At 39.8% G+C, this 72,089-nt stretch overlaps 1 protein-coding gene across 1 annotated transcript; it reads right to left on the bottom strand.

Moving 5' to 3' along the window:
• Window positions 1-15,521: 15,521 nt before the first annotated feature.
• LOC131229416 (uncharacterized) lies at window positions 15,522-62,037 on the bottom strand. Its single transcript, XM_058225374.1, has 4 exons — window positions 61,412-62,037; window positions 48,797-49,029; window positions 47,645-48,482; window positions 15,522-18,027 (listed from the first exon to the last, which is right to left on the bottom strand). The coding sequence occupies exons 2-4, from the start codon at window positions 49,025-49,027 to the stop codon at window positions 15,752-15,754; spliced, it is 3,345 nt and encodes a 1,114-aa protein (XP_058081357.1). The 5' UTR covers window positions 49,028-49,029; window positions 61,412-62,037; the 3' UTR covers window positions 15,522-15,751.
• Between the last annotated feature and the right edge of the window lie 10,052 nt (window positions 62,038-72,089).

Raw genomic sequence — 72,089 nt, 5'->3', positions numbered from 1 at the left:
CCACACCCCGATCCATATCATTAATGACACTACGCTCAACAATCTGAGCATAGGCCCAAGGCAACGACAAGCAAGGCTTGATGAGTCTAGGGATGAGATAGAAGAAGAAACTGAAGAAGAAGAAGGCAGTGAAGAGGAAAGCACTGAGCAAGAAAATGATGAGGAAAGTAGTGAGGAAGAAGAGGAGGCCCAGGATTCAGATGGGGGACCTCCTACTTCTACTCGTGAGGACCGCCGTGATCGGGCCATCTTAGAAGCCTGCCTGGCTCAGATTGAAGAGAGTCAGACCGCCCTGAGGCAGGAGGTCAGAGAGACCCGGGCCGAAGTGAAACAAGAGCTTGAGGAGAATAAGGCATATATGAAACAGAGGTTCAAGAAGATTTCCCGCACTCTAAAGACCCTCCTGTGCTACATGCAAGACAAGGGTGCTCCTCCTCCATCACTAGAGTCGAACAACTAGTCATATGTTGTAATCATCTTTGGGTTTTCTTTATTTTCTTGCTTTCTATGTTAAAGCCTCGATAGGCTTATTAGTATGATAGAGTTGTTGGTGTGTTTTAATGTTTAAAGCTTTGTTTAGATTAGCTCACATGCATCTTCTGTCATGATCCATGTAAGACTACTTCTCATGTATTGTGACGATTTTGGTTAAATGAAATGCATGAAGCTTTCTTTGTTATGAACTGTGTGAAATTTTTGGCAAATTAAGTAACCTTGTTCTGAATCTCACACATGTTGCACCCTATGTTGTATATAGGGAATGTCACCTAAGGCCACTCAGAGTACGGCACGTCTTGCACTTGGCAAATCAAGTGATGAGGCATCTCCCCTAAGCGATAGCCGTATGGACCCCAATTTGGGCCTGAATCACGAGACTATGCCGGATTCTTAGCCGGCCACTAGCCCCACAAATGGGCCAACACCTAGTGCACCACCGGTTCCGAAACAAAACGGTGCATCCTCGTCGATGCCACACATGCATCAGGCTCCACCTCTTGATAGGTTGGAGCAGATAATGCTCCTTATGCAGCAGCAGCAACAGATTTGGACCACCATTGTGGGGACTCTTGCCTAGAACATGAACGTGGCCCCACCTGCACCACCTGTGCACCCTGCTGAAAACATGAATGTCATGGTTTATTTGAGCGCTTTTAGCATTTCCGACCTCCCACCTTCGCGGGCACCCACAGGCCCGAGGAAGTCGAGTACTAGCTAGACCATATCTCTAAGATGTTAAAGCCGCTGCACTGCACTGAGGCAGAGCAGGTTGAGCTGATCACATATATGTTCGAGAAGGAGGCTAGTCTGTGGTGGGACAGCGTCCTACGAACAGTTACTGTAGGACACGTGGGGACCTGGGATGCATTTGAGACACGCTTCCATGGAAAGTATTTCTCCCTCACATACCGTAATGAAAAGGAGGGTGAGTTTCTTCGCCTCCGACAGGGAGGAATGACCGTGTCAGAATATGAGAACAAATTCACGGAGCTAGCCAGCTACGTCCCTTTGATCCTAACAGACGAACCGATGAAAATGCGACGTTTTTCAGATGGGTTACAGCCCGATATCCACACTAAGATGTGTTGCGCTAGCATTCCCAATTACGCTGAGCTAGTCAACATGTCTCTACGAGCTGAACAAGATGGAGACAGAATTTCTTGGACACGTATACCAATGGGCCCAAGGCCTCAGCCCGAATTATAGCACCAGCTAGTCCTAGGTAAGAGGCCACGTGTAGACTCGCCTCCTAGGCTCATGACTCCACCGACCCAATAGAGACGAACGAGTCGTTGGTGTATATACTGCAACAAAGGGGGACACACTGACCCATTCTATTTTACTAAGATGAAAGACAACGGTTTCACGCCAACTCAGAAGATCTACCGTCAGCCGCCATGTGTTATAGTGACTCCACCTCAACGACCTATGACAGCGCAACCAAATCGCCCTCAACAAGCACGTGTACATGCACTAGTGGCTAGAGCATCTGGGAAAGCAGCTGCAGCGCCCTTAGCCTCTGAAGTCACTGCCCACATTCAAGATACCAATGCCATAGTACACATCATCGATGAAAGGAAGACCAATGTATTGAGAGGTCGTTTCCCTTTTCATGTCAAGGATAGGTCCTAAATTACACCTTGTTCTGACATACGGATCGAGACATAGATTCTTAAACCCTGAGAATAGAAACAATTTTAAGGGGGTAGAAAAGTATGAACTCAGTCGGGTTAAGTAGGTACACTCGTCTACCCACTCATAGGCGCAATGGAAGCTTGGTGGGCTAATAACCCACTGCCCCGGAATCGAAGGAAATTGATCCAGGCTATACGTAAGGTTAGGTCACTAAATAGGATCTGAATCTTCCTTAGAATGTTAATAATGAAGTCATTAAAAGAAAGCAATTAGGGTTCAAGTGTTAAACCAATTCATATTAAAGAATAGGCCTAACAGTGGGTACGAACTAAATTACAATAGTCGAAGTCAGTGTATCCACAATTGTGCTTATTGAATACGAACCCAATAGAAGCCTTAGCCAATTTTAGGGTGAAAAAATTTTAAGGGAGGTAGATTAAAATGAGCCAGACTAGCATAGATAATATACACCATAATATACACCCTGCCACGCATATAAACTTGAAATCAATAAAACTTAGGCAAATGAAATAATAAAATCTTTACTTATTACCCTTAGGCAATTTTGGGAACGAAATTATTTTTTTAAGGGGGGTAGATTGTAACGTCCCGAATTTTTACCAACCTAGAGTTAGACGTCCTTAGGTAATAAGTCGATCGTAACACCTTATCGACTTCTCAAAACTCAGTCCCAAAGTCTCAAATCCCCTTTCAACCCATTTCCTTCAAAATCTCACCTTTCACCACCTTATTATTTAAATTTTTCTAAGTACTTTCATATTAGACACTAATCCTAAAGTTTAAATGACAAAGAATAATACTTAAACTAAAATTTACTATAAATAATAAATATATAAATAAAATAGGCTTTTAACCATTAAACTTATGGAATCTCATTAAATAAATAGGTTATTTAGATAGATCAACTTCTCCTACCCCAAATTCATATATGGCATGTCTCGTAACTCATTCCGGATTGAAAGATATGCCTGTTTCAAAATTCACGCATCAAAACCACCATCAGGCGAGCACAATGCCATCGCGCTGACCGCGATGCATCGCGGTCGGGTCCAGCAGACCATGATGCCATCATGCTGACCACGATGCCTCGCCGGTGCACCAAAAATTCGGTGGACCCTCGCTGCAATTTTCTACAGTTTTTGACCGACTTCAAAAAGTCATATCTCACTCGTTATAACTTCGATTTAGGTAATTCAAAAGCCAAAGTGAAGCTTGATAAGTTTAGTTTCATATAAAAATAAGTGAAAAATAAAATAAAAATTTTAATATAGTTAAATTTAGGTTGATGTGACAACTATTCATAAATTATTGGTCCGGACATCTACTACTTCTAGAATTTTTAGAATTTTTATACAACACGAAATCTAGTGAAATTTGGTAGAGATAGAGTAGACTTGATGATGAACTACTAAAAAAAATAATTAAAATAATATACTAACTGAAAGTACTAAAAAGGGGCATAAAACTACCTTAGGACCTTATTCAGTCGTAATTAGGGCGGAATTTAGTTAAGTACTAAACTAAACAATCGATGAATTTGCCTTGAATCACTTTCTATACAAACTACAAGACCCAAAACCATTGAAATCACTAACTCAACATGTAATGCCCCGACTTTTTGGGACCCAAGTACATGACCCGTTTCTCAAAAACCCGAGTGTTAACTTATAGAGAACCAAATTCCTTTTTTTTTTTTCCTTTCATCAGAGCAAGCAGATGTGCGTAGAATGGACAAATCAATCATAAGGAAAGATTACAATTACATTTAGAATATATAAGAGATTGCCCATAATGACTTATATAAACCAATGTCTCCGAAATAATAAATACACGAATTTCACAATTTATACAAGTGAGATAATAAGATGTATATAAAATCTGAGCCGCAAGAACACGCGGCTCCTCTTGGCAATACAGTCATGCATCCTTGACCACCAAGATGGCTACCTGTACGGTTGTATATTTGATGGATGAGTAGCCAACTCATTGTGAATTCCCCTCAAGATTACACACCGCCACATTAGGTAAGCATAGTTATAAAATAACAAGGCAATCAAAACAACACATGATGCAGTCTTTTTAAATGCATGGATGAGTGAATGCACATCGCCTTGAGGATGCTCATCCATCCGAAAATTGGGCTCGTCATCCATGCAATCATCAACCTGGGAAAATCATCTAGTCGGAACAAGCGTCGATAGTCGATGGTCTGGGAGCTAGCGAAATGATACCCCGATGATCCTAAGGCACGTGCTACAACATCCAGAATTAGTCACCCGTCATCGCCAATATGTCATGGATGCATGATTAGCCAAACCATTATTAGTCCAGTTACAATCAGCTAATTTAAATAAGCTCAAGGTCACTACGGGGGCTTGTCACCAGCGTAGGCCGACAGCTCAGGCATAGGTCTCATACCACCATCCCCGACTCATAAGACTACCACCTTAGGATGTTTAATGGAAACCCGTCGACTAGTGGTCAATCATATTATAACATATGAGGCTTACCATCGCATGGTTGCACAGTATAAAACATCGAACCCATATATGGAAAATACTAGGACAAAACCACATAAGGCGATATCAAGCAAGCCACATAAGGCAAATATCAAAATAAGCCACATAGGGCGAGTATCAAAACCATGTGATAAAAGACCATCCTTGAAAACCACTTAGACATGACAACCCTGGATGGTATGCCCACATTAATGATCCATTTAGACCACTGCTCAATAACCACTAGATCGAAGGTCCATTTCAATCACAACTAGTCGGGTTACATCCCAAGTATGGGTGTATATTTATAAGTGGGGGCTTCCCACTAATGTACCAGTTGAAGTTCCATAAGCAATCCACAAATAATCCACAAGCATGAACAAATATACAGGATGAACATTAAGCATGTAATATAGCAATTCAATTTCCACCAGCTAACACATGATTATAAAAGGGAGATATCAATTACAAGTTAAAATAAAAACTATAACTTAAGCTAATGGGAAGATGGAAAGCTTAAGGGGAAGAATCATCACCTTTTGTTTGAATCGCCTGCACCATCACTACAAAATGTGTGTTCCCTTGGAATCAGTCCCTACCATAAATCGTAAGGTTGTACAATTAGATCCAAGCTTATTCACCATTTAGGGTTAGGGTCTTAACCTAGGGTTTGGATTACTTAGGTTTTAGGGTTTCATCCTATAGTTTAGTTCTAGACTTAGATTCTAAGATTTTGAATTTTAGTTGGTGTACCATTAGCTACAATGAAAATTTAATAATTACCAAATAACTATTAGCATTAGTGTTATAATTTATATTAGCTAACATAGTAATGACAACCGTTATGATGATGGCTAATATTATGATCTATTTTTAATGATAACATTTAAGAGTGGCAAAACAAAACACTAGAATTCAATATTGATATTATAATTATAATTATTATTATCTTGTCTATAATAACTACTATTAGTATAGATTATTTATTAATGGCTATCCATATCTCTCAATTGTACTTGGCCTGCTCTTTTACCCAACAAGGAAGGTCTTTGTGTTTGGAGGAAATCGAGGTTTCTACACCAGAATAAGTAGGTCTAGCGCTACACATGTCTAAGTGGCATTCTAACTCAATTCCAACTAAGGAGTAGGAAGATCTACTAACCTTAACCCAAGTCGGAGTGAATCGAATGAAAACACTTAATCTGATCGTATAAGTTGGATGTACTGACCCAAGGGAGTGTAACTGGATAGATTCGAACTTTGGGTTCACGTGGTAGTTACAAAGTTGTTAAAATCAAGTTGATTAAATTAATTTAAACTCGATTGAGGTCGATACCTGTTGAGGTGGGTTCAGACATACCCCAGAACCTACTCGACTCAATGAGTAATCAACTCAACTCAGCAACACTAACACCAGACAACCTGTTTCGAAATTTAATTCAACCAGTGCCAAAGTTAAACCATACCTGGTCCACTTCCTAGAGTGACTAGAAACATGCCCACCCGACACTCGACTTGGTAGAATTTGATAGATCACTGAGTCAACTCGATCTGACTTGGCAGACCACATCTCACCTATTAAAATTAACATTGGCTACCCAAAATAAACGGGATACCTTCATGTGAATAAAAATCATCATTTGCCTCATTATGCAAGATAACTAACAATAACATGCAAAATGATCATATAGAGAGACTGTATCTGAACTCCCACATACAGTCCTTTCTTTCCCACCAATGTGTGGGATGCGTATGCGTATCCGATCCGTTCAAAAGGTGGGCCACAGCAGATCCATATATCGGGTGGGAGACACACGTCATACCATCAGCTGTCCGTTGACCTAGAGCGTGTCCTCCTGATTTGGTTAACAGACGATCATCATGGGGTGGCCTACTTATTTCACGAATCGGGTGTTAAATCAAAACGTTAAATCGCTCAATATTCAGTGTGTGCGCGCAAATCTCCTACCGATTAAGGATGTATTTCGAGAATGTAGACATCATTTTGAAAAAGACTATCTCAAAAGCCCATTTTTGAAATGAATAAGCGTCGAGGCTCCCGCCCGAATCAGGAAACAGAAATAGCGAAGTCAGAACCATACCTTCTTGGATTCGAGAGGGAAGAAATGAGATAGAGGCTCTCCTCTCTCTCTCCTTCTTCTACTTCATGCTGGAACGTCCAGCAATGGACGTTCAGCCTAGGCCCGACTCGGCAGCGGCCCACACGGCAGCGAGTCGACTTACAGTCGATCCCAACTCTCCCTCTGCATTCGACCAGATCTCTCTCTCCATTCCCTCTCTTTCTGTCTTTCTTTCTCTTTTTCCTTCTTTCCGTTTTCCAGCGCCCAGCAGACCCGGAGCAAGCTCAGCTCGACAGTGAGTCTGATCAGTGCTGGCGGACTGGTGTGGTGCAGCACAGCTCGAGTCGAGCTCACCCTCTTTCTCTGCTTCTCTCTCTCTCCTTCCATTTCTTTCTTTTTTCTTCTTTTTCTTCCTCTCTGACGTGTCTAACAAGCTCAGGACTCGGTTTAACTGAGTCTGAGCGAGCCAGCGGTTCGGTGAAGACGACATGGTCGTCAATGGCAGATTGTAAATGGCAGCTTCTTCCTCCAATCTGCTCCTTTCAGATGATTCCTATGGGTCCTAAAAAGCTCCCAGACAAGCCTTCTCAAAGCTTGGAGGGGATTAGGGTGGTGGGTTCGAAGGCAAAAGATGGTGGTTAGTTCTTGAGTTGCGGCAGGCGCGTGGAAGAGGGACCTGCTGCAACTCCATTCGTTGGACTTAAATCGAGCCCTAAGCTCTCTCAGGGCCGTCGGATCTTCACTGGGCGTTCCAGATTTGTTCTGGTATAAACAGCCTCCCAAAACAATGGGTACGAACCAAAACCAGTCCTTGGTTTTTCTAGGAAACCTTGAGCAAATGGGCGGCTGAGATATCGTCTACTTGGACGATCCAAATCCCGCCAGACACACCACACATGGATTGCCCAACTGACAAGCAGAGGAAGAAATGGAAGGTTTACGTTTTCAGAAATTTTGTGTTTGTAGGGCCAGTTTGCGCCCAGAATTGTGTCCGTACACAACTGTTTCAAGGTCCGAAACTGGATGGACTTTATTCAGACGCAGGCCCTCCATCCGATGGACGGTTCGGATCATGCATGTGGGGTACTATGGTGGGCTACGTTTGCAACAAACGGACGCCCCCGTTCTTTTTCAAAAACACCGCAGGCGGGAAAACAGGGGAGGCTTTTTGCCTCATCTGGCTAGGCACGGGTCAGAGATGTCTGACCGAGTCCCTTGGCTCAGTGCACAGCTGGTGCACGTGTATGGTGTACACACGCCCCATTAGGTGGGGCCCACGAGGCAAATATTGAAAGATCTGGGCCGTTCGTCAGGTTCTACGGGTCCTATTAGGAAATTAGACCAAGGATGAGGCAGATCCTAGGCTTAGGTGGGCCATACGAATTTATTTCTAGCCCTAATGGTGGATTTCTATCAACCCAGTGGGTGGATCATTCTAAATTTGAATATTGGCGGTTAAAACAGTTCTAGGGACCACTTAGTTGAGAATCCATAGTTGAGTTAGGGAATAGATGACCTTTTTTTTTTTTTTTTACACATGCACACACACCCCACACATTCACACTGGTGGAATTTCACCGCCTATGGGTACTCGAACCCTTGACTGGGAGTTGAAACTCCTAAGAGTCTACCACCCGAGCAAGAGTAAGGAATAGATGACCTATCATGCATTCAGGATGTTGGATGTGTATTATCACGATGTTATTATTGTGGGGTCCACATAGATGATTTGATCTCACAACATCTGATCCATTCACCAGCTTCCGTAAGCCCAAGTGGGACCCCTGGCTATAGATCAAGCATATCCAAGGCCTAGGTGAGCCATACTTTCTAAGTACATAGGCTGTTCTATGATCCATGAAGATCTGACGGTCAGATCATCTTTAGATCCGAACTTCATGGTTCCTAGTGGCCCTTAGTTGATCCTAGGAGAAATTTACAATTATTACCATAATCAAATGGTTGGATTAGGGATTAAATGTCCTAGTATACAGTAATAACTTTATTATCATTTATCCTTTCTATCATAATTATTAATTTGTATCATTTCTTCCACTCCTCTAAAATTTGTTGGTCCACCCTTATCCAAAAGGTCCTAAACTGGTCCAAATGTTAATTTGAATGACCCCACATGATTTTTAGGTCACTCAGTTCACAGTCGTCTACTCAACCAATTCAATCAGGCTATTCTATGTAAACACGTATTCTTCGTAGTCAACTACAGTGTTTGCTTTATAATCCAACAGCGGATTGATTCAAAACCACTGATTAACGGTCCTGGTAGTCCTATGGGTCATTTAAAGAGGATTTGACACTTGATTTACCACTTAGATCGTCAATCAGGTGGCGGATCGCCCTATGGAATGTTATGGGCATAATGGACCATTCTGATAATCATTCAAATGGATAGTTTAATATGTGGGTAGGGATTACTTTCAATGGTTGGGTTTAGACTGAATTGCCCGTGACCATTTGCTTAAGCTAGGTTTGCATTTATTTCTAAATTTGGTTACACGGTAACAACTGAGTACTGGAAAGTACGGGGTGTTACACAACATTACTTAAAAACCTAGGAGCAATCTCAAAACCCAGTTGCTCTCAGAAGCACATTGAAACTCCGTATCAGACCTGGTCCGCACGTTGAAAGTCCGATTATCGTGAAACTGTAAGGTTATAACCGCCATACTGGGCTTGACAAGCACCGTGGAAATCGAAGCCAAATAGTATCCAGAAATGCATAACTTGAGCCTAGAGTGAAGTGTGTAAGAAACGTAAATATCTTTAGAAAATGAACTCAAACTTAAGTGAATTAGGTCGTTCACTTGTAGGCTAAATTTAAGGTTTCAAACTGTCAGTTTCTGACCAAACTACACCCTTAGATCAGGGAAATTTCTCTGCACCCATTGGTACACTTGTGGCCCTGATCGAGTGAAGATGACCCTTGAACTAAAACGGGTCCTCCACGATTGATCCACTAATCCAATCGAACCGAAATCTTAACCTGGCATAGATCCACTATCAGGGAATTTTCTCCAGATCGTATGCGAGCAATGGATCTCCAGATGAGCTCCGTTAGCCCGAAACAGCCGCCTTTTGGCTATAACCCAAGTATACCATGGCCCTGGCCATTTGCATCACTTCTGGGCTTATAGAATGCCCTAACCTACCCCTCTCTCATTCCATGCGATTTTCTCAAACCCTAGGTGAGAGAAGAGAGAAAAGAGGAGGAAAGAGTGAGGAGAAGAGAGAGAGAGAGATAGGGAGATCATTGTTGGGATTCACTCCCACGACTCCATACGTCGAATCGCCACCCCACCATCGCTACGCCATCGATTCCAACTTCGATTTGGGTAAGAAATCCTAACCCTAATCTTGATTTAGGAATCCAAATAGAGTAATCGACGAAATAGCTAACCTGTTTCGTGATTTAGGTACCCGTTGTTCTGTATACGGGAGTGTAGGATTCGAACCGAGTTCGAAACGAGTTAACCGACGAAAGGTGCGGACTATAAACGTTTAGGTTATGGTTTTCAAGGCTTTCAATGTCAGCTAATGATTTATGTCTGACTTGTTTGCCACCATATGATCTTAGTTACGATGTATTCGATAAATAATATATGTGTGTAAACTATGTGAATATATAACGCATTCCATGTGTTTGTTGAAATGTTTGAATGAAATTGCTATCATGATTTGTGCTTGCAATGACTATTAACCTAGAATATATGATTGTTGTATGTATGACAACCACTTTGTGAAAGGATTTGCCATAATATATGCTATAACTAAATTAGTTCATGTATATAGTATTATAGAGTCTAAGTGTTTGTTAAAATGTTTGAATGAGATTTGGTGGATGGAATGTACTTATTAAGTGTATTAAGATAGGATTCTTAGTCTCCTTAGTCATATGAACAGTTTTCTCATGTATTGTAAATTGCTACTACGTGCTTTATGGTTGAAATGCATACATATAATAATATGTACAATGTGTTCGAAAAATACTCATATGGTATTTATATTTAACTTGTCGGTTAAATGCTGTTATGAATATCACATGTATCCATATGCTGCAGTGGTTAGGCCACATTTGAGAATGTTTAGGACTACCACCTAGTCCAGGTAATCAGTAACAATTTTCGTTTAAGTGGCTGAATTAGTCTTGCCACATTTAATGCGTTCGGTGAATCCGAGTCGTACGATGATTGTCGACAGTGGTTAGGCCACGTGGAGTGCTTATGCACTTCATGTCGATTAATTCAGCGTACGCTCGTACCAGTCAAACTTGTCTAATAAATTGATTGGCCTATTATGTGTTTACCATGTATGGACGGTACTGCTTGAATCTAAGGTACCACTTACCAATGTAAAGCCCGTTCAACCATGGTACCACGATCCGCTAAGACTCATGATCCGGGCATGGTGGTATGGGATACCGTGGTCGAACTGTCGACCTACACTAGGGTGACGAGCCTCCCCGTAGTGACTAGTGAGCAACCCAAACTCGTGAGCTGAATATTGTGGTATGGGACACTGTATTTAAGATGCCGGCCTACACCGGCGCAGCCTGGCTGCGGTCCCAGTGTGGGTTAGGGTGTACCGTCTGATCCGGACCCCCTTTGAAAATAACGCTCCAGTTGGTAGGGCGTTGGTGGAGTGACCTCAAGTATAATCAATTGAACTTACTTATCCACTGCTTTCATTAGGGGTGATGCCCTACAACTTGCCCATCGTATGCGATTAACTAGGATTGACGACCCTAGATGGATCATCATTGGGCAAATGATATAAAGGGAGGTACATTAGCTTCTCGAATCTACTGTATGAATAAGCCTAAGCAAGTACTTGGCTAACACTATCATGCACCGAACGGCATGTGCTTTGGCGAGGAAGTGCACAGTGGGAGTTGCCATGCGCGACCATGAGATGGTGTCACTGAGGGAGTGCAGGAGAGGGCATGCATCATTACGCATATCATCCCTGCATTAATAGAGTAGCTAGGATTGTTTGATGTATTGTTTTATCATTACTGCTTGACTGAATAGATAACATGTTAACCTTTACTTTATAGTTTTACTGAATTAGCTACTCATTCCCACTTGGGATGGTGTTTTAAAATACCAACCAGAGTCTGTTGTAGATGCAGATAATGATGGAATCTATGCAGCTAAAATGAATATCATGGATGAGGAGGAATTCTCCTATGTTCAGCTATCAGGCGGGTCTTCGTAGACCTTGTTCTAATTCGATGGGATTATAGGGTTATATGGATTAGTTGGATAGTTACACTTTGATATTTTGTAAATTTTGGAATCATACATGTATGTATTCAACCCTGTGACATTATCATACTCTAGAGGCAGATAACCGCTTACTTATCTCAATACATATATTTCAGTCTTCCGCTAAATTTTGGAATCATACATGTATGTATTCAATCCTGTGACATTATCATATTCTGGAGGCAAATAACCGCTTACTTATCTCAATACATATATTTCAGTCTTCCGCTTGCTAAATTACATTATCTCTGGAGTATGATATGTTGTTTTAGTGTAATCCTACTCATATTAAATGCACTAATATGGACAACATTTAATCATCATTATTTATGTTGCATAAGTGATGCGTTAGAACTCGGGAGTTGAGCTTTGCTCGACCTCCGATTTTCAGGGCGTTACAAGTTGGTATCAGAGCATGATTTGAATTAAACTGGACCTGGGTTATAAGTAACACGATGCACTCTGACGCACTTTGACTTAGGAGAGAGCAATAAAATGTAGAAAATAACCTAGGATTCCAAGTTTCGCCGATGGGCAAAACTGACTATTGAAATATGACTCGTATGCATCTGTGATCATGTGAAATGATCCCAATTCTCTTCTAGACCGTCAATCGACGGGTTTAGACGATAATTCAGTGTATTCCACACTCAAATGACCCGGAAAGTATGAATATGTGCGAGATGGAACCCGAAACCACCTCAAACGGACACGGGGGCCCATTTGCATGTGGGTCCACCTTATTTAGAGTCCCTTTACGCTCCTTTGCTCATTTCACCCCTCCCCTAGCTTTCAAACCCCTCCAAACTTGCAATTTCTCTTTTAAATCTTTCCTCCATACATCACAAACTTTATCTTCTTCCTTTTCTTGCACCCACCGCCACCATTCTCTCAAACCCATCTCCTAATACCTCCAATCCCCTTTATTTCTTCTCATTTGAGTACACAAAACCCACCTTTGTGTCTCATAAATCTCAAAATCCACCAACCCATCTTATCTTTCAATCTTGCTTCACTCTCATGGCTCTTTTTGAGCTAGTGGATGCCATCTTTTCCCTTTCCACACTCCTTTCCCTTATGGGAAAGAAGATAGTGCCCGCAGATGAAGTCGGGCCTAGCTGCCCTACCCGTCTAAGGAAGCAGAGAGGCACGTGGTGAGAGTTCGAGGCGGATAGTCATTTCGAAGGGAGATTGTGCCGATCTAGCTTCTTTGACGAGTAGTAGTTAGGTTCTCCCTTGGTGTCAAGCAAGTCACCGGCCTGCTGACCTACCTTTGGGATATGTAGCCGAGCATTGGGGTCAAGCTCTTTTCCTTAATAAGATACAAATGGGATATCGGGGATGACCATCTTCTTCATCTTATTGTACGGCGGAGGTCACACTTTGGGCCTCTTTTCTAAGGGATGTTCTGAGCATCAACTCGAAAATGTATGGGTCCGTGGAAGGGCTTGGTGTCTGAAAGGGCTCGACGTTAGTTGGAGATGAAGAGATTCTTTCTACCAATAGTCAAACCCAGAGTCGTTCCTTGAAATGTAACAAAGTGTCCTTCTTTGGCAATCAAGGAGCTCTTTGGTTATAACTAGTCTTGGTTGAGCTCCTCATACTGTGCATGTATTCCAAGCATCAGCTCGAAAATGTATAGGTCCATGGAAGGGCCCGACGTCTGAAAGGGCTCAACGTCGATTGGAGAAGAATAGATTTTTTCTACCAATAGTCAAACCCAGGGTCGTTCTGTGAAATGTAACAGAGTGTCCTTATTTGGCAATGAAGGAGCTCCTTGATTATGACTAGTCTTCGCCGAGCTCCTCATACTATGCATATATGTCCGAGCTGATTTTTCCTTAGTCCGTTTTTACCCATAACAATAACCATACGAGACGTTATGGTGTGAACATATTTTGGTCAATACCCAACTATAATCACAAGGCCATCATGATGGTTAACTGGCTCTCCTACGTGTACAGGATAGGCGGATGAGTTTTCCATTTTTGTACTCAGTTGACTTTACTCTTTTTGAACTACCCACGACTTTACAGATTCTGCTATCATTCGTCGCCACAGCATTAAAAAAAATTTAAAAAAAATTTTAAAAAATAAAAATAAAAACATTCCATCTTTTATTGAGATCTTGCTCCCACGTGACATAATCTGCGTTGCTGGATCTGACACCGTCAGATCAGGCGTAAACAATTCTCAAACCCCAGTAATCAAACGGTAGCTTTAGCAAGCATCTCTAATAACATGGGAAAGAGAGACATTGAACTCGTTTGCAAGATACCCAACTTCAATAGAAACAAAAGAAAACGCCAAAGTCCCTGGCCAAATTAATAACCACAGCTCAGTTCCCCTCTCAATGATAACATGCTGATCGTTGAATTGCCTATGGATGACCTTGACAGCTTCCCCAAACCCATTGCCAGCAAAATGCACGTTGGACACCGATCAACGTTGAGCATGCCTCAAGGACCTGGGTTCCCAATTGACCCGCCTATCATCACTTCTCCTGCAATAGAAAATTGAATGGAGGACTGTCCTTTCCGACTAGCAGGTACAGGAGATGCCTGCCAGTTTCTCAATAATCAAAGGCATTTCCACTGCTCCTTTTTTCATTCTTTATTTTCTCATGCATTCTTATTTTCTCTGATCCAAAATGCTATTATTATTCGCCAGCCATAATGGCTGCAAAAGAGATAATCCATGACCGTTCAAATTCTTGGATTATCTCCAACAACCAAGGCTCATCTATATAACTATATTATTCAAATAGCTCTTGTAAATAATAATTTAAAAAAAAAAAAAAAAACGGTTTTAATCTCACTATTATAAAAGGGCTCATCTGATCAGATATTTTGCCAACTCTTTTTGTGCTACCTTCTCCTTCTAAACTTTCAATTTGTTTTAGATGGTTGAGAGAGAATCATCAAATAATGGTCCACACTAAACCAAAAAAGGTTATGAGTTGTCCATCGTGGGGCAATCTTATTAACAGTACCAATCAGGGACCCACTTGGAGAATTATGAAAATCGCATTCCTCTCTCTCTCTCTCTCTCTCTCTCTCTCTCTGTGGATCACGTGGATGTCCAACATAAAGATAATCCAGTTAGGAGGAGAAGCTCTATCTTTTCTCATGACTGCTACTGAACGCCACAGAAACAGACAGTTCTGATGTTTTGAAAGGTGCACAAAATACACGAATTACTCACAACTTACTAACTTAAAAAACAAATCCACACGCTCAAGAAAGACTCTTTATGCTTCTTTTTCTAAAAAGAAATTCCACGATTTTCCTGATTTCTACCCAAGTTTTTCCCGAAATTCACCTGAATCATGGCCTACTTTTGCCAATTATTCTCAAATTCAAGCTTTGTAACAGTATTGAATGAAGCATGCAAGTGGGTTATGGAGATTGTGATAATCACACCCTAAAACCCTAAACTTTTCTTCTTCTTTTTTTTTGGGATCAATAATGGTTGTTTGATGAGTATCCTTCAAATGAAATGAGTGGTGAGAACCTAAAACCACTGCAATTGGGTGATGTATTCCACAAGAAACTATGCAACATTATTTTGAATTTATACACATTGTGAAACTCAAAGACAGATAAAATCAAGAAGGCCCAAATTTGGGCACATAAGGCAGCATGTACAAAGGCATTATAGAGACCCGTGGCTTCAACCACCTCACTCTTTAAAAAGCCACAGACTCCCACACTTCCCCTCTATAAATTTCTCATTACTAAGTTAAAGGTGCTGAGAAATTACCCGTCCGAAACCTCTGCCTCTGGCACCGTCTAGTTGTTTTCCCCCAACCTCTTAGACTTATCCCATCCACCTCCACTTCACTATTACTGGGCTGCCTTGGTGGTGGCCCCACCAAATTTGCTGTAACAGCTGCAGCCACAGATGAGCCTCTCGGCCGCCTCCTCCCCCTTGCCTGGCAATGCCATCCATTTCTACCCGTGTTTCTCCTCGCTAACCCTATTGGCCAAGAGCAACCTGAAGCCCTCATCAACCCTCCGATCATCTGCAGATCTTCAGTCACCTCATGCCTCGACAGGGACACGAGGCCTGGCAGGATGTCTTTCTGAAAGTCGTTCCGTTGCCTCCCTCTCCTCGCCTGGCGCCTTCGAGGCCGGGTTGGCAATGGAGCAGGACCCATCTCTTCATCCTTTTGGTTCTCCCTCTCCCAGGGCTTATAACAGTACTCAACATCCACCATGGTTTCACTCAGCTTCAATGTCATGGCCTCAAAGGAATCTGACCCAATGTCTGAGAACTCGTTATCACCGTCAGCCTTTCCCCTTGAGACTCGCACTGCATTCTCAAGGTCACCTGCATTCGATGAAACCACCTCCGAGAACCAAAGAAGAGAGTCCCTCAAGGATGAGGGACTGCAATTGTCATCTCCTGAATGACCGTCCATAGCCGATGATAAATCGACAATAACCTCTGCTGCTAACCTGGCAAGTGCCCCCTGTGGATCCTCCATTTCGCATCGCAATGGTTGGACAGGTGTCTCTGGCTGATTTGTTCCCGGAGATTCACCCTGGGGAGGAGCATCCTCTGCCTGTGAAACAATTGGCGACTCCAAATCTATCCCAGCCATCATCTCCACAGCAGCTCTTGGAACAGAAGATGATGTTGGATACTCTGCATCAGTTTTCAACAGAATCTCCTGCGACTGTGCCTGCTCGTCCCATGCTGACACTGTAGAATTCAGATTAATGCAACGTCTAAGACTTGTAGGGCTCTTCTCAACCACCATTTCTGCAACCAGATCCTCCACAAAGGGCTGCTGCTTTTCCAAATCAAGCGGTGTATGACCATGAGGTGAGTCACCACGAGGCGAACAGATCTTCACATTTTTTTCAGTATCATAGATTTCAGATTGGCCCTGACACAACATGGATGCTGAACTGAAAGCACACTGTCCCCTCAAAATATGAGTCTTATCGAACAGGGGAAAACTGAGAAGTTTATTATAACTTGGGCCGTCACCCAGTTCGATCTTGTGGGTTACTGCATCCTTGGAGAGCAAGGTTGATGCAGCCTCCTGCAAAAAACCTAGAGGATCCTTTTCAGTTCCAGTTCCACTCTCAAACTGCCAGGTCTCAGCATCTTGGGTGGAAACCGGCTGAATGCAACTAGAAAAGCCCAAATCCAATTGGGTTGTACTTCCTGTAATACTTGCAGATTCATTACAGGTTGGCTTCTTTCTGAGCCATGGTATCCCCGATAGAACTCCATGCTTCCCTTCTACAGCAATATTTACCACAGGACCATGGGGTGGTTTCTCTTCGCCTTGAAATTCATTTGGAAGGTGGATATTCAAATTCATATCCTTAGCAGATTTCACATCTGTGCAGTTCCAACCCTTCAGAAACTTCCCGGGCCCACTAGCATCAATATGTTCATGAGGTGAATTATTGCCATTCTGTGGTTTCGGCGTATTAAATCCAATGAACTGTAAATGCAACGCATTAGGCTCTGATTCAAACAAGTGGTTACAACCATTCTGGTAGGACCCAGAGCTCAGGTGTGATCTTGATTTGCTGTGAAGATCCCACTTCTCTCCAGCAGCGCCAGGGCTTTGAATGGATGGGCTCGAACTCATATTCCGCATATTTGATACAGCAGACCCATTAAAGCATGGAAGCACTTGAATTGCAACTGGGCTATGGGTTATGTTATTTGCCGGATTTCTCCAGGATGAAACAGATGAAGATGTCATATTGGTACCACTAGCAGGAGTAGCTGAAAATGAACCAAGAACTGGGGCAACCACCTGTCCTGAGTAGTTAGGAATGGTGAGACCAGGACTTGCTTTTGAGATGTCTGTACCAGAAGTTGCTTTTTCTCTGAACCATGATTCTCCACTACTCCAATCAGATAAAAGAAATGGTGGAAGTTCATGAACTTTCTTAACCTCTGCTTGTGTGGGCTCGGATGACATGGGCAATTTCTCCTGACAGAAAAATGGTGTACGGGAATTTGTATCATCTCTAATTTTCCCTGTAAAAGACATACCCAACATGAAATTATCAGTTACAAGAAACAAGATACAAATTGACATCATAAAAAGATCACGAGATTTCAACCAAAGGGCGCTTTCTAAATACTAGCAACATGCAAATGTATCTCACTAAGACAGAACTTCCTCTGGTTTATCAACACTCTAAAACAGTAAAAGTCAGTTCGTCTCCCATCCACAATTCAAGCAAATTTGATATGAACCGAGTTGAAGTCTCTGCAAATCAAAATTAAGTATTTATCAAATGGGAAGAATGGTAGGTAAGATAATTCATTGATCAAACTGATAAATATGTGAACAAGTGAAAAATGTTGAAAGATATTTACAAGGTTTAGGATCCAATGTGCAAAGAGTAAATTTAGTAAATGGTAAACCACACGAATGGTTGATTTTTGCACTTTGATGATGGATCTAGACAGTTCAGTTAGTGGACGACCTCTTTGATGACCATACCCAAAAATCATGCCCTTCGCAAGTTCATAACATACCAATTCCTTCCCACTTTTGCATGGCCAAGAAAAAGTTTGGAGCAGCAGTCCAGAAGGTTTATAACTCAAAATATTTCAAGCTGCTAATTGCTACAGTTTTCCCTCACCTCTGGCCCATCCATGAGATGCCATGTCAGTTTTTCAGTCTGGATTTTGACATATTTGCCAATCTTATGGTTCATACAGTTAATACCATTTACTAATTGGTACTTGATGCAGACTATTCAACATTGAGGTCTAGAAATCCACAGAATCACAGAAAAAATGCCGAGTCAATGAGATTATTACATTCGTTGCATTAGTTTATCAATTTGTCATCGAGAGCCTCCTTCCCTGTTAATAATGTTGATATATGAAACCAGTTCCTCTTTTGAAGTATTTCTTGAAAGTGACTATTCTTTAATTGGCTAGGTTCTCGGTCCAACCACGATCCTTACAACATGGAACATTTGAAGACCAAAAAACTTATGTTAGTTTGCCAATTTCTCTAACTTGGATAACGAGTCTTTAACTCCGGTAAAGAGCCTGCACTATAGGACTTTTGAAGACACCCTAGGTTCAGTTCATCTGGGTCTAAACACTTGCAGATGAACCGAGCAACTCTCCTCCTACTTCAACTAGGACTCATCTAGGCCCAAGATCCTCTGCTGCCTTCAGGTTCAGTTCACCTGTGTCCAGGCTTCTCTTCCTCCTCCAGGTTCAGTTCGCCTGGGTTCAGGCCCCTCATCTTCTAGGTTCAATTCATCCACATTCTCTTCCAAGTTCAGTTCATCTGGGACCAGGCTCCTCAGATTTTGTTCATCTGGGTAGCCTCTAGGCTCTTTATAGGTTCCTTGTCCTACTCTAGGTTTCCTCATCCTCCAATATTTGTGGATGTTTAGTACAAAACATACAATGAGACTGTCCCAGTTTTCATGCCAACAATGGTCAAAGAATTCTGTACAAACCATTTTATTGGTCATCATCATCACCATCTAAGCCTTATCCCAACCAATTGGGGTAGGGTACATGAATCCTTTTCCTCAAGGGCCATAAATTCATTTAGACCATAGGTCAAGTCTTTTCTTACTACCACTATCCACGTCCTTTTGGGCCTTCCAAATGTCCTTTTAGAGCCTTCAACATGTACAAACTCACTCCTGACTAGCACAGTTCTATCTCCGTTGCACGTGACCAAACCGTAAGTCTACTAATGGGGACATCACGCGCACAGGCGCACGCACGCTGCCCCCTACGCACATACGCCAGAAGGAGGACCCCACCGTCGATCTGAATTGATGACGACGTCCAGGGAGGGCCTCCTAGTTAGGAGACGAAGTTTTGATTCAAGAGAGTGGGCCTGACAATCAAGAAAAGCCCATCATGGGATCTCATGATCGTAGCCCACTAGTTGAATTGATTTCATATTTTAGGTTTTGCTTATTGTTATTATTTAAAACATCATGAATGCTTTAAATTTCTTTGTTGGGTTTTTATTTTAGTTTACTTCATCGCCAAGTAATAGGTTGCGCACATGGAGCGAGTTTTGGGGTATAGGGTTTTCCTACAAGAAAAGCCCCCTTGTAGTTCTTTTGATTCATTAAGATTAATAAAAATTTTCTGTTTTCCTACTCTCTGAGTTGTGAAGCCTAATTGGGTGCGAAGCCCTCCCTTCATCGAAGGGTTAACTACTGTGGTGCGAAGCCACATCTATCCCGATTTGCCCCCATTCATTGTCATCTCTACTACCCATCTTCTACCATCCCTTCTTCTCATCTCACCCCATCATCTACACTTCAAATCAATCATCTATTACAGCAATTCTCCTCCTCACAACAGAATTTCAGAATTTGGCCCTACAAGAGGGCTAAAACTTCGATAGAGCACCATGTACAAACCGCACATCGGATTTAACTGAGATTTGGGAGTTTTGGAGTCCATTCATGGCCGACAAGGGCCAAGGCGGCCTTTTTCTGAATAGTGGGTCTCACGCACGTGCGTCTGGGCCATTGTTGTTGTCCACGCGTGCGGTACTTCTTCGGTTCATCTCTCCTCTCTTTCACTCCTCTTTCACCCAAAATCCTTAAACCTAACCCTAAATTACTCAAATCTCCAATTTTATGCCCCTTTTCTTACCCTAAGGTTCCCCGAATTGGAATTTCTGAATCTCTTGGATTAAGGACTGATTACTATGCATGTGTGGATGATTATTTCTTATCTTTGAGTATCGTTTGGTTCATAATTTTTATTGATCCAGCTCTATCATGTGTAGGCCTGGACCCGCATAAATTCTCCTTAATTATATGGTTTGGACTTTCATGTGGGATATGAAATTTGTGTAATTGTTTCTGAACTAGCATGATCTTAAGCCTGAAATCTTGCTCATCATATTTGAATTTCATGTCCTACATCAAATTTGGTATCAGAGATTAGGGTTCTTATAGGGGAATGCATTATATGTTTAGGGTTTAGTTGTTTATGTCCATTACGCATTAATTCTCATCATATATGGCTGTTTAGAGGTCCATAAACCCCGATGTAAGCTGCTGAAATTTTCTGTTATACCCTTATTTGAATTATTTTAGAAATTAACTTAGCTTTCTATATCTAGGTTTTGAAAGTTTCCTTTTTTTGTTTTTAGAAACTAAATTTTTAAAAACTTTCTTAATTTGTTTTAGAAACTAATTTCCTTTCCTTTTTCTTTTTTAGAAACTAGATTACTTTCCTTTTACTTTTTTAGAAACTTACTTTCTATTTTTAGAAACTTTCCTTTTTCTTTTTTTAGAAACTTTTCTAATTTGTTTTTTTCTTTTTAAACTTTCCTAATTTGTTTTTAGAAACTTTCCTTTTTCTTTTTTTTAGAAACTAGGTTTTTCTTTTTAGAAACTTTCCTAATTTGTTTTTTTTTTTTTTTTTAAATTTTCCTAATTTGTTTTTAGAAACTTTCATTTTTCGTTTTTAGAAACTAGGTTGCTTTTTTTTTTTTTAGAAACTTTCCTAATTTGTTTTTAGAAACTTTCCTTTTTCGTTTTTAGAAACTAGGTTGTTTCTTAAATAAATAAATAAAAATCTTATATTTTGACAACTATATTGTTGAATTTTGGTTTGCACCCTACACTAAACATGGAACAACTGCTAGAGTCACTAAACAAGTTGTCCCAGCAGATCGAGTCTTTGGATAAGCTCTTGGAAATGGACCAATGCTTTGAACAACTTGATGTGCACATTACCCGACTAAAGACCATTGCCAGAACAAACCCCACCATTGGGGTAGATGTCCAATCTCAGGCAGGTGGCCTGGAGGATAGACCAATGAATAGAGTTGGTCAAGGAATCAATTATGGGCGTGCCACCGTGCACCCACCCCATGAGGGACATCAAGACCACTATTTTAAGGGGTAAAACATGTGCGGCCTTGTGGCTGGAGAGAGTGCATCAAAGGCTAGCGTAGAGTTACCCACTGAGGCCATTCCGATAATGGATAAGTTACGTGATGTCTTACCTAATGATCTACTGGATGAGTCTCCCCCTAAGAGGGATATAGAGCACACCAGAACATGGGACACCGTAATACCTACAGCCGAGTTTGCATTTAATAGTTTTGTCAATGGGTCCACAGGTCTCAGTCCTTATGAAGTTGTTACTGTTTATAAAACTAGGAAATGTATTGATCTTGTCCCTATGTCACTGACCCATAGGGCGTCAGAGCCTGAGTCTTTTGTGCATCACATTCATTCGTGGCATCAAGAAATCAGGCAAAAGATCACTACCAGTAATGAACATTATAAATTTTCTGCAAACCAGCATAAACGTTTCAAAGAATTCAATATTGGGGACTGTAATGGTCCGCATCAGGCACAAGCGGTACCCTCCGGGGGCCGTTCATAAGTTACACGCGTGTAGCCCTGGACCCTTCAAAATTATAAAACGAAACGGTCTCAATGTGTACGAGGTAGATCTTTCACCTTCCATGGGAATTAGTTTCACATTCGATTTGGAGAATCTAGTTACTTTTCAAGGGACCACTGATACTTTGTCCAACCCTTCGCCCACCCAATACCCATCCTGATTCCCCATATTTATCCCTTGAACCATGGCCCTTCCCGACCCATTTTTCCAGCCTCTACGTCTCATACCTACTCTTCCTGACCTTTCTTCCCAGCCTCTACCTCTCATACCTACCTTTCCCGACCCATTTTCCCAGCCTCTACGTCCTATACCTACCCGTTCCTACCCATTTTTTCAACCTCTACCTCCCATACTTACCCGTCCCAACCCATTTTTCCAGTCTTTACCTCTCATACTTACTCTTCCTGACCTTTCTTCTCAGCCTCTGCCTCCCATACCTAACCTTCACACACCCAGAGAGGAAATAGAGGATATCTTGAACTATCAGATAGTTTCAACGTCGGACGGCGGGTTTCAAAAGTATCTGGTTAAATGGAAATCACACCCAGCTTCAGACAGCACGTGCCTCATTGAGGAGGAGCTTCAGAGACTTGATCCTAACATCTTGGAGTGGTCCAGGAGTTTTATTTCGCCAGTGGCGAAATCTTCGCAGCTGGGGAGAATTGATGGGGACATCACGCGCACACGCGCACGCTGCCCCTATGCATATAGGCCAGAAGGACCCCACCGTCGATCTGGATCGATGACGACGTCCAGAGAGGGCCTCCTAATTAGGAAACAAAGTTTTGATTCAAAAGAGTGGGCCCGACAATCAAGAAAAGCCCACCATGGGATCTCATAATCGTAGCCCACTAGTCGGATTGATTTCATATTTTATGTTTTGCTTATTATTATTATTTAGAACATCATGAATGCTTTAGATTTCTTTGTTTGGTTTTTATTTTAGTTTACTTCATCGCCAAGTAATAGGTTGCACACATGGCGCAAGTTTTGGGGTATAAGGCTTTCCTATAAATAGGCACCTCTTGTAGTTTTTTTGATTCATTGAAGATTAATAAAAATTATGTATTTTCCTACTCTCTAAGTTGTGAAGCCTAATTGGGTGCGAGGCCCTCCCTTCATCGAGGGGTTAACTACTATGGTGCGAAGCCACATCTATCCCGATTCGCCCCCATTCATCACCATCTCTACTACCCATCTTCTACTATCCCTTCTTCTCATCTCACCCCATCATCTACACTTCGAATCAATCATCTATTGCAACAATTCTCCTCCCCACAATAGAATTTCAGAATCTGGCCCTACAGGAGGGTTGAAACTTCCACGGAGCACCACGCACAAACCATACATCGGATCGAGCTGAGATTTAGAGGTTTTGGAGTCCATCCCTGGCCAACCAGGGCCAAGGTGGCCTTTTTCTGAATAGTGGGTCCCACACACGTGTGGTTGGGATCACACGCACGTGCGTCTAGGCCATTGTTGTTGTCCACGCGTGCGGTACTTCTCTGGTTCGTCTCTCTCCTCTCTTTCACTCCACTTTCACCCAAAATCCCTAAATCTAACCCTAAATTACTCAAATCTTCAATTTTATACCCTTTTTCTTACCCTAGGATTCTCCAAATTAGAATTTCCGAATCCCTTGGATTAGGGACTGATTACTATGCATGTGTGGATGATTATTTCTTATCTTTGAGTATCTTTTAGTTCATAATTTTTATTGATCCAGCCCTATCATGTGTAGGCGTGGACCCGCATAGATTCCCCTTAATTGAATGGTTTGGACTTTCATGTAGGATATGGAATTTGTGTAATTGTTTCTGAACTAGCGTGATCTTAAGTCTGAAATCTCGCTCATCATATTTGAATTTCATGTCCTGCATCATCTACTTTCCCTCATCTTGTTACCTATTGATGCTACTCCCAAATTCCCTTGAATGCACTCATTTCTAATTCTAACCTTGTCTTTTTTCTTTTTTTTTGAAGACACAGGGTGTCCCCACCTCTTTTTTGAAGTGAGACTAATCCCTGCGGATACACGCAATCACCCACAACCACGTGTATCAGGTAAAGCCAAGGAGAGGAATCGAACCCTCACCTATAGGGAGCAAACCTATAGTGAAGACCATTCGCCCAAACCTCGTTGGGTTAATTCTATCCTTGTCTTGCCACTTGTCCATCTCAAAATCTTCATTTCAGCTACACATTCTGTGGACATGTTGTTCCTTAACTGCCAAACATTCTGTCCCATAAAGCATGGCTGGACTTATAGCCATCCTATAAAATTCCCTTTCAGTTTAGGTGGTATAAAACGTTCACATAAAACTCTAGAGGACATTTCATTTCTTCCACCTTGCTTGAATTCTATCGGCAACATCCTTCTCAATCTCTCCACTCTCATGAATAATCCACCCAAGATATCGTAAGTCGTCATTTTAGGAAATTTCTTGGTCAGCAATCTTTACTAATTCCTCGTTCCCACTCCTATTGGAACTAAAATTGCACTCCACATACTCTGTTTTAGTCCAACTAATTTTAAATCCTTTAGATTCTAAAAGCAACTCTCCATACATCTAGCTTTGTGTTTATGCCCTCCCTCATCTTGTCAATCAAAACTATGTCATCTACAAACCATTGTATTGGTCATTCTACCAAAAGTTTGTAATATACAGTACAAGACAGCATTCAATTACTCAAGGCATTCACAGTGGAAAGTTTGGGTGAGTTGAGTATTTTCAGTGGTGTAAGTCATGGAGAGGATCAACTTGGATAAATTTTGCTCATACCTCAGTTTGTTTCTCTAAACGCATGCCTACGCATAGGTTCACATGCTACATAGCATGCATAGGTTATCAAAGTGTTCATGATGTGGGGCTGTTGTGTTTTGTTCACTGGAAAAGCTGTAGGATGGACTCTTAAAAATACAACCTAGGATGGGTGTGCCCAGGAGGTTGGACGTATGTGTTCGAAAAAAATGACGGTGAGGACGATGATTGGCTCTCCATATTCAAGGCAAAAATCTGAACAACTTTGCAAGTGAATCTACCACAACTTTGGGCCATGACACTTGTATGCATGGCACTACTTGACCAACAAGATCTTGATGAACAGCTGGTTCTGAATCCACGCATCGTAATTTTCAAGGTTCAGTGAATCTGACGCTTCATGCCAATGCAGACCTACTACACTTGTATGCATGCATGTTCGTGCAACATAGGCTCATGCTTTAACACTTGTTTTGTACAAGTTGTTACCGACTTACCATCTATATCAATTGATACAATTATTCATAGGTGTACACCTCACATTCAAAGCATGCAAAAGAGGTTGAAACCAATCCTTGCATAATAAACCAACAAAATCATACCTTTCTAGGAAAGAAAAAGAAAAATAAAAGGGGGATGGATTTATTGATATGAAAAAATATACTAAAAACAAGTAGGAGCACAACAAGTGACCCTCCCATCACTCCATCACTGGAAGCCTGCCCACCACCTCATTAAAACATTTACAACCATGGAGAACAACACCTTGCACAGTAGACTAGAGATTTCACATAATCCTACCCACATTTACTCTGGACCAAGATAGCTCCAGAACACCTCAAGACTCTTTTGAGTTTTCTATCCTGCTCATTTAAAGCTCCATACAATCAAAACGTCATTGTTACAAACTAGAGGCGAGACACTAGTTTATTGATATTACCTTTGGGTTACTAACACGAAACTCTTTTAGGACTAACCAAGGTATTTCATAACGATAACGGTGGCCATAATGACCACCACAATTACCTTTACAATACAGGCCGTAACAGCCATTACAATCTCTTTATTTATTGAAAAATTAAATTATAAAAATATATATATATATATATTTTAAAAAAAAAAAAAAAAAAAACATCCAAAAAACTTGCATCTACCCCGTAACGGACCATTACGGAGCCATTATGGCCTTTATGCGGGGGCGTAACGGGCTATTATGGGGGCCATAATAGTAGTTACAGGTCATTTTTTCCATAACAGCCATTACGACTGTTACGACCCTGTAACTAGTAATGGTTGCCACCGTTACTATACGTAACGGCCATTACAGCACACCATGGGACAGAACGAAGAAGCCTTTCCATAAGAAAATGAAGACTCTCCGCCACCACAACAAACAATAAGGGAAAATTGGTTGCCTTGATGCACGCCTCTTGAGCTAAACAAGCAACCAAAGGGGGAGCCACTAACCAAGATGGAAAAAGATGATGTCAACTTATGCTCTCTGACCCACCAATTCCACTCACTGAAATGCATTCTGAAGTGAGCAGGAGAGAGTTTCAATCCACATTATCATAGGCCTTCTCCAAATCCACCTGACAGAAGATACCAACATCGCCCTACCTATGCCCGATTGAACTCTTAAATCAATACATCCGTTTATCACGAGAGTGATATCAAGGATTTCTTCTCATCAATCAACGCTCCTTGGAGCTGAGATATCATATTACCCAAGACTTTTCTTAAATGAATCAACAAGGGGTTTGATGCTTTAGGTAAACCGATTTGGTTCCTTCACCAATATACGGAGCACATAATGAGGATGCATATTGGTTTGCTGAACATATTAGGGAGTATAAGTGCAGGAGAATATTGAAGCTAGCTACAAAAATACCATTGCCAATGCGCATCAGATATTGAAGACATAATGTTGGAGATTTGGTGGTAGTGCATTTACATGGGCACTTTTTATAGGTTCATTCTACAAATTAAAGCATAAGTGATGTAAGTGAACCAAATATCATGTGAGATCAAGTAGCAAAATTAAGATAATTAACAAAAAACACAAACCTTGCTATAATCATCACAAATACCATGAAAACTAAAAGAATATCATGCATAATCCTAACCTAGGTTACCAACATCGCCACACAAGATCATTAAATAAAAGGAAACTAGGATCTAATGGATGTAGGCACATCCAATTAGCATAGGGTAAAGCCTATTTTAAAATAGAAGACCTAATACAATCTAAGGAGAAATTAGGATTAGGGGAATTGGGGAAATATAGGAATTAGGGGATCAAATTGGGTGAAGAGATTAAAAGGTTTATAGGTTAGGATGTGAGAATTAGGGTTTTAGATAGAAGGGGTGCAAGGATTTTGGGTGAATTGAAGAATGGGAAAAGTTAGGGTTTGGTAATTTCGGAAAGTAGGAAAGTTAGAGATTTTAGGTTTAGGGTTAGGGTTTGGATGCATAAGGGATGAAGATCGGGAGGATGTTGATGGCTTGGGATGAAGATCAGGAGGATGTTGATGGCTTGGGATGAAGGAGAACGAAAATTGAAAAACGTGGAAGAATACCTCAATGATTGATGAAGGGATGAAAATGTGGGGATAAATGGAGACCTCAAACTTCTATTGATAAAGATTAGCCTCACACTAATCTCCATTCCAAATCACATTAAGTATCTTCAAATCTCATAAAGATGGAAGAAGAAGAAAAGGAACAAAGCTTTTTTGTTTTTTTTTTTTTTCACAAAATCCAATGAGTGAGAGAGTCACACGCCCACCCTCTTTTATAGCTCCAAGAAATTTCAATAATTACAATAACTACCCTGTTTTGTGAATTTTAACAAAAATAACCCTAGCCTAAATAAAATCAACTAAAAACACTCATAATGGTGTCCAAACATAACATAAACAAAACTAAATCATATAAGCTGATAAAGTCTAAGATAAACTAGTATGGACGATTCACGATTAATGGTCTGATCCTCACATCCCTCCAATCCAACGGTCTAGATCACTCCATAAAACAGCCTATGTGCATCTTCCCAGTGTGAGGTCTTCCAGATGCTCGCACATGCATATGGGGTCTTCAGCACAATCACGGATACTCACCTAGCCACAGGGAAATTGGTGCGGCCCACCTCCTCTGATATGTATGCAAAAGTGTATGTGAAGTGATGTCCTCATCAACTCTCCTCGACTGAGAAGAGTTCGCCTTTGGTGGATTAAAAGTCCCGTAGTGCTCCAAATGTCTGGATCTAAATGTTGTAGCTCGTCCTCTTTAATCCACGTAATGTCTGAAATCGGCCTATGCTTCCACTTGACGAGGAATTTCTGAAATCCCCCATGTCGAGTGGAAATTGTTTGTGCATCCAGTATGTCTTCAATTTGTTCACTTTGAGCAGGCAAGGAGGGTAAAGGTGGTAAAGACTCAAAAGATTGGTAAAGTGGGGGCCATGGGTTTGGGATTAGGTCATGGTCTGTGAGAGGGTCTGTGGATGGATCAACAGACGAAGTAGCAAGACCCTTGTATTATACTAAATCTTCTATATTCAAAGTAGAACTAATTCACATGGTAGGTGAAAGGTCTACTTTGATGCAGGACAATTAATCACTTGCTCTAAAAGCTCGAACTTTCCTTCTCCAAAACCTTAATTCCCCTCTACCAATACCTAAATCCATCAATCCCCTTAACCAATTCACCCAATTTATTCCTAATTTCATATTTTCCCCAATTTTTAAAAATCCTAATTCCAAAATTCTCAATTTCCATGAACTCTAAATTTTCAAATTTCAAATTTTTCCATTTCTAACCCTAATCATAAAACCTACAAATATATCGCGTGAGTGTAAAATGTGCCTATACTAAATTGGAAGTTTTATCCTTCCATTGAGACTAGTTTTAATTAATTTATGTGATTTCTTAGCATGTGGGCATGTGATTTAGGTTAAATCATATTTTATTTCCTATTGCTTACTCTCAATTATTTAGTGGGTTAGCGTCTTTTGTTAATTGAATTACTTCATGGAATCTTCCATGATCTCCATGTTGCATGCTAGCATTAAATCATGTGTCCTACATCAATAAGATTGGACCATGCCACATACAACACAAGTACAACGACAGTGCCTACGAAGTTGAATTCCCAATCCAATATGCCATTTTTTATTTTTTTTTCAATTTTTAACATGATCAACCTATTTGATTTCTATAGTGATCTTGGAGAAGCGAGCATTGAATTAGGTACTAAACTTTTGGAGAAATTAAAGGGGATAACTTGCATGATTGATGCTAACTTTACCAAGACATGTAAAGGACATTCCATGAGATAACGGTGCAATGGAAAGAACTTCCACCAACAGTTAAAACATGGATATCAAAAGCCAAGTTCAAACCCCAAGCCCCCATTTTTTTAGAGGAATTTCACAGCAGCAACTCTGAGGGCAAATCCCTTCATAACCCATGGAGAATGTACAAACCCATTTGGACCCATTTCTAGCATTAAACAATATTGAAATGTCACAAAATTAGCATCGTTGGATGGCCTAACATATGAATCCAACAGCCCCAAGATTGCAAAATTCCAGCACGTTTAGGTTCAACAATGGTGTACCTAGATAGATGCAAGGACCTATTTCGTAACTAGAAAATTTTGTTCCCTGGCATTTATTTTCCTAGGGACCCGGGGAAGGGTAAATGTTGTCCCAAAGGAGTTCAATTCTATTTGGTTGAGACTTGAGACTGGGGGAATTCCTAGGGGAAAGTCCAAAGTATGTTCGGTTGGTACATTGAAATCTTGAGAGAAGTTCGTATAAGTGGCAAACAGTGTGAGAGATCCAAGCCATTCATCATGTGGGCCGCATGATGCTTGGAACAGCCAAAATATTGGGTGATGCAACAATGACAAAAAAAAGTGGCCGCTCCTGATTGATCATCACCATTATCATCATCTATGCTGTATCACAAATAATTGGGTCACTCCTAATGGATCCTATTGAAAAATGTTTGATCATTAATCAAGACCACCCATCATGCATCTCACCTTTGATTGTCCATCTCTCTCAAAAATCACTTGGTCGAATGATTCTAACCATCCGACTAATTGCTGCAAAAAATGGATGGTCTAGATTGAATATTAGAGGTGCAGTGATTGATCTAGACCATATATCATGCAGGCCCACCCTTGACAGCCAATCCCTCCCAATAGTCACGATGATCCTAAACCATGACCATCCAATCAACGATAGGAAATAGACAATCCATCTTTTATACTAGAAAAGACATTATTGTATATTGAGTGGGGCCTGCCTCAGATTGGCATTCCCCAAAACTCACTATGATCTAATGATCCTGACCATCCAATCAATGAATGAGAATAGAAGGTCCATTTTCTATATTAGAGAAGGTCTAATCGTTGATCTAAGTTGTCCATTATCTAGGGCCTACCTTTAATTGCCCATCCCTCTAAAAATTCACACTGATCTCATCATCCCAGCCATCTAATAACCAATAAAGATGATCCACATTATTATACTAGAAAAGGCTTAATCATCGTATATCATGTGAGGCCCAACTTTGATTGTACATCACTCCCAAAAATACTCTGATATGATGACCCTAACCATCCAATCAATGGATGAAAAGCGGATAGTCCATATTTATTATATTGTAGAAGGCCCGATCAATGTTCTGGATCGCCCATGTGGGGCCACCATTGACTGCCCATCCATTCCAAAAAAAAAAAAACCTTGATCAGATGATGTTAACTATTTAAATGACTGCAATGGTGAAAGATGGCGTGGAGAGAAGGGATTTACCGGGCTTTTGTGAGTTTTCCCATGCTTTCCTAAAAATTATTTCAACGGCTTTTAGCTGGGGTATAACACCCAAGAAATGTTGGGAAAATGAGGCCTTGGGGAGAAAAATAACCAGGAAAGGGATGTAACCAGACTCATTTTCATGCGAAAAGCAAGGAATTTTGTTTCTGGAACATAAGACCTAGAGAGTAAATGTTCCCTAAAGAAATCTTCAGGATTATACATAGGTACCATATATGAGGCATTGGTTGAGGTCCCTATTGGGTCCTGTCAGGTCTTACTTCAACCACGAATTAAGGATTTGGAGTGAGGCTTCAATCTGGATCCAAACTCAAGATATACGTATCAGACTTGTTTTTATATAGTTTGTAAATAATACGTATAATTAAATACAAGATTTAAAATTTATATATATATAAAACAATCTTATATTTGCATACCCAATGATATGCAACCCAACCTAATCTGTAATCAGATCTGAGTCTGTGGAACTGAATCCAACCTGATTACTGTACAGGCCCGAAATCTAGATCTGGATCTGATTAAATTGGGCCGAATGCTTCGGGTGTCCATGAATACAGGTAGTAATTATAGCCCTAGACATGAGGGTGCTTTAGTCATTAGTATCATGCCGTTAAGAATGCAGGGTTTGGATTAGAAAAAATCAATAGCTAAGATTAAAGAGAGCTATTCTTAGGTTTTCCTAGAATACTATATATGTGATTTTGAGGAAGTTATGTGGAAATTTTGTTCTATGTTCTTTATACAATTTTTCTAAAAGAATGGACAGATCTTCTAAGGGACCTTTCTCTTTGTTTCAGGAATTGTTTTTTTCCCATCTCACTCTAAGTAATCTTTCTTTCCTTAAAAGTTAGACTTGTTCTTTCAAAGACTATTGCATCATAAACCCAACCAAAGTTAAAATATTGTCACTTACAATGCAAGTAACCCAAAGTTAATCTTTTATGTAGTTGCAATGTAGCCAATGCCCCCGCATGAAGAGGAACCAAGTCTTCCTATACATAACTACATGGAGACACCTCTTCACTGTTCTAACTTTTAAGATAAAGCAGCCGGCAAGGATTATCATCATCATAATCATCTAAGCCTTGTCCCAACTACTTGTGGTTGGCTACACTATTCTTGTCCTGCCATTCCACTCTATCCAGGACCATATCTTCAGTTAAACCACAGGTCATCAAGTCTTTCCTTCCTACCTCCCCCCATGTCTTCTTGGGCATTCCAAATGCCCTTTTATAGCCTTCATTTTGAAACAACTCACTCCCCACCAGCACAGTTCTTGGTCTATGTTGAACATGGCCATACCATCTAGTATATTTTCTCAATTAAATACATCTGCTTCCACTTCCTCCGTTACATTGGCTGATGGTACTTTTAACTTGTGTCTATACGTTGGGAAATATTCATCCTACTTGCTCTCTTTCACTGTCATATGCTTCTACATTCCTAAATGAGTCTATTATCCGTTAGTCATCATCATCATTCAAGTCTTATACCAATTAATTGGGGTTGGCTGACTATCATCTGTTAGTAAACTAACTAATCTCTTAGCTGTTATGCGATATTTTATCCCTTCTATTGTAAATTTTATGACCAAAGACGAAAAAGACGATTGGTAGAAGACATGAAAGTGGTGGTCTCTATTATCTTGACAGTGTAGTGGCTAGAGTTGCATTCCAGACAAAAAAATTTCCCCTCATCAATGGCATTGCAGGCTTGGCCACCCATCCTTAAACAGTCTAAAGAGTTTTATTCTCTCTTTTATCTTCAACATCTAAACTAGAGTCTGAAGCCTACAAGTTGGGCAAGCATCATAGAAGTGCATTTCCACCTCGAGTTCATAAAAATAGTGTCGGTCCATTTTCTTAGTTCATTTTGATGTGTGGGGTCCAATATGTATTACCAATTAGTCTAATTTTAAGTATTTAATTATATTGGTGGATGATTAATCACACATGACAAGGCAATATTTGACGAAAGATTGCTATGAAGTATTTTCTTTCTTTAAAGTGTTTCATGTGGAAGTGAAAAATCAATTTGATGTTAAGATTTATGCATTATGCTCAAACAATGTGAAGGAATATGTGTCAAGTCAACTGTCACATGAATTTGATTCATATCATTCTACTAACAACATCATTCATCAAACATCACATGCATACAAGCCAAAATAGAATTGGCATTTGATTGAAGTTGCTCAAGCTCTTTTATTAAATATGAGGGTTCCAAAAATGTTTTGAGGTAATGCAATTTTAACTGATTACCATTTAAATTGAATGCCTTAAGATAGCAAATTACCATTCTCCATTTTGTAGCCCGGAATTCGTCTAGTCTTTATTCCTCATAGGGTGTTTGGTAGTGTATGTTTTGTGCAACAGCTACTCGAGTGATAAGTCTGAGCCAAAAGATAACATGTCTTTCTTGGGTACCCTCGCACCTAACGGGGCTACCAGTGTTATATCCTTCCTCATATAAATATTATGTTTCCGCTGATACCACATTGTATGAGAGTACTCCTTACTTTTTTTAGGGTGGTAAGTCATTGTTGTTCAAATGTGATGCTTGTTAGTCTTTCGGTTGCATCTGGAGATCCAAACTACATCAACAAATGTGACTGCAAAATCAACTCCACCATTAAAAATATTTTCCAATTTACAGACAATCCAAACTGATAATGGAGATTCTTCAACTACACTCTCCGCTAGTCCTCCACTGTCATCTGAAGATCACAATCCTCGCGATTCTCTCTTTTTAGCACCTGATGATGTTTGAGTTGTCTATTGCTCTTCGCAAAGGTAAGCCTTCTTTTACTCAACATCCTATTTCTCATTTCATTTCTCTTGATGGGTTGCCTTCTTCTTTTCATACGTTTGATTTGTCATGTCTCTGTTCCTTGTTCTTTCCAGGATGCTCTATTTCATGAAATAATAGGCTATGAAGAACAAATGGTTGCTCTTCATCTCGGTCAAACATGGACATTGTGTTACTCGAGCTACCTCTCACATTAATTCATTTTTCCATGAGAGAACCAAGCATATTGAAGTATGTTGTCTAAAAGAAAGTTGATGATAATGAAATTTGTACACCACCTGTGAGATCTGATGATCAGCTAGCTGATATGTTTACAGAGGCTCTAGGACAAACTCATCTGGATCGTCTCTTTACCAAGCTGGGCATTCATGACATCTATGTTCCAGCTTGAGGGAGAGTGTTGATGGACTGTGATGATCATATACGGCCCAACATCTTGTGCCCACCTTGTGATGATCAGTGTTGTCAAAAGCAATTATGCAATCGCATATGCCATTTGGAGAGCATGGACCGCATATGCCATAGTGGCATAATGACCGCATACTTCATTTCTCCCTTTTTGTTCTACAAGAACAGTGTATCAAAACAATTCTTGGATAAAAATGCAACCAAATATGTCCTTAATCAAACACAAATCAAGCACGCTTCTTGGTGGATTAGGGCCATTAAATATAAAAACAAAGAAAAAAAATGATGGTTTACCCCTCCGATGTTTCCCAAAATGGTCCATTCCGCTTCAATTCATTGAATCCCACTCAAATCTATGTTTTGATGCTCAAAATACACCTAAATCTAGTCTAAAATTAGTTCCTAAGATTCCTCCATGACTTAAGGGAGGAAGAAGGAAAAACGAGAGAAATTTTGATAATAAAACTTTTCAAAAAGTTGGGGACTTTACAGTTGTATCGGCCATATTGGCACTGCATCAGCACCGATACGGGCCAAGGTGTTCCGTAACGGTAACGGTGGCCGTAACAGCCACCACCGTTACCTTTACGATACAGGGCATAACGGCTGTTATGACCCCATAATGGTCGTTACGGTCTCTCTTTTTTTTGTAATTGAAAAAAAAAAACCCGAAAAACCTATATCTTCCCCGTAATGTTGATTAAAAAGTATGAGCTGTATATGTCCCATAATAGACCATTACGAGGCTATTATGACCTTTATAGGGGATGTAGTGTGTTGTTAACGGCAATTACAAGTCATTTTTTTCCATAACGGTTGTTACGACCATTACGACCCCGTAATGTGTGACAGTGACGTGTAACGGTTGCCATCGTTACCTTTACGTAACAGCCTTTACGGCACACCATGATACGGGTTGTACCATGTTGTATGAGCCCGTTATAGACTTCTTCTTTTTTTGTAACGAATGGGTTCACCCCTAGTTCCCCCCAACAAAGAAAAACAATAACCCCCCACCAAAGGAAAACAATAACCCCCCACCCCAGTTAACATTGATCTAAAATCTCAAACCACACATTCTTGCCAGGCCGCACCTGCTTTCTTATACAAATGAACAATATCATTTGCTTCTCTTCTGATGTGGCAAAACGATATCAGGTGATCTTTGCAAAGTCCAGGACTTTGAGTATCATTCTGATACTATCCACGGCCAACGACCCAATGTCACCCAACAGAACACGTTCATTGAGTCACCCTCAATCAATGCGCACATGGGAATTAGATACCATGACTTCAGCTGCCTGGAGAATAACAGCAGCTTCAGCAAAATTTGAGTCTTGAACACCAACTGGCCCCAAGAATTCTATTAAAAAAAAAAAAATTCCATTGTGGTCCCTCAAGCAACCCCACATTCCCGAGAGCCATGGGTTCCCAACAAACAGTTATCAAAATTTACTTTAAAAGACCCAAACGGAGGGGTTCCCAAAGATCTTAGGGATTTAACTTTTTTCGGGCTCCATTTCATCACCTCCACCTAATAACAGGAGATTCGACAGAGGTTGGAGGTGGACTTTCACCATGTGAACCATTCCGCTAATGAAAAGGCTGACTGTCTTACCATGAGAGGTGCCTCACGTGCATCCCCTTTTGGATTTCCAATGTAGGCTAAGAGGAGCTCTGTTCTGACTTGGGTGGTGCAAGTTTCTTGGTGCTTCTACTTCATCAGTCCTAGGAGGGCTAGCTGTACAGCTTTTGTTTTGTTTTGTCACTTGTGTTTGTAGTTATGTTTTTCTTCTCAATAAAATTCCTTAATTATCCAAAAAAAAAAAAAAAGTCTTGATAGCTAGAATGGCTCTACTCCAATCCGCTAAGGCCCTACAAATCCTGTCAACTATCTCTTGAATCTTGAAATGTTTCCCTCTAAAAACCCTATTATTTCTTTTTAGTCATATTCACCAAAGGATTGCACAAGCTGCCATCCCCCACAAACATCTGCCTGCCTATAGAGCCGTCAATGGGTACATGGGAGTTGTGGGTACCTGAGGAACCCAACCTGGCTAAATCGAGTCCTAGTCCAATTTAGGTTCCAATTTAAAAGCCAGGTTGGGTTTGGGTCCACCACCTTTTACCCATTTTGGACCTGAGTCCAATCCGGTCGGTATTGGGTACCCGGTTAATACAAAATATATCTATATATAGACATGTGTTGATTATGTTAGTGGACCATGATGATCTCACGTGTGGTTTCTCATTATTATTGGGCTGAAATGTGTTAGAATAGAGTTTAGGCCCTTGAGCTTTGCTTATGTAATAACTTAAGTATGAAGGGGTATTTTTATACTTTTGCTTGTATTATGAAAGCCCTAATTAGAGTTGTACACGAACCGAGTTAGTTCGGTTAACTCGCTTGACTCGACTCAAAAAAGCTCGAATCAACTCAGTTAGAAACTGAGTTCGAGCCGAGTCGTGCTGATTTTTGGAGCTCGATAAAATTTCAAGCCGAGTTCGAGCTTGTTCGAGCTCGAATCGACTCAGATCGAACCTCAACTCAATTCGAACTTGGATCGAACCACTTTGGTGACTCGGTTATTTTGATATTGATGTTGCTCACCAAGTGTTTAATGAAATGACTCAACGAAGTGTTGTTTCAGGTGCATACATTCTCTGTGGGATCGGCTGGTGGCGAGGAAGGTATGAATATGAAACAAATCACTATTAAAAAATAATAATAATAATAAAATAAAAACATTACATGATAAAACTACCACTGTATCTTGATTTTGATGTTGCCTAATGAGTGTTTGATAAAATACCTATAAACTGCTATTGTTGTTTTGCATACTGTGAGAAATTGAAGGTGCACTCCATGTGTTTGAGAAAATGCCGCACAGGCTTGAACTGGCTCGAGCTGCAAACCGAACCGAGCTGAGTTGGCCAATCAAGCTCGAGGACCGAGCCGAGCCAAGTTCAAGCTGAGGTCAGCTACTGGCCGAGCCGAGTCGAACAATGCCAAGCTCGACTCGGTTTGACTCATGTACACTTTTAGCCCCATTTATTATAAAATAGAGAGGCTAGGGGTGTAAGATGCTCTTCCAGCCACTCTCTTTCTTTTGCTTTCTCCCATATTTTCTTTTTCTCTCAATCCTACTAAAGAACATCATATCAAAGCATTATTGATCTGCTACGCTGTCTCTTTTCCTTTCTTTCGCTTCCCTTTCTTCTTTTATTTCTATAAAGTGAAATCCTAAATTGTTTGGGAGCTGGTTTACACATCACTTTTTTCTCGTTGTTCAATCACCAAATGCCAATGGTGGATTGTGTAGTTGAGTCCCATGCGTGTACTTGAGGCCCACTTACACATACAACCAATCGCGATAGTTCAAAGTGGGCCACCATGTGTCTATGGCCAAAATTGAAGATCAAGTGTGCGTGTAGAAGTCGTGAATGAATGTGAACCATTTTTCATATTTTTTATCAAGTGGCTCGTACATGTGCAGTGGTGATCATTGATTCATGCTCTCTTGAAGCAAGTGTTGGGTAAGTTTAAATTCAAGTTCTTCCCAGTGTGTTTTTTCTTCACTCCCCCAATTCTCAAGAACGACACTGAGAATAGTCCGTTGTATCCATCTGAATCATTGAATCTTAAAATTTCATCAACCAAACTGAACGGTGAAAATTATTTACAATGGACCACATCGGTAGAAGTATTTCTCATAGGACCATCGTTGTCAAATGCGATCGCATATTCGCATACTGTGGATCGAATCGCATATGCCATGATGGTTTATGTGATCCTGGCAAGTACGTCATGGCATACTTTTACATGCGACCAATATGCGATCGCATATGCAAGTATGTGATCGCATACTACATATGCGATTGCATGTTTCCCAATAGCTAGTGGAAGCAAATTTTTTTATTTTTTATTTTTTCAATTTGGAGAACTTTTGCCTATAAATAGGTACTCATATCCCTTCCATTTTCACCATTCTTTACTCCAAAGCTCTAAATCTCTTACTCTTTCTCTCTTACACCTCTTTCTCTCTTACTCTAATCTCTCTACAATTATTTCAAATATGTTTATTTTTTGGTATTTTATAAGTTGTGCTTACTTTTTGTTAATTAAGTTGTAAGTTATAACTTGTAAGTTATTTCAAGTTATCAATTTATCAGTTAAAAAAATTTGTAAGTTGTAAATTTGTTTTTAATAATTAACTCTCTTTTAATGTAGCATGTTGATTGTCTTGTTAAAATTTATATAACATAATATAAGTAATTAAATATATAACTTAATGAAACACTCAAACTAAAATGAAATAAGTAAAATAACCCAATCCAATCATGCGTACTAATTAGGCAAGTTTTTCTCTTCTTTTTTTTAGAATTTTTTATTTTTTCAAATATATATATATATATATATATATATATATATATATATATATATATATATATATATATATATATATATATATGACATTGCATATGCGAACAGCATATGCTAATCGCATGCGATCGCATATGCGATTTGACAACATTGCATAGGACCATGTTGAAAGTTCCCTAACCTGTTAAAGTTCAATAGATTATGAAGATTGTGGGGCAGAAGATGTTCAGATTAGAGCCATGTTATGGAATAACATGGAACTGCATGTTAACGCAAATGTTATCCTTTTTAAAATAAAGTGTAAGATAATTTGAAAGAAATGTATACAGGTGAGAAGAAATTTAACTTGTATATATGAGTTGCTTCAGAATATCTTTGCACTTCAGCAAGGAGATAAGAGTGTAGGCAAACAGTATTCAACGTCACGGGGTATGCAGGAAGAACCAAATGTATGTCAACCCCTGTCAACTGATTATCGGACCATGAGATGGCAGAGGGAGCAATTTTGTGTTGCCAAATTTCCTTTCTGGTCATTGTCCTGAGTTCGAACCTTTGCAAGCTTAGATTCTTGGAAGTAAAGAAATTTCATCCACTAATGAAGCATTTGCCCGTGTTCAGCGTGCAATTAGTATAAATATACAAAGTTCATCTACATTTGATCTCTCGATGTTTATTTCTTCATTTGGTAGGAGAGATGGAGGAATTCACGGTGGTTGTGATTGTGGTTGATTATTTGGTGTTAGAGATTTATGGGGAAGTCGTTTTGGAGGTAAAAATACTTCTAGAGGTCGTGGAACAATTTTTTTTTGTGGTAGGCACTGTCATGGTTGTGGTAATAAGAAGTGTTCTCATCATAGTCCTTCAAACCACACTATCGATACGTGATGGGATCTCACTGGTAGGTCAACTTGGGCAAATTGAGTTCAATCTTCTTATGCTAGTTTTGATGGCTATGTATACAATTACAGTCCAAGGATTAGTATGCCAGATTGCAAATCAAGCACAATAGATGATACAGTTACATCGTCCAAGGATGAGTATGATCAATTATTAAAAGATCGCTCCACCCATACGTCCTCCTCCATCACTAATCTTGTTTAGTCAGGTATGATATGTCTTAGGTTATTAAATTCTAGAGCTTCAAACCATTTGACTAGCAAGCATAGCATTTTATCTCAATTAGATAAGTCCAATTCTATTTCCTCTATAACATTAGCTGACGGCACTACAACCTATGTCTGGGTTGAATACTGTTAATCCTACTCCATCTCTTTCATTATCATTAACCTTTATATATGCCTAAATTTCCTTTGAGTTTATTGTCAATGAGTTAACCAAATCTTGAATTATTTTATTATATTTTCTACTTCCCATTGTGAATTTCAGGATCTAAAGACAAGGAGGATGATTAGTGGATGACATGAAGCAGATGGTTTTTACTCTATCAACAATGGAATAAGTGGAGAATCACTACAAACAGAACTGATCTTACACGGTACACGTTATCATATATGTATCCAAACCAACTGAACTGACCAAACTGCAAGTCTAAAATTAGATGTATCATGAACTTATTTGGTTATCTTACTATCTAAATTGTGGTTGTTGATTGGACATTTAGAAGTAAAAAATTAAAAAATTAAAATTAAAAAAAATCCAATGGTCCTATTTTAACAAGCGAGTTTTGATTTAAGTATATGACATGCGCACAATGACTCTACCAAAGTATCAATACTAAGTACATGTGTATCAATACCAGTTTTGATTTATTTATGTACAATGGCTATAAAATCAAAGCCATGCATGTAGAATCACACATGGTTACTCAAATAAAAAGTATATTTTCTTGAGGTTTTTAAGCGAGTGGTGCTTCCTCTTGGCATGTCTTGCATTTCTTTAGCATGTATTACTCCATCCATAGCATTAGTTGTTAGAATTTAGTGCCGCATGTGTTTCATATCTATCTTTTGATCTCAACAATCAATCCTAAGGTCTTCCATTGAGAAATTTGGCTTCAAAAAGTAGTACCTATTTCAAATCTATGCAATTTATTCTAGATTTCATATTCAAATGCATCACATATGGTATGGATTGGACTAATCGAGTTGAGGATGAGGATCACTTGAAAAGAGAAAAGATGAGACAGGCTAAGGAGGCTTCTGGAAATTTTATTCAAGACAGGGAAGGAGAAACAAAAAGAAAGAGAATAGGGAATAAAAATACAACAAATGGAACACACTAAGCCCCAGAAAGAAAGAAACCCCCGGAACCAAAAGAAAAGAGAAAAGGCAACACACTAAGCCCCAGAAAGAAGGAAACCCCCGGAACCAAAAGAAAAGAGAAAAGGCAACACACTAAGCCCCAGAAAGAAAAACCCCTGGAACCAAAAGAAAAGAGAAGGCAGTTGGTCCGACAAAATAGCACATGATACAGGAGGAGAGCTATGGCACAGATCTATTGTAGATAATGCAAAGGCAATAGCTGGCATCTCCCCAGTAAGCGAGACACTCAGCCTCCTTATTTGCCTCTGCCTGCCAGGACAGGAACAAGCACCTGCCGAAAGAGAAAACATTGCTGGAATCACGTTCAAGAATCACCAGGAAAATATTAACTACATTTTAAGTTTCCCTGGCTGTAAAAGCACAGCGGCTTTGCATAGTTCAAATCTCCAATGCCGACCGGACCCCAGAATTCCACCAGCACAGCCCACTAGAGTCACCCATAGTTTCCCCAATACCAGCAGGCCCAGGGTTTTCCGTAGAGAAACCATCAAAATTGATTTCCCCAGTAGGGGATTTCCAATGCGTATCAGACATCCAAAACCTTCCCACAATGGATTACTTCATGCCAGCTGGATGGAATCAATGAAGAGAATCCTCTGAATTTGGTGCAGGCCTTTGCCCACACAGCAATGAGAGAAAAATCCAATTTGCAATCAATCTTACAGATGATTTTTTCTTCTGAAGATTCTCCAGCTTCTTTCTGGCCAGATTGACCAAGAGTCACTTGTGCTGCCATCCCCCGCAATAGATGCCAGATCGAAACCCAAGCTGCAGCTGACCAAACACCAGTCAGATGAATTACCTCTCGAAACACCCACTAAATACTGGACTTCAAGATTACTTCCACCCACACTTCCCTGGTCAGCTGGCAATGAATAACCATTCCTTCATTGGTTCAACATAGAGAGCACCTATTGGGCATTTGCATCCCTCTCCTCTTTAGATGATCCACTGTTAGGATCTTGTTAACACACGCGGTCCATGTAAATTCCCTCACTTTCAGCAGCACAGCAGTAGCCCAATGCTTCATAAAAATCGAGGATCTACTATAGGCAAAACTCAACTGCGAGCATGCCATGGATCTGGCTGAGAAATTGCTGCTAGCTTGCCATGGCTCATGACACTTTAATCAATGTCAGCAAAATGGTGGGTGTATCCTTCAGCTTCGCTGAAGAGGATTTTTATGCCATCTCAGCTTTGCTGAAGAGAGACAGAAACAGAAGCGTGCCCTTCAAAATCAAACCAACCACAAGAAGAAGCATAGATGTAAGCATGAACTCCAAAGTCTTCATTGTTCGATTAATTATGATTGTAAGCTGGCAGGTGAGGTTCTTATCATATAATTGTGGCAAAAGAGGGGACCTCATGGGGAAGGATTATTATAGGTGTTTCATGACTATTCTTTCCTAGAACCAACAGGGGATGGGATGCCCAGATAAGAGGGTGCAGACTAAGGTGCATCGGACCTCGAAGCTGCACCTTACACCTTTTCAGGAAACAGAATTTCAGAGTTCTAACATATCCCTTCTCTGATCTGTTTGGGAGATTTTGGACTCCGTAGGGGCCAATGGTGGCACTGTAGTTATACGGAAAGTTAATTTTCTTCAGAAAATTGACATGTTGGTGGGTCAGTTTTCAGATTTGGTTCTTCTTTAATAGTTGTGCGGAAACTTCAAATAGGTTCTCACTGCTATCTGTGGGCTGTGCATTAGCAGTAAGTGAGCTGAATTTTGGGATGAAAATGAAGTGGAATGACTCGTGCACGAGGAGATTCAATGTTATTTTCTTCATTCATGAAAGGAAGGGAGGAGGTAGAATCACCAATTGCATGGGTAACTTCTCCGAATGGGTGGGTAAATATGACCTTATTGATCTCCCTCTAGGGGGATGTTGCTTCAAATGATCCAATAACCATAATGACACTAGTATGCCATACCTTGATAGATTCTTGGTGTCATCAGACTGGGAGGAACATGTCTTCACATTGCCTAGCCACATTTACCTAACCTGTCTCACATCGATGTCTGATTATTCTTGATACAAATGAGCACTCCTGCAGTCCTATTCCCTTCAGCTTTGAGCTGATGTGGCTTGAGGAAGATTTTATTCATAAATCTAATGGTAGGATTCCTTTACGGTAGAAGGATGTGCGGTCGTAAGCTAATGATGAAATTGGAGTTAAAGGGTTGCATAAACGATTGAAGAAAGGAGCATTTTGGTTCCTTGGAGGATATGGAAATGGCTATTTGGAAAGAAGAATTAAGGGCCTGTTTGGATTCATGAAAAGAAAGGAAATGAAACACCATTTCCCTATCGTTTGTGATTTTTTATTTTTATTTTATGAGAATTGGTGAGAAGCACCATTTCTCACTTCCTCTTTTTGTTGGAAAATCAACAAATTTATTTTCCCCTCTCCCCATAAGAAAGCCATTTTCCCACAATTTATATATATATATACACACACACACACACCACCACCCATCTCCAATCGCCTCAAATGTGTCACATGTCCAAATGCTCCATTATCCATCTTCTTATCCTATCAAACGTGCCGATGCGCCACATGCACCACCATCCATCTTCACTTGGGCTCGACATGTACAAAGCACCTCAAATCTGCCACATGTGCCAACATTCCATTGTCCATCTCCTATTGTGTCGCATGTCTGCCACCATCCATCTTCACTTGGGATGGGCCCCACTTGTACAAAGCACCTCACATGTACTGCATGCACCAACTTTTCATTGTCCATCTTTTGTTGTGCCGTACTCGTACATGTGCCACCATCTCCTATTGACTTTGTTCAAGGGGTTGTTTTACGATGTTGGAGCTAGAGATGGATCTAGAGCAAGGTCTTCCAAAACGGTAACGGTGGCCATAACGGCCACCACCGTTACCGTTATGATACGGGCTGTAACGGTTTTTTTTTTTTTTTTGAAAAAACTGTTACAAGACAGGGCCGTTACAGACCATTACAAGGGCCTTTATGGCTTCTTTTTTTTTTTTTTGTAACGGCCGTTTCAACCCCGTAACATGTAACGGTTATGACCGTTACGTAATGGTTGTTTCAACCCCATAACGTGTAACGGTTATGACCGTTACCGTTACGTAACCGATTTTGAATACCTTGATCTAGAGTTCTAGGGAGATATCGATCGCAAAGCCTCTATCCTATGATTTTTATTTTTATTTTTGTATAATGAGATTTTATTTACAGAAAACACAAAACAACTCACAAAAACTTTATAAAAAAAAAAAAAGAAGAAAAGGAGACCTTAGAGACATTGCAAGCAGAAAACAACCCATCACAACAAAGCAACACGAAAAATAGCAACCTCTATGAAAAAAAAAAATCACAATGCAACAAATGCAGAAAATTAAAATTAAAATAAATTAAATTAAATTAAATTTAAAAAATAAAAAAATAAAAATAAAAATAACTACACAGCATCTCTTCTGCAAAAAATTTAGCCAGCCAGCCAACATCATTCTTGACTATATGATCAACATATTCATTTGCCTCCCTTGGAACTTGCTGCAAGATAACCTGCCTCTATCCTATGATTTCACCACACACAATAGCATTTCTTTTGATTGGTAGGCATTGTTCTTCTAGTGCTTTAGCACTGTTGACAATGGGGCCGTTTCATCCCCACGCTTCCACAAAAACCTAAGGGCCTATTTGGATATGAAGGAATCCACCAGAAAACAATCGGTTTACCCTTGATTTGATATTTTTTGCAATTTCGATTGCAAAAAAAAAAAAAAAAACTGTGAATTCCACATGATAATCATTAGCCTTACCCACAGTTGGCACCATTGTTTAATGAATCTGGAATTTCCGCATTGCTATTCCAACACACGACCTTTTTGGGAATCCATCAATGAACAGTGCCGAAAAACATAATCAAACAGTTATCAATGTCCACACCATGGATTCCTCATATCCAAACAGGCCATAAGGGATGAAGAGGTTGAAGAAATCATATTGCTTCAAGATCACATCAAGAATATTACTATCCCATGCATCCAGGGATAGAAGGAGGAGGAAGTTTAGGTCCTGGGGTAGTTTCTCAATGAAATTCTTTTATCAGATAATTTGCAGTGGTGGCTTTAGTGCACCTGTGGAGGAATCAACCCCAAATGGTGTGGCTTTAGTGCACCTGTGGAGGAATCAACCCATATTTGGGGTATTGACTGTCTGCCCAAAGTTGTGCTTTTGGTTGGTAAGTGACTACGAAAGAAGTCTTAACCATCAACCAACCCTGCAGAGGAAATATGTTGATTCCAAATGAATATATTATGTGCTTAAAATATGTGGAGTCTGCTAACCATTTGTTCAATAATTATGCATACATCTCTGACATCTGGAGAATTTTTATTTTATTTTTTTCATCAGCAGCATCTGGAGGAATTTCCCAGATTTGTTTGGTTTAAACTGGGTCATGCCCAACTCGATTCATCAGTTGTCGCTTCGAGGTAGGGCGTCTGGGGTAAAACGTAGAAGGAAAAGAATTCTTTGGAAGATTTCCTTAAGCTCACTATGTAAAGATCGAAATAACCGTCCTGCAATTAGTCCAGATCTCCTGTTTGGGCTCTTGTTCTTTTTTTCTTTTCTTTTTTGGTGGGTTTCAAAAGGGAAGATCTCTTGCACGTTTGGATTAATATTTTGTAATTGGTTCAGGTAAGCAGTGGGATAATGTCTCATCACCCCTTCTGCTCCTTTTTTCCTCTTTTGTTCGGTTTTACCAAAAAATTTGCCACCGATCAAAAAATAATTATGGTCCTTGTTATTGCACATCAAGAATTCAAGATGTTTCGTCATTTATATGAACTATGGTCCAATTTTCACAGATCAATTGAGTTGATAACATATTGACAGATCCAAACTAAATGGAAACACGATTGAAAGTCCAATTGTAATTTTGAGATGGCCTCTATAGTAACCATTGGCATCTTTAGGGGTGTTTATACAGCTTTGCAGCACTACACCATGTATAAAATTGGCACTCTACAAAGTTTATGCCTCCAAGTATCAACCGGTGCTATTTTAAAGCCTGTGTATACAACCATACAGCACGTGCAGCATGTACGCTCAACCATGCAGCAGGAATGGTTCATATGACTATATATTAAGGCCTATAACCTGGTGTCAGTGAGCATTTGTGTGGGTTGTCAGGCCTTATCACCTGGTATATAGGATTCTAGATGAAATTGGACTCATTAGTTGCAGTTGATCAGTTTGTTTAGTTGATCATACTTTTTTCTTTATGGTAGTTTGCATTAAAACAAGTTGCTATTAGTGGACCAATGAGGTCTAATGGGGTGACTCATTTGAGTCAGGCTTGCTCGGGCATATCTAAATGCTAACTCATGGTGCCAAACCTTATCAGACTCAACTGAGACTGAATCCAAGTTGAATTTGACAAGTTGCCAATCCATGGTTGGAATCATCGACAAAAAAGGGTAGGTATTCGAGTATTTGCTTTCATCTTAGGCTGCATTAACAGTAATCTAAAATATCATACCATATTTGACCCTTCCTTTGGTCAAATTCAATCATCAGTTGGTCACAGGTTTCATCCCAGCTTATTACAAAAGATGAGCTCAAGCAGAAGCAAAACTATCATTTATACAGATTGTAAACCACTTTTATTTATGGACGACTTTCTATGCAGGGATTACGTCTTTCAATGTTATGCCGAATAACTATACCAACATGTCCATGACACGGTCCAAAGATGTCCAGGGTGAGAATATGAAAGCTTGGAAACTGTCTATAGATTAAAGTTCTCTTCCATGTCTTTTCTTCATTCCCTGTCGCTAACAAGGGGTCTCCCTCCCCACTTCCCAAAGGGTGAAGAGTTCGCCCCACCCCCAAAACATTTCTTCAAGCATTGCCATGGTTATAAGATCCTAACAGTTGAGAATCTTAAAATAAAGAAGGAATATGGCTATGCCTAATAGATGCGTCATGTGCATGGAGAATGAAGAGACGTTAGACCATCATTTCCTTCATTGCGAATACAATAGGGCTGTCTAGAATAATCTGTACAACAAGTTCGGTATTTCAAGTGTCATCAATAGTTCTATCTTGGATCTGATCAGGGGCTGGGAGGTGATCCTTTCAATCCCCTTGGTAAGATCTTGTGGCCATCAGTGCTTTACTGCCATATGCCATACTGTAGGGATTATGGAAGGGAACAACAGTACTTTGAAGATCATGAGATCCCATCAGAGGCAGCTGCCTAGGAAGATGAACTCTTGTCATAGAATGAGCCATGATTAAGCTGGACTTCAGGCGTATCCATGCATCCTCAATTCTCAGTGATTGGGAGTCTTTTTTCCATGATGTTTTTTTGCCTGTGTAGTAGCTTCTTGTTTCTTGGCTTGCTTTTTTTCTCTCCACTTTTGTTTCTTTGGCTTTGCAATGGGATAATTTCTCATCATCTCTTTTTGGTGTTCGTTTCATCTTCTTTTTCTTCAGTAAAATTTTATTTTCATTCAAAAGAAAAAACACGTCTATGAATCATGTTTGTCAGGTCTAGTAACTCAGTGTCCTTATCCAAGTTCTAGAGCCTAAAACAGAACAAGTGATTCAGATAGTAACTTCTATCTCTTTCACAAGTTAATGCATTCATAATATGAAAATGAAAGAATCGATATATGATAAAACAGAAGAATTCAGCCTCTTTCCTATTATGAAACATTGGGTAAAGAGCTCTTACCAGCTTCGTGGGGATAAGATAGCTGTTCCCTTCTCTTTTCCCCATCCTCTGGATGCAAAATGCTTAGGTGAGTCCGGTGATCTCCACCTTTCTGGTTATCTAGGAAGGAATCCCTCTGCAGAACTGGAACGCTAGCTTTCGGCTCCGTATGCAGTTGCCGCCCTTGGATCTCTTCATGGAAGGCCATTGGTACTTGAAAATTAGAGGAAGCCAATGCTTCAGCTTCCTCGCTGCATATTCCTCGGATGGGTTCATTCAAGTCAGCCAAACAGCGAGAGCGGCAACTATTCCTCACGTGCGATTCCAATTTCCAATCATTTGCTCCACAGCTTGGATTCTGACCAGCACCAAGACTCAAGCTCTCCCCACTCCTAGGTCCACTGCCACAATGTCTATCAAGACAGTGCTTTGCTCCTAAAGACATCTCGCGAACTTTTTCCTCTTCAGTTGCTTCCCCATCTTCACTGTCAATGTATTCATCCGCTGGAAGTTGCAGGTCAAACGTTTTTCTTGGGAACTTCTTGCATTTGGAGTCCGACACTTCACAATCCTTTACACTTCCTCTCACACCTGCCTGCATGCTGCTTTCCTTAAGAAAGTCTAGCGAAGACCGTCTGTTGTCAGTGCCGGAAATAGATGTCCCACAATAACTGGAGTTCACCACTGGCAAGGAAGGCATTTGCCACATCTTGTGCATGTATTCAGATGGGACTCTGGATGAAAATAGATTTGATTGTGATGATGTCTCTGCTGATATGGAATAGCTGTAAAGTTCCTTCTTTTGAAGCTCATCCATCAAGTCCCTTTGTATTCTATAAAGTCGGTGGAGTTCATAGACCTGAATCAAAAACTCAAAATGATCAGAGTATAAAATGTGCCTTTAAAAAAATCAAAAATTTCAAGTGATTACTTTAATATATTTGAAGTTGACCTGCACTCAGGCCTTCATGGTCAAGAATCGTCAATCAATATTTTAAACCTTTATAAACTAAGGTAATCAAGCCAACTTCCCAAGAAATCCACCAAATTGAAAAACAGATGAGGCAGAAAAATGCCAAATTAAAAGCTTGTTGTATTCTGCACAATCCAAAGACCTACTGCACTGAAATTCAAATGTATATAGCCCACATTAAAAAATGAAAGTATGGATACCTGCTTCCTGAATGTAGCTTCATGATCAAGCATTGTCTGCTTTAGAACTTCCTTGTCACACTCTGAATATCCATCCACAGGCCTCGGCGTGAAAACATTGTAGTACTGCTCACTCTTTAACATCTTCTCATCAAAAAATAGTGACCAACTACCAGTGTTAGCATCCTCATTAAGATCCCTCATGGAGTAATATCCAGGCAAGTAGCTTTTACACTGCAATTTTGTTCCCATTCCTGGTAACTCTTAATGAAAAGCACGAAAGTGATCAAAACACATGCTTTTGAGGATTTTAAGAAGACTATTACATGCATAGTAGATGAATTTTATGGTTTCCAAAATAAAAGACTTAAATGAAACCTATGATGAGATCTAGGCAATAGGAAAGAAGTAACTGCAAATAATTTTTTTTTTTATTTTTATTTTTAAAAGGAATAACAAATACAAGTATGAAAGATGCACTGAATAGTCAATAGACAACCTGAATAGCCAATAGACAACCTGACATTGCCTGCCATTCCAAGGGAAGAAGCAAAAAAGACTGAAAAAGAGTCAGCATGAATGTAAAACCATTTATGGTTCAATTTGCATCATGTTAGATAAAAATAACTACATATCGATTCTACAACTCACATACAAAATGATGCAGGGTTTTGTATTTTAAATGAAGTCGTAAAGGCAGTTTCATATTATAGATTGGAAGGAGAGAAATGTGGAACCACCATCAATAAATGGAGACTACTCTTTCCAATGTAAGATGGATGTTTTGACCAGTGTTTTAAATATCGACGATATCAGCTGATATATCTTGTATCCCACCTATGCGATACGAAATGCACAGGTAGTGCCGATATATCCCACCTATTAGATCCAGTGAGCATTTTCGATTTCCGATCCATGTTTTTGTTGTAAATCACATTAAACTAGTGTCAAATTGTTACAAATCTATGATTCTTCATATTTTCCATGGAAAATCATAGATTTGAAACTTCGATTTCGAGATTTAGGGGAGATGGGTCAAGTTGTGGAAAATTGAGAAAAATCGAAATTTCTCAACTCCTCACAAATCAGTTGCAATCTTTGTATCTAAAAACAAACTTAAACATGTAACCTGATCTAGTGATTCTTTTTGCTTTTGAATGTATTGCTTGTGTTTCCATACATGTCTTCTTACATTTATAAATTATATGAATAGGCTTCGAATATACTTACATCAGTTCAGTTGGAAAGAGCATATATTAGGACCCCATACAAAGGAAACCCCTATTATGTGCACCTTTTTGTTGTAATGCTTTGATTTCTAAGTGCGTATTGATGTCTTTTTCAACAATCTCTGAAGTTCCATTGAAAAAATCAACCAATTTCCCAATATTCCCATGTTTCCCAATAACAGCGATACGTTACCCGATACAACCGATATATCTCATGCGATAACCGATATGTATCCGTATCCCAAGGGTGCGATACATTATGCAATAACGATATTTAAAACATTGGTTCTGACTGGGTGATCATTACATAAATATTGCATGAAATGTTAACTGATTATTAATTAATTTTGAAGGCTTTAACTGACTAAAATTCACTGTGGGATGTCAGCGTTTAATTAATGTAGGCTGTACCTTAACTTTTATGTTATTAAGCCTTTTAATTTAGCTGACCCCAAGTGGTTGGGATAAGTCATTGATGATGATAAAGATGCTTAAGTAATCTTTATAGTTTATTCTTATCTGTAACATACCAACATGTTACTATCTTCTTCTTCTATTTTAAGAAGCTAACAAAAAACTTAGTGACACAAACATTATTAAAGGGGGGAACGAAGTCCTAATACAAAGATCATAGCGGCATAAACCCTTTTCTAACAAAATATCAGTAAAACAAGTCGCCTATCATCCAGCATGGGTAAATGAAAAGTTTAGCTTAGATGCAATAGCCCTAATTTCATCAAACACATAGCATAACTCCCACAGGTCAGAGGCCATACACTTTGCCCATCCATGACATCGCCCGAGTCACCTTCAAAAATGTCCACAGTAGTAAATTCATTGCTGAAAATGTGCTCTGTGACTACACCTCTCTCTGAGAGAGGGAGAGAGAGGAGAGAGGGAGGGGGGAGCCTTCGCCACGTGCGCTTTACGAGAAGGAATAGAACCTAAGAAAGCCATTTCATTAATACATTTATCATCTTTAAGTACCCCTCCAATACCAAAGAGGCCAAGATTCTCGAACAACTAACTGCGAAAGTTGAACTTCCAAAAAACCACCTACGGGGAGATCAGACCACTGGAATCAATACCTGAGAAACTGATAGGCACTAAAGATCAGTCTCTACACAAATCCATCATGGAAATCCCTCATAAAATGCGGGAGTTATGAGGCCCATTTGACAGTCACAATACAACCTTTTATTATCTCTACCAATTTTAACTCGGATATCATCACATCATATAAAATACTATTATTCCTCTCCTTCAAATCTCCCAACATAACAAAAAGGGTAGCAGCCACGAAAGAGCTTTCCTTTCTTTGGAAGACCCGTGTCAACTAGTAAAAACCAATGTTGTCAAATGGCATAAGTGATCCTCTGCGATCGCACAATTGCATAAGCAATCGCTTTTAGAAAATTAAAAATTAAAAATAAATAAATAAATGAAAAAAAAAAAATGTAAAGTATGCGATCACATATGCCATTATGTGATCGCATAATCCCATATGTAATCGCTTTATGCGATATGTGATCGCATACCATCCATATGGCATATAAGACCATCACATATGTCATATGGATAGCATTATGCGATTATGCAATCACATAATCAATTATGCAATCGCTTTTGACAGCATGGGTAAAAACCTCACCCAGCCTCTACATGAACACGCACAATACTACAGAGAGGTTTAGGAATAAGTACCATATCGATCTTACCACAGGATAGTTAAGAAAGATTTGTCGTCTCGACGTCTCCTCCCTTGTAGACATGCACAAATGCTGGAAGACTGTTCTCCCTGCTCTTTATGTGATCTAGTGTATCTTGTTGAATGCATCCAGAGAAAAGCCACCACTCCTGGCGGATCAAGTCCCAAACCAAGAAACACAGTGGTGAAAGATCTTCTACATTAAAGATTCGAAATAGGACTTCACAGAGAAAGTATAGGTAGTGCTCTGTTTCAAATTTTTAGATTCCTCCTGCTTAAAGGAACACTTACTGATCAAAAGGCACAAAATAACTTTTGGCATCATCCTTGAAGTTTCTTCAAGGGAGAAATTCCATACTAAACATTCCCTTAGGATTTCACAAGTCCCTGCTGACAGAGTCTTATCTGAAACCACCATAAATAGACTTGGGAAACTCACAGCAAGAATTTCATCAACAGACAATTCATCTTCCTAGAAACATACTCTATCACCTTTTCTGATCCCCTATTTAAGGATATTACTCAGATTTTCTGATCGTGGACAATTGTTAATGCTCTTCCAAATGTAGGATCCCTTTCCACATTTAACTATACCCAAATCCCACACCTTCAAAGTTACCTTTTGCACACAACTTTCCACCACAAGGAATTCAACTCATTATCATATCTCCAACACCACTTATTGAGAAGACTAGTTCCTGTCCCTTATCCACCCCACATCGATTGTGAGAAAATTAAGACATTCAACTCAAGTTATTCAATGCTAATTATTTGAGATCGCACGGAAGCAAACCTGAATTCAATCAAACGTAAACAAAAGCAAATAGAGAACACGTGAATTTCACGTCGAAAAACCATCACGGGAAAAAACCACAGCACAAAGCAACAAGCAATCCACTATGAAACTATATTACCAGAGATGGATGGACTTACCGATCCGGAAAAATCCCAAAATCCCTTCTCAAAACCCTAGCTTTGCTCTAAAACACCTTAGGAACATCTTAACATTCACTTAGAATACCCTAATCTCGATTACACCCGATATATATACTATCACAACCGAAATTAGAAACAAATCGCACACTTACGCAATTCCGCGCGCCGTCAATGAGACCCTCGATGGCATCGACAGTAATTGAAGACCAGTCGATGACATCAAAGCCACCTTCGATTCGATGGCATCAAGTAGCAACTCAAAAACTATCTACCTAGCAATTGGGATTTTTCCAGATTTTCTCGATGGCATCGATAGACCCTTGATCCCAGTTAAATTGAAGACATCTGACAACAATCTCCACCATGGATTCAATCTTCATACGCCATTGCTCCACCATTTCATCACCATCTCTAATTACCTTCCATCATAGCTTCATTGGCGCTTCTCGTGCGAGTGTCTTCATTAAGCCTTTGTCAAGCCTAGAGAAGTCGCACAGAACTTGAACTTCTTTGTAGGAACCACTTTCGTAAACATGTCTGCGGGGTTCACGCTTGTATGGATCTTCTCTAGAGTCACACCACCTCCTCAAGCACCGATTGGATAAAATGATGACGAACATCAATATGTTTAATATATGAGTGATAAACAGAGTTCTTTGCCAAATTAATTGCGCTTTCGTTGTCATAATTAACTGACACGGCCTCCTGCTGAAGCCCAAGCTAATTTATCATTCATCTCAACTAAACACCTTTGAACACCTCCGTCACCGTCATATACTCAACCTCGGTTGTGGAAAGAGCTACCATAGACTGAAGCTTGGACATCCAACTGATCGCCCCACCCCTAACACAAACGAGTAGCCAGAAATCGACCTTCTATTATCCACATTTTCAACATAATTGGCATCCACATATCCTACCAATTTGTCATCTAATTTTTCAAACATCAAGACATAGTCCATTGTACCTAGTATATGCCAAAGTAACAATTTCACTGCTTCCCAGTGTTGCTAACCGAGGTTAGCCATGTGACACCCACTGCATGTGAAATATCCGGCCTCATAGAGACCATGGCATATATCAAACTACCAACAACGTTTGAATAGGGCATACAAGACATCACTTGCTTTTCTTCATCGATAGTAGGATATTGTTGAATAGAAAGCCTAAAATGAGCATCATGGGGTGTGCTAACTGGTTTCGCCTTGTCAATACCGAACTTTATCAATACTTTCTCAAGGTATTCTGCCTGTGATAACCGCAGCCTGCTCCTCTGTCTGTCACTAGTATCCTTCTTTAATTCCAAAAAGGTGTTACTTTCAGTTTAAGTGATGGGTCTCATATCAAATTCTGGTTAGACCATTCGATCTCTGACAGACCTTTAGCATTTGTTTTTCCCGGTTTAGCCAGTGTGTCTTCTAACCTTTCCTTATCAATTGCTAATTGCTTCTCTTTCATTGGATCAGGAGTGTGGAGTCCTCCATGCAAAAGAGGTATGACAGACTCTGAGTTTGAGGAACTACTCGATGGTATTTGTGCTGCTATTGAGATGGTTGATTCTCTTCAATGGTCTTCGTCTCCCTTCGGCTTCTTCACCTTTAAGTCATTTTTCATCCTCATCAGTAACAGTCATCCTCCCAGGGGTGTGGAGTCCTCCATGTAAAAGAAGTATGACGGACTCTGAGTTTGAGGAACTACTCGATGGTATTTGTGCTGCTATTGGGATTGTTGATTCTCTTCAATGGTCTTTGTCTCCCTCCTTTGTCTCCCTCTGGCTTCTTCACCTCTAAGTCATTTTTCATCCTCATCAGCAACGGTCGTCCTCCTAAGGGTGTGTAGTCCTCCATGCAAAAGAGGTATGACGGACTCTGAGTTTGAGGAACTACTCAATGGTATTTGTGCTGCTATTGGGATGGTTGATTCTCTTCAATGGTCTTCGTCTCCCTCCAACTTCTTCATTTCTAAGTCATTTTTCAACCTCATCAACAACAGTTGTCCTCCCAGCCTGAGGTGTCCTTTTCCTCATTTATCAGAAAGGTAGGGCCCCTCCCAAGGTGGTTGCCTTCATCTGGCTTCTTGTGCATTGAAGGGTCCTCACAGTTGATAACTTGCAGTGGAGAGTCATGATGCTCCCAAACATCTGCCTTCTCTGTTGGAATAGTGAAGAGACCATCAACCATCTCTTCTTGCATTGTCCCTTCACATTTGAAGTCCGATCCGCTATTCTTCTCAAGCTTCATCAATTGTGGGTGATGCCTTCATCGATCTCTCGCTTTTTGTTCGCCAGGTTCGGGAGAAACACCGATGGAGCATCTCGACAATCTGTCACCTGGCAGCAATGGCCACTCTTCTTTGGGCCATCTAGAGAGAGGAACTCCCGATGCCTCCGAAACTCCTCTTCCATTTCCAGGGTGTTAAATCTCCTCTTCTAAGAGGATTGGTCTGCTAGTTGTGGCCTTAGCGAAAGCTAGATGATTCATTCTTTTTTGGTCTAGGGTTCCCTGTTGTTTTGGATTTTGATTTTTATTAGTTTTGTATAGCTTCTATGTCTTCCTCTTCTAGTTTCTTGGGTTTGAGTTTTCTAGTATGGAGGTTTATGTTGTAGAGTTTTTCTAGTTACGTCTTGAGTTGTATAGTTGCTTGTTAGGTTTTTTTTCCTCTCTTATTTCTTTTTTTTCTTTGGAAGAGATCATTAAAGGCGAAATGTATTTTTGCCTTTAATGATAGTGAGCAATTAGAGGACATTGGGTTCTTGTTGTAAGCCTTTTGGCCTTTTCTCAATAAAAGTTGTGTTACCTTTAAATCAAAAAAATAAAAATAAAAAAATCAGTTGACCCCTTTTGTTATAAATGCAATGCACTATTGATATCGCGATGATAGTGATAATACTTGTGAAATTTATAAAAATAAAAAAAAATTAAAATTAAAAAAATTAAAAAAAAAAAAAAACAATTATTTTGAAACTTTTTAGGTGATCTCTTCCAAAGAGCGTTTTAACAACTCACCTTTAGTTGCTTCACATCAACCAATGAATTCTAGAGAGAAATCATAAATTGGTAGCTTTTTTCCGAATGATAACAAAATTTTATTGAGCAAAGCGCCAAAAACAAAGGTGTAAAGAGCTACAACCCATAGAAAAGAGAAAATTACAACTAAGGGATTTTAAACAAGGGCCCCATCCCATAAAATTTAATTTTGCCCAACCAAAGATCTACTTAGAGCCACATTTATTTTCAAAGCACCAATTGTTCCTCTCTCCCCAAATTTCCCATGAGACTTCCATCAAGACCAGCCAACTATTCCTATTAAAGTTCATTACATATATGATCTTAGTTCTATTCAAGTCTTAACTCATTCATCACATAAATTCTCTAGGTCCTCTATCATATGCTTTCTCTCAATAGAAATCATGTGCAAATTCCTCTCCTCTCTATACTATTCCATCAAATGTCTATGTAGAAAAAGAGCAACAATTGTTGACCTGCCCGATTTGACACCAAATTGATTCTCTATTACCCGCTTGTTACTTATCTTAGTCTTTGTTCCACCAACCTCTCCCAAAATTTGATAAGCTTAGTTACATGAACCATGGCACCGAGAAGTCCAATAGGCTATAAAATCCAAAGCCTCAATTCCAAAAAAGGCTAGAATATGCAAAGACAAACCTAAAACCTCTCCCAGAGTTTGATAAGCTTAGTTACATGAACCATGGCACTAAGAGGTCCAATAGGCTCTAAAATATAAAGCCACGATTCCTCGAAAGGCTTGAATATGTGAAGACAAACCCAAAACCGTACAATATCTTGCACTAATAATGGATTACACCTTTCCCTCTCTACCTTCAAATTTCTAGGAGTTCTTTTCTTCTCAAATCTAGAAAAATAGCTTTTTAAATCCAGTTTCACCAATCATTCTATATAAAGGCTTATCCTCGGCAAATGAGCAAGCATTCATATCCCTTCTCTCCACCAAATATACAAGTCATCTTGTCCTTCTTTCAAGCCTTTCAAAGCTATTATGTTCCCACCTTACTATATCCGACTCTACTCATTGCTGCACATGATTGAACCATAACAAGCCCATATGATTGAAGATTGGTCCTTTTCAAAGACCTAAATATGTGCATAGCAAGCCCACAAGATGGGCATCAAACCCCCAAACTGGATCTTTGACACACGTCTTCATTGATCTTTTCCAGGGTGGCAGTGGATTAGGCTTAGGCAGAGAAAAATCAAATTCACATGACAACGTTTTCCTCAATATTATCACATATTAGTAGATACATGTCAACATTTGGGCTTACTAGATTTTGGGTCTACCTCGTGCCCACATCTAACATTAACATACATAGCATATCTACTATCTAGATTACCTAGACTATTATATATTTGGTGAAAAGCAATGGCTTCTTACTTAGAAGTATAGGAAAAAGGTCCCAAGGACTACCTCATTCAGGAGAATGCGACTCTGCTATCACAAGTTTCAGCAACAAGCTTCAAAGAACTCCCTCTATGGTGAAACACTGACATAGAGAAATAGAGACATGAGAAAAACACTACTATAAAGAGAAATGGCATGGCCTTTCTTGAGTAAGTCATTGAATTTATCACTCATACATTTTACCACATCCATCAAATTGAAATCGGACCTTTATTAAACAAGTTAACAAAAGATTTCATATTCTTCCCATTATTCTTGGTGAAAGTTTTCCTAGTTCCTATATTGTTTCAGTAGAAGATGATTTGATGATTGTAGTGTGGAGAAAAGAGGAGAAGAATGAGAGAGAAGAAGAAAGAGAGTTTGGGGAAATGATGCGTGCTTTCCAACATGCCCTAACACCTACAGAAGAAGAGGAAACCTTTTGACAACCCATTAACCAAAATAGAGAAAGTTGCCAATTTCACAAAAGCTCGAATCCAATCCCTCCATTTATGATCACACCCCAACCTACAAGAGCATATAATCGAGGAATTCCCAGTCAACATGACCATAAGCTTTTTTCAATGTCAAGCTTGCATGCCACCCCACATTTTCTTTCCTTATTTCTGGAATCAATAAATTCATGAGTGATTAAAGCACTATCCAGAATCTGTCTCCCCGCCACAAAAGCAAGCCCCCTGATTATCTAATATAATCTGCGAAAACACTTTCAAAATCTGATAGCCGCGATCTTAGCAACAATTTTATACAAGCGCCCAATCAAGCTAATGGGCCTATAATCTCTTATCATATCCACCCCTTCCAACTTTAGGAATGAGAGCTATGAATGATGCCCCTATCTCATTTGATAGGTAATTTGGGGTCGGCATATAAATGTTAGAGGAAATTTAAGACTCTTGGCAACATGGCATTACAAAGTTGGGGCTGCACAACAAGTAGAAAATTTGTGCATATCGAAGCCAACAACAGTGTCATGAATTTGGATCCTCTACATCTTTGCCATCCACGAATTATATGCTATTTTTATATCAGTGTCATCAACGGGAGCACACCTTGATTCCTTTAGAAGTACAGCTCAAAATAAAGAGCAAAAATCAAAATTTTACATTACAAAAAGAAAAAATAATCTTAATTAGTAAATTAGGCCTTCTCACAAGATCACAAAAGTTATTTATTGTAACAAAATAGCTCCAAAAGTTTTAGGTCTAAATATTTAATATTTTTATGTAAAGATCGAACATCAGCCCATGCAATGTGCATGTGCCATGAAGTTTCTACTTTTCACACTTACTTCAATGGCCTGGCAAATACTTTGGCTTGTTATGTAGTGAGCCACCGACTTTTGGGACTCAACACCAGGAAGTCTCTAGGTTACATTTATTAATATATTTTGCAATCATCAATAGCATCTGTAAATAAGATAAAAGTTGGCTAATCGCATACACGGTTGCATGGGGAAGCCCTCATAAACGACTCCATAAGTGCCAACATCACACATGCATGCAAATTTAATCCGTCCATTTGGTAGGCCCCTACATGCAAGATGCTCAGTCCCAACAATCAAGCTGGAACACTCATCTGGTGGGCACAAACCTAAGTTGATCATCAGACATTGAACAACTTGGTTTAACAGCGCCTTTATTTCTATATATTGTGTCCATGGTTTTGCATCAGTTCCAAAATGCAATTCCCCTAGAGACCGTAACTGGTACGACTCCTTTCCGCTACAGAATCATTCCATCCCATAACATGTATTGTTAGGGCAACTCATTTTGTTTTCCACCAAAACCAAGTCAGCTCGAAGGTGTCAACTGAGTCTTGGAAATTTTTCAACCATGATTGTGAGGCGCCTGATGAGTCAAACTGGCCTGATTCAGGGGCCAAGGCAGGCACACATTAGGGCCATTTATCGTACAGCTTGAGTCTCCTCACATATGCATGCCATGGTGGCACATATGGAGGCACTTAAAGGTCCATATACATGTAAGGGATGAGCATTTAGCAAATCTCAAAGAACCATGTTTAGTGTGGATGTTGGAAAAGATTGAATTCCTTTTTCAATGAAAAATGAAGAAATATGTTCCTTTCTTCCGAAGAAAATCGAATTCTTGTTTATCTTAATCTGAATTCTTCCATAATATCCACCAGTGATGCAACAACTACCAGTTGCAATGCTCTCATAAACGTGGACCGGTATTAATAAATCCTAGACAACCTGGAATATGAGCGTCAACTGCAACATTTCATTGCAATTACCAGGATCTTGGCACACCAAACATTCACGGTTACGTATTCATATTTGGTCAAGGTTGTTATTCTGACAAGGCCCCGTGCATGCTCAACGTAAGCTTGAAACTACTGCTCTTATATATGGCAACTGCAAATGAAACAAGCATTCATAAATGGGTTTTCCACAATCTAAATGAAATCTCCGTAATGCAGCTCCAAAAGCTCAAATCTGTTTTCTATACGGCTCATTGACTCAAGGAGCATCCTAAACCTTGTGGAACTGTCATGGTTCCATATCTATAACATGGCTAGAACAAAAATATTCCCATAGGTGCATGCACTAGGTTTAGTCGCTGCGGAGGTCAAGAGAGAATCTCTATCTATGGATAGTTTGACCCTTGTCTATCAAATAAAATTCAATCCATCACAAGTTGCTTGGCACTCCTTGAAGTCAATATTCATATTTTAGGAGCTGAGAACCATGAGTGATGTTATACCGGTCCAAACTAAGAAACTATTCTGTACAGGCTCATAACAATTTGATGAGTCGAAAAGACATCTTTTCATGCAACCAGTTGGCTTGTGAGAATGGCTCCTCATATTGACTAGTAAGTTCAGCTGACATGGGTACTCATATTGACTAGTAAGTTCAGTTGACATCATCCATCCAAATATACAATGCATGAACCCTGATAGCCTAAGCATTAAATGCATCCGACATGTCAAAACAAGAAGAATTCAAATAAAGGGCCCATTGCCATTGAGCCCTTTCCGGATCCAAGATAAAATGCAGTTACAGAAAAATCATCTAAATAATTGTGGGGTCAGATCTCGCACCATCCAGTTGTCATCAAGAATACATCGTAAAACCTCAAGTGAATCTACTCATAAATCATTTCTTTATATAATTCAATCTCTTTATTGCAATAATATGACATAAAAAAGCGTACTACTACAAATGCTAAAATCACAATAGTTCCAAATAAAAACTCTATAAAGGCCACCTTTTTTCCTGAAATACGCTTTTGTTCAGAAAGTGTGGAAACCACATTCATCACCGAGCAGAATGGAGAAAGCCTGTCTCACCAGCTCAAAATGGCAAGTGAGCTCAATGCAGCAAGCAGCTGAGTTAAGAACAATGGTCATCATTTCAGATATGGTCACTCTGGTTAATGCAAATATGGTAACTAACTTCCAAACACACCTTAAAGCATGGTTTTAAAGATCAGTTATCATACAACTTGTAGGCAGGCAGAAGTCATATGTCTTGTTCCGACCTAGATCAGATTTGCAACTCATTCCATTCTCCACCAAAATAGAGTCTAGTCAGTTTCGGCTGATATTTAAAACTATGCTACATAAGAACAAACAACCCATAAACCACAACTTCAACATCCAATCTTGAGCACTTGGCTCAAACAAGACTGTGATCCAAAATCAAACCGGATCATCCAGTTCAGCAAATGTACGGGTAGTTTGGACAAGACCCACATTGATATCAGCCAAGAAAACACTTCTACATAAACAACATTAATGCACCTGAACACGGGCCGTGAGATGGTGTAATCAAACCCAAACTGACAAACTCCAATACATCATACCCAAAAACAGCAATGTGATACCCCATTCTCAGCATATAAATAGAAACTCAGCTTTAGAATGTTCTCGGATTCTCCAAATGACAACAAACAAAAATTGAAATCACCAAAATGATAACGGAACAGGATTCGTTAAAATTTCACAAACAAAAGGAGAAATCCGAATTATAACAACATCAAAGCTGGGGAAAAAAAAAAGGAATGTGATACCCAAACACCCAAATCCAGATGGACAAAAAACCATCAAATCCCAAAACAAAACCCCCCACTGAAGAAAGCATAAATTACCATAAACCCAGGGACCCAAATCCCCAAAACACAAAACCCATCATACCCCCAAAAGAAAATGTTGAAACGAACAACAAAAAGAACCCACCCTCAAACCCAACACGATCAGACCTCAAAATCATTATTTAAAAAAAAATAAATTAAATAATAATAATTAAAAAAAAAAATCCCACCCACGAAATGAAAGGAAAAGATGATCGAATTTTACCTTACACCCACATCCTCTATCATCCCTCTTCACAAACCCACAACTGATTCTTCAGCAAATCCTCAAAAACCCAACAACAACCCGCCATCGGAATTCACAGCCCTTGATGCTCCCCCCCAACAACCCCAAACAAGAAGTCGATGCCGACGGTGGCGAATCGAGCAAGCAGAGAAAACCCCAATAACTGGGCCTTCCTCCAACGCCATTGAAGGAGATTAGATTATCACCATCAGGTAGAAGAATAGATGGAGATTTCGGATCTGTTGGGGCCAGTCACTCTCTCTCTCTCTCTCTCTCTCTCTCTCTCTCACAGAAGGAAGAGAGAGAGAAAAGAGAGAGATCCCACAAGAAAATCTCCTAATAACAGTGACATGAAATTTGTCAACATCCGGTCTCTCCTTTTATTCCTCTGCTGCGGTTTCTGCTGTTGCTGCTCCTGCCTTTAATCTTTCTTTCTTCCATTGTCTTTGGATGGACTGCCCTTTTTATTTTATTATAATATTCCCTTCCCCTCTTGTTTTTATATTTTTTCTGGGTTTTCGAGGAAAGGGAGAAAGATGGTATTTTGGAGATTCTCTCCTCCTCCCTTGCCTTTTGGCTTTTTTATTTATTACATTACATTACATGTAGCTATAAAATATATATTATTATTAATTTTTTATTTTTTTTTTAAGGGAAGGGCAGTAGACCTGCTTTACTTCAACAGCAGCAACAAACTCCCAGATCTCCAAGAACAAGCTATCTTTTAAAAAAAATTGTATAATAAGCGTACTCGTTCGTTTAGATTCGACCGACGCTTCTCGGAATATTTGAGAATATTGAATACTTGTAATCGATCGTATCCTTCAACATCTACTAAATAATTTGAAAACCATTAAGCTTACAAAATAATTTAATATTTTAAAATCAATTTACGTTTTGATACCGAACATGATTTAATGATCAATTTCTCCTCATTCTTTAGAGTAGTTTGCGCTGATTTTGATTAGATCAGCCTTGTCTTCTGCTAAAATAATTATAACATTTTTTTCTACTTTACGAACGGTTCCGATCTTATTTTTTATTAAATGTCTGTAACCTTTGACGCGAAGGCTACGTTCATCACACCCGAGAGAATACCCTTAATAGCGATAACTCCTTTAGGACTTATACACGATCGTCGACCCGAGGATGTTCTGTGGCGCTCTTAGTATCCTCGAGCCTTAAGATTGTACGAGTGATATAAATTACACGGAATCCAGACCGTTGGATATTGGACCCACAGTGACGGACTGAGCAAATGGTGGCATCATTATATGTTCAGTTGAAGGAAGACCAAAGATGGGACTGCCGAGATGTGTCAATCCAGCATATTTTTCTTAGATATTGAATCCACAGTGGGACCCATCAGATCAACGGCCTGGACCAACGGGACATGGATCCAATTGCCCAAACTCGCAGCTCGGTGATATTGTACCTATGGTTGGCACGAGGATCACATAATTCCTCCTTTTCCACCTGGGGTTTGCTCCCGAACTCGATGGTTGCTTGTTCTGGAACCATTGATCAGGTGGGGGCACCACACGCACAAACCATGGCCACTGATCAGGGAATCAGGAATATCAACGAGGCATGGACTCTTTTTTTTCTTTTTTTTTCCCTTAATCTTTCAGAATTTCTTACGTGGTGTGATAGTGACTCATCCACCACGAATATGGTTTACATTTACATCAAAAAAGCTTGTGTGGGCCCATTACGACGGGAGCATATCTAAATTCGGACGTGCAACGCCTTCTACAACAGGCCAATTCACTGTGAAGCAATTGTGATGATGATTAAATAAAAATTAACCTTCTGATTTCATTGCCTCTTTTTTTATGGTTAGGATTAGCTGGTAATGCATTGATCTACGTGCATGTACATGCAAGATGGACGAGTCACCACCGCTCATGAGAAAGAAACCAATGTGCACTTCTCATTCTTGAGATTACTGGCAAATCCCTCATCACTGTACACGTAGCAAACGCGTTGGTTGACCGGCACCGTTGACACGAGGGATCACTGGTTGCCACAGGCTAAAATCACGTGCTTGGACGAGACTATCACTCCCTAGTCTTGATGTTTTAAAACTTAGACCAGATCACCCACTCGGACCGGACCGGAATCATCTACATCACCTGTAAAATGCCTGTGTGCTCTGTGGGTCCACCGTGTCCTATATCTCAAATCTACTCCGTCCATCATGTGAGGACCATTATCCATACCTCCCATACATAAGATAAGCCTGATTAAAAACTCATATGGGTTACAGCAATGGGATCAATGTAAATTTGCTCCCAAAACTGATACGGCAAGACGGTACTGCCTGCTTTGAGTATTATTTCATGCTGATTTTTGTCTGCTCTACTCATCCTGCTTAGTTACACCTGATTAACGGGTCTGATGAAGGATATACACTATGTTAGCTCCACACAAACCCATGGTTGGTATCTTTTTTCCATTGTTGCATGGGTGTGGCCCATTTGAATAATGGGTTTAGCCGATTATTGGTCCAGAGCTAAACCTTATATACAGAGTGGATTTTACGCGTACAACATAATGGGTCCCACAGACCTAAGTGTTTTATGCACAGCGTGGCTTAAGATACGTGTCTTTAACGATTCCAGTCCACTCAGGCTGCGTTGGACAAAAGAGGTGCATGGCGGGGATATACGGACTCCGTTTCGTCGGTGACATCTCCACTGAGGAGGTCGGTGCTGGAAAAGCTTAATGCCCCCACCATGATGTGTATGTTTTATCCACGCCGTCCATCAGCTCATGTCAAGTCACGAGGCCAAATATCATGGGAACCACACCAAATAGTGGTGATTTAACGCTCATCATTAATTAGGTCACCAAATAGTGGTGATTTAACGCCCATCATTAATTGGGTCACGCAGACAAGGAGGAAGGAAAAACACAAATATGGGCTTGATTCAAATTTGTGTGGCACCAGGTTTCAACGGGTGAGCATTCAATCATTACCATTGCCTATGATGTGGTCGGATCTACTTTATTTTTGGGCTCGTGCCCTAAAATGAACTAGAAAAATGAATGCACAACGTGGATAAAACACATACATCAAGGTGGGGTCACTGTTTTTTCATCACCAACTTCATCACCGGTTGTCTGGTCACTACCGAATCCGAATCCGAATCCGGGATACACTGGGTAACCAGTAGAGGTGGGCAAGATGGACCTGATCCGGCGGATCCGACCCGACCCGACCCAATCCGCCCCAATTCAAACAGAACCGATGGCCTGGATCGGTCAGGTTCGGGTAAGATCGGCCAGATCCGAATGGTAATCGAATCGGAATCGGGTACATAGCAAAACCGATCGAACTGAACCGAAAACCGATCCGTTTAGATCCGATCCGATCCGGACCGGGTGTAGTAACCAGCGAATTGCATGTATACCCCTCCCCTGTATGTACAGTATACGCGGATTGCGTACTACCCCCGTCAATCCCTAGCTCCAAACTGAGTTCTGTGAGTGGGCCCACCGTGATGTATCTATACATCCAAACCGTCAATCCCTTTTCTCATATTATTTTAAGGCTTGATCACAAAAATGAGGCATATCCAACGTTCAAGTGAACTACACTAAATAATATTCTTGGTTGCATTAAAATGCACAAAGCATTAAGGGCATGTTTGATTTTTCAAAGAAGTTGTAAATATCTGGAAAAGGGTAATAATTACTTCCTCTTACCTCGTTTTTCCCTGGGCTTGATTTGACAGTGTACTTTTTAGACACAAAAAACAAGAAAGCTGCAAGATATTTGTGGGTCCCACCATGATGTATGTCGCTTATCCACACCATTCATTCATTATGGCAAGTGAATTTACGGTATGAGACAAAAAATGAGGCATATCGAGATCTCAAATGGACCACGCCACTTGAAAAAGGGAATCGAACATTAACCATTAAAAACTTCTTGGGGCCACTCTTTCTTTTGGTGTGGACCACTTGAATGTTGGATCAGGCTCATTTTTTAGCTCATGTTTCAAAATGTTGTGGAAAAATGTTTGGACAGAACGGATTTATCATATACATCAGCGTGAGTCCAAATTTTTAAATGGACTCTTTTGAACCGGTTTTAAAGTTAGAAGCTCTGATGCATTTTCAAATGAGTAAAAGAGACAAAGGGTAATAATTACTCATTTTCAAGTATTTACAACTTCATTTTTTTTTTAAATGGTGTGGTCCATTTGATCGTTGGATCTGCCTCATTTTTATTTTGATGCCTTAAAATAATATGAGAAAAGGGATAGACGATGTGGATGTACAGATACATCACGGTGGGCCCGCCCACAGAATTACCCGTTCGGAGCTAGGGACGGGGGCGGGTAGTACGCAATCCACGTCTAGCCTATAGCTTAGGCACGTGTCGTGCTAAGTCGAGCACTGACGCTCCTCGAGCTCCGAGTTATACGAACGATTCAAAGGAGGTCAAAGTTATATGGCCCCACAGTGATGTATTTATTATATCTACACCGTTCATATAGTTTTAGAGATCATTATATAGTATTATTCAAAAAATAAATCATATCCAAAGATCATATGGACCACACCACAAATAGCAGCCAAGAATGATTTTTCAAGTGTGGTCCACTTAATAGTTAGATCTATCTTATTTTTTGTCTCAAGCCTTAAAACGGGCTCGCAAAATGGATGGCCGGTTTAGATATAACAAATATCCCATGATATGATTTATAGCCACCTGCAGAACTTGCTAACATGAAATCTCGAACAGCACGTTACTGTAACATTCACAGCTGTATCTTGAACAGCATGTTACTGTAATGTTCCAGCTGTAACCCTCGAGCTCCGAGTTGTACGAACGGCTCAAATGATATCAACGTTAAATGGGCCCCATAATGATGTATTTTTTATATCCATACCATTTATCAATTTTTGGTGATCATTTTAGATCATTTGGAAAAAAATGGATCATATCTAAAGCTCAAATGACCCACACCGAAAATAATAACGAGGATAATGATTTTTCACCGTCCAAAAAATTGATCCGAATCACACCCAACACGATCCGACGTGGTTTCCCTGATTGGGTTGGTCGCGGTTCGGGTTAGGCCAACTATGCGTCGGATCGGATCGGATCGTATGCCCCGGACCCGGTCCCAGATCGGATCGGATCGTATGCCCCAGACCCGGTCCCGGATCGGATCGAGTTCGGGTCAACTAAGTTAAATTTCGGACCGAATCAGATTAGCCCCAATCCGATCCGACTCGGTCCGATGCCCACCTCTAGTAACCGGTGTCTTAAAAAGCTGACACTGCAGGATTGTTAGACCTATCAAAAGCGACCATCCAATAAATTGTATCCTCGATATTTTTCATCAGCCTACCCTCACATAGGAAACATTTCTCCGTTCCAAAAGCTGGACCACCGACTCTTGTTAAGAATAATCATTATAAGGCACTGTAGTCATCATACATTTGACCTGCTACTTTGACCCGCTGTTATGTTTGTGTTGGCCTTATACCGTGTTCGGTCTCTAAATTAACTTTCATTAAGGGATCTAAATGTCGGCCTAATAGTTGTCTTAGTAAGTACTGCTTCAATGTTTTGAAAGTCCTTTCAATTGTCAGAGACTTTATCCTTCTTCAAGACATACTTAGCCATGTTCTGTAACACCCTGAAATTCGGGGGTCGAGCATAACTCAGCTCCCGAGTTCCAAAACATCACTTATGCAACATATTTAATGATGGATGTATGTTGACTGTATTAGTGCATAAAACATGGAATAGATTAAGCTAAAGCACAGATATAATTCAGGGATAAGTGAAGAAAGCAAGCGGAAGACTTATAGAAATATATGTGTACAAGTGTGAATCCCTGAAGTACAAATACATACCAGGTCATAATGAAAGTGTTACTATCAAAATTACAAGTATTAGATTACATCATTTAATTTCCCAAAAGAAATCCCAGCATCCCGCGCATCAGAACGAGGCTCACTAGAACCCGTCTGAAAACTGCATAAAAGAGAAAGCAGCCTCATCATCATCCATCTCCCACTCTGCCTCAGAAGTTGCATCCACATTTGTAACATCAGCAGCTAAGACAGAGTCTGGTAGGTGTTTAACACCGCCCCAGAACGTGGGAGTGAGTGATCAACTCAGTGGAACAATAAAGCACAGGTTAACATGTTATCAGTTCAATCAAGCAATAATGATAAAGCAGAACAATTAAACAAGTCCTAAGTACTCTTGTTAATGCAGAGATGCATGCAGAATGATGCGTGCCCTCACGCGTACACCCTCAGCGTCTTCATCTTACGTTACGCATGACACCACCTCAAAGTGCGCCACGTCTACAAAGCACATGCAAATGCGGTGCATGAATATGATTACCAAGTTGTTATTAGTCCTTTTCATACAGCAGGATTGGGAAGCTAAGATACCTTCCTCATATCACCATCCAAACAGTGATCTATTTTAGGGTCGTCAGTCCTAGACATCTCATACGATCATATGTTTTCAGGTCATTGCAAAGGGCTCGTCACCAATCAATGCACGCCTATCACATCTTCTTTACTACACTAAGGCTCATCACCTCAATGCGGTATCCAGGTATGCTCGAGGTCACTACAAAGGGCTCGTCACCAATCAATGTAGGCCGACAGCACGAATATAGTGTCTCATACCACCATAATCGACTCACGAGTTTGGTTGCTCACTGGTCACTACGGGGAAGCTCGTCACCCCAGCGTAGGCTGACAGCTCGACCACGGTGTCCCATACCACCATGTCCAGCTCATGAGTCTTAGCGGATCCACTTACCATGGTTAATAGGATTCCATTGGTAAGTTCGGTACCCTAGATTCAAGCAGTAGCGTCCATACATGGTGAACATACATCGGACAATCGGGTTACTTGACGAACTCGACTAGCACGAGCGCACGTTGGGTTGAACGACATAGAGTGCGCAAACACTCCGCGTGGCCAAACCACTACCGACAACTCTAATACGACTCGGGTTCGTCTAATACGTCCTACGTGGCGAAAGCAACCTCAGCCACGAACTTAAGGCCGATTACCGATTTCCTGGACTAATGCATAGTCCCACACACATTACACTACCACAGATATTCGTATTGAATGTAGAACAGTAAAGGAACAACAACTCAAACCATGCGATACATAAGCATTTGAAGAATATCAACTTAACATGAATGAAAGCATAAGTAATACATGAATTTAAACAACAAGGAATGTAACTTGCATGAAGGAAATCATACACACTAGTGGAAGAGTTGAGAATCGCTTTTCAACGCCCATACTAGGTTGAAATATTACACTTTAAATCATTCAGACATTTCTACAAACACTTAGAATACATAGTTTAACATACATGACGTATGTTGAAAAACACACATTTGGACAATTTCTTTCACCAAGGAGTTGTCATACACACATCTAGCATACATACATGACAAATAATCATGGCAAACACAAGTGCATATTTTAGATGCATACGGTACTTTATACATACACATAGAATATACAAATCTCAATATAACACATGCATATCAAGAACGCAACATAAACATAACATTTGGCATGTGAAATCTCATCCAAAGCAAAAATAAATCATTAACTGGCATTGAAAGCCTTGAAAACCATAACCTATACACTTAAAGTCCGCACCTTAAGCCAGAAAAGAACACCGAACTAATTTCAAACGATATGTCTTCGTCAACGGCGACAAGATAACCTAAAGCAAGGATAGAAATGAGATACAACAACACCAAGACTATTCTAAGCTCTAACACAAATTAGGGTTAGGTTAACTTACCCAAAGATGAACTCAAAATCGTCAGAATAACGATTCAAAGTGAAGGTTCAAGGATGTAGAAGAACAAGAAAGAATCTAAGATAATTCACCAACTTCTCTCTCACTTTCTCTCTCTTTTCCTTTCTCTTTCTTAGGTAGGGTTAGGAAATTCGTATGGAAAAGAGAGCTAGGGTTTAAGGACTATAAATAGGCCTAATATTGATGAAAATAACCCCAGGGCCAAGGTATATTTAGGGTTTAACCAAAACCAGCCTCTCACGATCCAACGAAGCACTTCCGGTGGGCCTATTACCACAAAAGGTCGAACTTAAGCTCACTGACCATGGATCTAGGTCAAGATGAGTTTTCGTACCGACCGAATCTTCAGATCAGCTGTGGCGGACCACACTCAATTCAACTTTCACAGAATCTCGATCAGGTCCACAAGCACAAGGACATGCCTGGGCCACCTTCCCTGATCAAAGGGTGAAATTGAGTCAGAATCCAACGGTCAGATTGCTTAAAATCGTGGCGCAAGCGATACGACTCAGATTTCATAAAAGCTAATTAAATTTCCAACCGTTCTCACACTCTTCACTCCGAACTCAATCAAATCGACCCAGAACATCACATGGACTTGATTTTTGAGGTGATGGTCAAGCCCAACATGGTGACCGCAACAGCCTAAGATCATCGCTATCGGACTTTCGACGCGCGGTCCAGGTCCGAACCAAAACTTCCAAAAATTTCCAAGAACAACTGGATATAGCGATGGATCCCAGATTTCAGAGTAACATAGCGCTAACTAATCTACAGGTTTAGAGTCATGCAGATACAATTTAAAGTGATTGATGCAAATTCACAAGCAATCGAGTATAGCGCTAATTACCCCAAAGCTACTACTAGGGAAAGAATAGCACAAAATTTTTCGGGTCATTACATGTTCAGTCTCAAATTAACTTTCATCTAAGGATCGATGTGAATGTCGGCAAAATAGTTATCTTAGAAAGTGCTCATTCTATCATTAAAGACTTCATCCTTCTTCAAGACACACTCAATTATGTTAACGAAACAACCCTTATGTAATTCTTTATATAAAAAATGGTTCTTTATTTTGTCCAAAATGGTTATGATTTCGGCCGGCACTCTAATTGATGAATTTAGTTCACCATCAGATCTCTTCAACAATGAACAAATTCGGCATCGACATAGAATGATCGTATTTAGCCAATTCGATTTGAATAGATCTTATAAGTTTGTTGCCACAAACAAAGGGTCAATAAAAACTGTTATGCATATCGGTTGACCAATCTTATCACAACTCGTAAAATAAAGAGGCCATGATTCATCACCGTACAACTAAGTCTCGACTGGATTCAAATTGGTCACAAAAGGTCAGTTGTTCACTCACAAGACTTCGACCTTATTTTTATTTTAAAATATTAAGAACTGATGTAAGAATGAACGTGTAATACCCTGAATTTTTCAATACCAAAATATTGAAAGTTCTCAAGTGTTACCATGAAATTTAACTTAATATGTATATGTGCACGACACCAATCTAGATATCCTAACCTTACATCTATTCTCCAACATGAATCTAACCGTTGAAAATGATCTTCATCCATAAATCAAGTCATCCGACCATTGATTTGAAAACAAGATCATCATATGTCTAAGTACTCCCACTTGTCCATCATTACTAACCGTTCAGCCAATCATCCACCGATAGGTAAAGATATCTGACCATCCACTTTGAATTTAGACCACCTGATCATAATAAACTAACTACTTGATATCTGCATCCGCTCATACACATATTAAATTGAGATTATGATCTGTTAATCTTGTTCACCACCTATGAATATGTTTAACCCATCATCAAAACTATAATATAATAAACTTACACATGTGAACAAATCACTTAAATCTAACAGTATATATGTTTTGCCTCTTGATCACTTCAAAAACCTACTTGTGATCATCCATTTACAGAATTGACCGTACACCCGCTTACATACATGATCAGAGTACTAACCATCACGTTTTTCTATTTTTAATATGTCATTTGACCATCCATTATGTTGGTTGATATATATACATTCTCTTAATTAATTTGGTAAATAATTCTTTATTAATAATAATTTAGATATAAATTCTTTTATAAGAATTACTTAGAAACGTGCATATAACCATATAGAACCATTATATTTTCCAAAATTCTCATATCAGCAATAATTACGAAAATGACATTAACCTAGCCTCTTAAATTCTAGATCACGTGGCTCTCATAATCTATTTGATGTGAAATTTTATACCATGCCTATGTTTCATAAATTAATCATACATGTCAAATTTTAGCCCTTAGATCAATGTAAAAGTGACCTAATTGACAAATTAGTCCCTTAACCATTAATTTTGGTGTCCATCGAATGAAGAAACCTCGTGAGTAGTCGTAATAGGATATTTCCCTTTATATGAACGATTTTGATTGCTCATAATATGGACTAAGTGTGAAATATGAAGACCTCAATTTGGTAATGGAGTTATCCTCTCTAGGCTTACCAACTCCTTATAAATCTGAATCTTCAAATTTAACCAATTCCTACCGTCCATCACAACTCAAAATTGGACCACACTTTAGTCTCATATGACTAGGAGGTTATGTAGAAATTAGACCTCGATCTATGATTCTATACCATTGAATATTGAAACAAGTTCCTTCCTTTTGATACAAAAGGTGAAATTTTATATTTAAGCTTTTTCCACCATTGATCAACCACCAAATTTTGTCCAACTGTTTGTCTATCCTGACTATATATTTCTCTCAAAATCGAGCCTTAATCATTAAGGGT

The sequence above is a fragment of the Magnolia sinica genome, chromosome 16 (assembly GCF_029962835.1).
Source record: "Magnolia sinica isolate HGM2019 chromosome 16, MsV1, whole genome shotgun sequence".
NCBI lineage: Eukaryota > Viridiplantae > Streptophyta > Magnoliopsida > Magnoliales > Magnoliaceae > Magnolia > Magnolia sinica.
Note: the sequence above shows the minus strand (reverse complement) of the source record. Positions and strands in the feature narration are given on the sequence as shown.

Excerpts from the sequence above, each read along its gene's own strand:
- LOC131229416 (XM_058225374.1), bottom strand. The coding sequence starts at position 49,027 with ATGGGAACAAAATTGCAGTGTAAAAGCTACTTGCCTGGATATTACTCC. Across the intron at positions 48,483-48,796 it reads AAGCTACATTCAGGAAGCAG|GTCTATGAACTCCACCGACT; the intron begins GTATCCATACTT and ends TTTTTGATTCAG. Across the intron at positions 18,028-47,644 it reads ATCTTATCCCCACGAAGCTG|GGAAAATTAGAGATGATACA; the intron begins GTAAGAGCTCTT and ends TGTCTTTTACAG.